Source organism: Netta rufina (assembly GCF_964035555.1).
Source record: "Netta rufina genome assembly, chromosome: 9".
In the NCBI taxonomy this organism is placed as follows: Eukaryota; Metazoa; Chordata; class Aves; order Anseriformes; family Anatidae; genus Netta; species Netta rufina.
This window is the reverse complement of record NC_140132.1, coordinates 8595850-8667563: the sequence shown is the minus strand read 5'-3', so window position 1 is coordinate 8667563 and position 71714 is coordinate 8595850. Positions and strand designations below refer to the sequence as shown.

At 46.3% G+C, this 71714-nt stretch overlaps 4 protein-coding genes across 4 annotated transcripts; all 4 read left to right on the top strand.

The window, feature by feature from the left end:
- Nucleotides 1–19106: 19106 nt before the first annotated feature.
- On the top strand, nucleotides 19107–20036 carry LOC311212616 (G-protein coupled receptor 35-like; the record flags this gene model as incomplete). The annotated part of the gene is made up of 1 exon (XM_084292112.1): nucleotides 19107–20036. The coding sequence occupies one exon, from the start codon at nucleotides 19107–19109 to the stop codon at nucleotides 20034–20036; it is 930 nt and encodes a 309-aa protein (XP_084148238.1).
- A 3614-nt stretch (nucleotides 20037–23650) lies between these two features.
- LOC311212615 (G-protein coupled receptor 35-like) lies at nucleotides 23651–24595 on the top strand (the record flags this gene model as incomplete). The annotated part of the gene is made up of 1 exon (XM_084292111.1): nucleotides 23651–24595. The coding sequence occupies one exon, from the start codon at nucleotides 23651–23653 to the stop codon at nucleotides 24593–24595; it is 945 nt and encodes a 314-aa protein (XP_084148237.1).
- A 7956-nt stretch (nucleotides 24596–32551) lies between these two features.
- On the top strand, nucleotides 32552–33481 carry LOC311212614 (G-protein coupled receptor 35-like; the record flags this gene model as incomplete). Its single annotated transcript, XM_084292110.1, has 1 exon — nucleotides 32552–33481. One exon carries the CDS (start codon nucleotides 32552–32554, stop codon nucleotides 33479–33481), a length of 930 nt encoding a protein of 309 aa, XP_084148236.1.
- Nucleotides 33482–57464: 23983 nt separating this feature from the next.
- LOC311212364 (G-protein coupled receptor 55-like) lies at nucleotides 57465–58391 on the top strand (the record flags this gene model as incomplete). Its single annotated transcript, XM_084291679.1, has 1 exon — nucleotides 57465–58391. One exon carries the CDS (start codon nucleotides 57465–57467, stop codon nucleotides 58389–58391), a length of 927 nt encoding a protein of 308 aa, XP_084147805.1.
- Nucleotides 58392–71714: the final 13323 nt, after the last annotated feature.

The following is a 71714-nucleotide window of genomic DNA, read 5'->3' as shown; positions in this document are numbered from 1 at the left end:
CCTCCCTGCAGCTGGCTTAGAGCTAAAAACTAAAACTCCAGCTGGCTGAGACCTGAGTGACTCTGTCAAAGTCCAGCACAACCAGAAAAAGCACAGTGCTCGCTGCCGTTCTTTTGCAAAGCGGGGAGGAAGCGGCTCCTCCCTCACCTGGGTGCATTGCTTCTTTTCCTTTCTTTATCCATTCATTGTATCTTTAGCATCCGCTTGGAACGACGTCCTCTTGGCAGCCCGCGGCTGCTCTGCCAGAACCCCGCCGACCTTCTGGAGGGCAGCTACTGCAAAGTGCAGCTGAAAGGCACTTTTTCGCCTTAAATTCTTCCATTTTATGGCTCGGCTCGGCTGCCTGCCTCTGCCCGGCCCCGGTTTGCGGCCGCGGAGCTCCCCCGCGCGGCCGGCCCCGCACCGGGGGGATCGGGGGAGCCCGAGGGGGTCCGGGGCACCTCTGGCACCGAGGGCTCAGCCCCGAGGACCCTGCAGCTTGAAATTGGCTGTGCTAGAGGAGAGAGGGCGATAACATCCTGCAGGCTTGCTTGGGAGGGCTTTCAGCAGCTGTTGCTGATAGCTCTGCTGCTGGGGGGGCCATAGGAAAGTTTGTCTGCTCACAGAAATAAAGGCTGCTGCACATCAGGGTTCGCAGGCCCCCTCGGTGTAGATAAGATGAAGCTGCCTACATGTGGCACTGCCTGTGCAGGCAGGTGAAGGGCTGTGCAAACAGAAACGGGGGGAATGGGGTTCACTTGGAGCTTGTCTGCTGGGCACTCAGGAACAGGAGAATCTGGGTGTCACACTCAGAAGCTCTGATGTAGTTACAAATATGTGGTCATACAAGTAGCACTTGGGACCAGCTTGTTTGAAGAGTAATGGAGACAAAAAGAGACTGCTGCCTCCAGTGGCAACAAAGCTGAAAAGATCATTCCCACAGGCTTGAGATGGTTTAGGCCATTCGTTGAAAATATGTAAAATAATCATTTTGATAACGCTCTGAACTGACCGTTTTGTCTTGTGATAAGACTTTCAGTTGAATATTGTGGAGCACTTCTCACTCCCTACTAAAAAGAAACACAGCACTTACCTTAAAGAGAACACACTTGATGTGAAATTGTGTTCTGAAAAGTAAATCTATGAAAAACATCTGTTGCGATTTTGCATTTATTTGTACCCATTTTTCAAAGTTTACCCAGCATCTGTGCAAATTCAGCCAAGTTACCAGATGATCAGATAAACTGATGTGCTGCTGCGCAGCACTTTGGTTGCAGATCAGATGCCAAATCCCTTTGCTGTGTTAAATAATGAGTGAGTGACAGAGCAAGAGAACGAGAGATTTAGGCAGGGCAGAAATAGCAAAGAAGCAGGGTGCTTTGCACAGGTGGCGAGCTCTGTCCCTGCAGCACCTGTGTCTGAGCACCTCAGTCACTCTCCTTTTGGGGATGTGGTCTGCATCTTGGATTTTCTGATGCTCTGGTCACGTCTGGCTGTGACACAGCCCGGGGGACCTATCTTCCTGAAGTCTTTTCTTGTCATTGACTTGGGTACTTAATGGTTTAAAAGTTTAGAAATCTGCTTAGGGGTACCCCTTAAGAGTCTGCAGCTTATTGATTTGCAATTGGATGAAAATATCGAGGTGTTTAAGTTCCTTTGGAGAGCAGGACCTGGGCTTTGAGGGCAGAAGAAAGGAACTGACAGTGGTGGATGTTTTTGTCTCAGTGGCAGCTCTCTGAGGATTTTTCAAAGAAGAATTCTAGTCTTAAAAAAATGCAATTTGTTCACATACAAAACAAACAAACAAACAAAAAAACAGCTTCTGTTTCTGTCTTAACAGCGGAGTTTCATCCATTGAGACAAAGAGGATGGACTAGACATCCCCTGCTGATGATTTTGAAGGCAGGTGATGGCCATGGTACTTGCTTATGGATACACAGGTAGTTTTCACTCTCTCTCTTCTCTCCCTTTCTGCTTGCTTGCATTTACCCCTATTTTACCAGCAGCCACAGGATGGCACAGGGCCTTTCCCAGTAAGATCTGAATGTGATCACAGGACAAATGGGTTTTTCAGGTAACCTGAATTCAGGCTGAGCCATGGTACCCCAAACTAAAGCACAGGCAGACGATGCTCATGGCTGCCGCAGCCAGCGCGCTGCAAGAAAGGAGGTAGTTTCCAGATCAGCATCTTATGGGTTGGGTTTTTTGGTTTGGTTTATTTTATTTATTCATTTTTTTGTTAAGCCCCATAATTATTATACATATTGGTTATACATATGGATGCGTAAATCCTTCATGAGGCTTGGCTCTGTGCTGGCACCATGAATGTGGGTGCTGGGTTGCTGTCACCACAGCTGTGGTGACAACTTTTTTTTTCCCCAAAGCACATTTCCTATACAAAAATTTTGATAATGTCTGGAAAGGGGCAGGAAAAGGATTCAGCCAATTCCTACTGTGTTTCCTGACTCTATGCTGTATAGCTCCCATTGGTGCCTGTCCTGTAAATGCATTGTTCTGTGGTGGAAATGCAGCGTAACTCCTGGTGTGGGCCCTGGGCTGTTAGTTTTGGTTCATTACGTATTTTGGGGACAAGGAAAGGCTTCCCCCTGGAGTGTTATCAGCTGTCAGGGTGCTGTGCTGGTGGGACGTGGGTTGCTGTGTGAGAGCTGGGGCTGTTTTTCAGGAGGTGCATGGCATTGAATGGGTTTTGGCAGGAGGACACCATGAGCACACCTCCTACTGGACTAAATATAGCCGATGAAATTATGGTAATGAAAATAACTCCCGTTGACAGTATTTGGAGAGTTAACTTTTACATGGAAAAGAGGCTTTTATGAGTAGCAATTATTATTTTCTACATGTCTCTCTCTATTCTGACCTCAGTAAATCTCAGCATAGGTAATCACTGAGGATTAAATGCTGCAAGGAAAAGAGTGGGAAATGATGTAAAAGCAAAACTCTGGTTGGTTTTGACTTACAATAAACTTGAGTTACCTGTCTCAAAGAACATAACACCTAGCCTGCTTCCTACTGAATAAATCTGCCCTGTTGCATTCATTTCCATAAGAATTGGGCAGACAGGGAAGAGCAGACCAGGGTTGCTTCTCTGGATATTCAAGAGGCAAAAAAAAATGCAAGCAGGTGCCTAGGAACTGTCACAGGTCCCTAGGGATGTGCAAACAGACAGGATAGAGTTTGGATGCTCACCTTTACAGGTGAAAAGCAGACTTATGGTAAGAAGCTGTCCAGTCCTTCCCACTGCCATCAGAACGGAATGAAAGTTCCCCAGATGTCTGTTGGTCTGACTGCTTTCTGGGTGTCTCCCTGGCATTGCATGGCTGGTTTTGTGTGGCTTCAGAGACAGCTCCCCAGCTATTTGGGACAAGTGTTGGGAAGAACGGGGGGAGGCCTTGCCTGTCCTTGCCTGCAAAGCACTGGCAAGGGACGAGGAGCCAGATGCGTGTTATGTCAGGGAATCTGCTGCGAGGTCACTACAGTGGTCGGACATCCTAACACTTACCAGGATTTCACTTGCCAGAACTGCAGGCGGTTGGCTGCCAGTGACGTGTGATAAACTTATCTTACCATTAATTTATCTGGACTCTGGTAAAATAACTTGCCAGGATTGAAATTCTCATTAATTTGTCTGGACTCTGTAGTTCCAATTACTGTGACAAAATCTAGCATTTTCTACCCTACATCCTTTGGGTTTGGCCAGAGGTGGCAATGAAGTCATATTTTTCCTGGCTTAAGTTCCCCCCAAAACCACCCATCTAACCACTCATGGTTGAACATTTAGCATATGGGTGAAGCTTTTTCCTCTTGCTTTTGGGAATAAAGATAAGATGTCATCAGGGACTGCAAGCATGTTATCTGATGAGTTTACAAATGATTGTGTGATCCCTGTGTAAGTGCTGTTCTTTGCTATATGGAGGCAGCCTTGGAACAGACTTTTCTATTTGGTACTTAGTCTCATTTCCAATTTGGGGTTTGTATTTTTTTCTTTCTTACAGATTTCCTTTAAAAAAAAAAAAAGAGACAAAAAAAAAAAAGACAGGGCTTTGTGGAAACAGTGAGCACAGAGCTACTGCTCCAGCTGAGCCTGGAGATTATGTCCTCCTCCAGGCACGGCCTGGGCAGGGGGGTGTGACTCGGGGAGACTGAAAATTAAAACTGAGCTGTATCAAACTGCAAAGAAGGTGTTAATTTAGCCCTGAGGGCTGTTAGACGCTAAAAAGGCAAAGAAAAGTAAGTGTGTGTGTGTGTATATATATATATATACACACACATATTGTAACAACAGTAGTAGAAAAGTCAAGGTCCTTTACAAAATTTCCAGTCTACAACCAACCTTTTTTGCCAAGAGAGCCCCATGTGCTTTAGGACGCAGAGCAGGTCCCTGCTCCAGATCCCAGTCCGCCGAGCTAAGCTCGCTCCCACACAGCCCCGCCAGGGCAGCAAGCAGTGCAGAAGGTGACAGTTCTCTGAGAAAGTTCATTGCATTAGTTTCCCTGTGATAGGTCACCACACAGAGCATCAAAGTGGGTAGATAATAGGCTGTGAAAATAAAGAAAAAAAGCTAATGGCTTTTTCTTCTCTTTCTCAAAGCCTATTAAGGCTTCTCTAAGTGTGCTAAAAGCCAGAGCAGCCAGTGCACTCGGGGCTGCAGCCATTTACAGAAATGATTCCTCCAGAACTGGGAAGGGATGAGCATGCAGGGAGCTTCTGCCCACCAGCTGCCCAGGGAGTGGGGTACTCCCTAGGCAAGCTCAGTCGAACAGAAGGGGATGCTGTGTGCAGGAACCACAAAAGCAGGTTCCCAAAGAGTGTCCCATCCCCAGAACCTGTGTCTTGTCTTCCAGGATGCTCCACCTCACTGCAGCACCCCGGCAGCTTGTCCTCTGTGCCCAGGGCTGGCTGAGGTCTTTACAGATGGACTTGCCTGGAGCATAGGCACCCCCTGAGCTGGTAGCTGTGGGACAGGGGTGCTTGAAACTTGCAAACCAGCAGGGTGTGGGAGTCAAGTCAGCAGAGCCAAGGCTCTGGACACACACCAACATGACTGCGTGCACCTTTTTTATGGTATTTTCTAAAATTAAGGGGTTGGATACGTAGCCTCTCTTGAGAGTCACCCCCGGGGCTACCAGAAGAGGATGTGGGTGAGGTGCAGTGGTTTCTCCCCCGAGTTGTGAAGCTAGGGGGAGTGTGTTGCAACTGCGAGCCTCTGAGTTTGTATTTTCAGCAGTTCCCAATCACAACCAATATCTCTTTTGCTTGTGTGAACAGCACAGTGTCATACTGTAAACCTGGCATCCCCTTTGGAAAGGCATTTTATGGAAGGCCAGCCCTGAACACAGCTTCCGAAGCTGGAAGGCATTGGGTGTTTAGGCTTTGATTTTTCTATAGTACCTTCTCAGGAGCATGGAGATCATGTTCTTGCCATGTAGCAGCTCCAAGTCACATCCCACCAGCTCCCCCCATGCATCCAGCACTTGGGGGCTGCAGAATTAGGAAACACCCAAGGACTTACATGGATTCCCATGTAAATCCTGCCCTCAGTTTGAGCAGGAGCTGCTGCTGCAGGGCTCAGGGAAGAGCTGAGGCTGGAGCTGTGCTGTGACCCAGGCACTCGGGGCTCTTGTGACAGGGCTCTCTCTCCCTATCTTCTCCTGGCACCATTTTACACCCACATAGATCTCTGCGCAGATCTGATGTTAAAAGCTCCTGACTATGGGAGCAGGTTCAGCGGGTATCAAGCACTGACACTGAATTGTACTTATTTATTCATTTTTTACAAAGCAAGAGGTTTTCTGTATGTGCTGGTGGCTTGTGGTGTTATCCAGAGCACAAGGGCTGGCTCACTAGTTGTGTACTCCCGGTGTGAGGAGGGTGCAGCAAGGACTCAGCCTTGCACAAATACACACTTTAACAAATGTGCATGCTCCAGAGCTTTTGAAATGATGGTTCCTGAGAGTTTTAATTAGTATCTCAAATGAGCTAGTCTTCCCACTTTGCCTGCATTAAAAATAATTTGAACTACTGCTTCCCCAAATGAATTAAACCTTCATGGCAGCAAGGTACTTTAGCTCAAGGTACAAGATATGACCTGGCCTCATGGATCCAGGGCTCTGAACTCCAGCATTTCAATGACCTAGCCTGAAATACCAAAGCAATCAGGCAGAAGATGTGTTCGGGATGCTGGTGTGTTGGTGGGACTGCGGGCACAGCTAGGGTCAGCTCATCGCTTTCCTTTTCCATAGGCACAGGGACAAAGCCATGCACTCCTTGTGGTGGGGAGGCTCCGCTGGCCATGCTCTGGGTAGCTCTGCTGGAGTGCCACCATGACAATCCCTGCATGTGGCTCAGATGTGTGGTCTCTGACCCGGCTGTGGTGGTTAAGGTGAGAAGCTTCTGAGACATTGCCTCTTCAGTGAGGACCTGGTGCTCTCATTTAGCATGGGAAGCTCAGCAGCAAGTCCATCAGCAGGCTGAGGAACCCAGTTGTTGAGCTGGGGAAAAAGTTCCTCAAATGAGCCATGTTTTTCCTCTTCTGTTACGAAATCCAGCAACCCTAGAGGCAGTATTTTTCTTGTGGTACAAGGTGGCTGTATGTTTGTAATCCTCTGAAAGCCCACGGCTGCAGCAAGGGCTGGTTCTGTTTCTTGTGCCAGGTTTTGCCTGACAGCAGTGATGCCAATGAGTCTGCTTTGAGAACTGGGAGGTTTTGACCCTCAAATTGTTTCAGGCAGGAATGACTTTGTACCTGTAGGTCCCTTAAGTGCCCCCTGACCTGGTTTAAGACTTGCAGTCCTCCTGCATTGGTAGGGTCAATCTTACCCTCCCAAGGATGTGGCTGAACCTTGCCCTGAGCAGGGGCTTGAGGCCAGGGGAGCAGCAAGCATCCAAATGTCAAAAAGAAATGTCACACCTATGAGCATCTGTCCACACACTGTGGAGTTAATCCAAGTTTTGGAGAGGGTGCAGGCCCTCACAGAAAAACTCTAAGCTGCTGGTAATGCTATTTTCCTCTGAATGGAGCTTCCTTGTTGTTACAGCATCCAACAGAATGATTAGAAAGATAGTAGTGTTGATTGGGAATTAGCTGGTCCAAACCAGACTAAAAGCAAAGTTAAGAGTCAAGCAGAGACTTCTTGTGACAAAAGGTTTGTGATGAAATGCAGCTGAGTGGAAGGGAAAGGAGGAACCATATTTTTTTGAATTAAGCATGCAACTAGGTTGAGCAAATCACTTCCCTGTGTAAGCATGTGACGTTGGTTTTGGTTGGATTTACTGGCACCAATTACTTCTTCATGAGATGTAAGCCTGTCTGACTGTGACAGTGTCACTGGGGTGCAAACTGCAGCCTGCACTTGGTGCAGCTGCGTGAATTCTGAACGGTGAAAGGAAAAAAGATGCTCGGAGTAGCCCTGGTGAGAAGGGCAGTGAACGCTCGGGACAGCAGTGCCATGCTGCTCCAAGGCAGCTCAGTGCCCTGTATCGGGGCCTTAGCCCGCTTGCTAAGCATTTGCCTTGAAGCCTTTTGGTACTTAGGCGTAATTAAGAGCTGACACAAGAAACCTCCCTCACAGCCTCCCTCCGAGCCTGGCCCCTACTGTCCTTTCAGACAATAATTCTCCTTTGGCCTTCCCCAGCTAGGATGTGTTTAGGGGCCGGTGCCCTCATGGTACACCCTGCCGTGGTGTCACTGCTGAGAGAGGGCAAGCAATTAAACCGAGCAATTAGGGGCAATGCAAAGCTGAGCAACCTGGCATCCATAGATGCCACAGCACTGATGGGAGCTGCTCTATGGGGCTTCTGCAAAAGGCCTGAAAGAGGGGGCAGGCGCTCCCAGCATGCTGGAAGGCAGCGTGAGGGGAACTGAACTCCGACTCTTGCACTGCTTTCATTAAAGGTGGCCTTGGGGCAGGCCGTGGCGGAGGTGTGGTGGGCAGACAGCCGCCGAGGGCAGGGGAGCAGGCCGCGAGAGACAGTGGCAGCACGGGGGGCTCGCTGCCCCTGAGGAGCAGTGCCCGGCCCTGCAGTCCTGCCCCGGGCTGCCTCTCGGTGCAGGCTGGGCTCTTCCCAGGTGAATCTGGTGCTGGGGCCCTCACTGTCCCCTCAGCTCCTGGTGGCAGCCAGCGAGGTCCTCCCCAGAGCAGGGGGGAAGGCTGTACCCACAGGGCCACCCTCCTCTGGCTGCTGCCACGTGTCTGTGGGCATCTTCCATCGACACTCTTCTGGTGCATGCTTCTGATGTGTGCGAACAGCAGCTTATTTGCACATGTTGCCCTCCCAGCCACCAAATGCTCTGAGCTAGGGCAATAGGAAGTGCTGAGGTGCTGGGAGGTGAAGGACGGAGGCGTGTGGCACCTGGGCTCCTTCTCTCAGTTCAGTTTGCCCCCATACTCCTCAGCACTGCGCTGCCCACGGCCAAGGTTGGTTCAGGCAGGGACACAGCCCCATGGTCACTCCCGTTAGCCCACTGGCTTCAGCCTCTCACAGGAGATTTCCTTCCCCCAGGCCACCAATACTGCAATGGACACTTTAAAATTATTTTAAACTATTAACACTGAGGTAAAGGAGCAGGGAACCTGAATATCAGGCTGTTGTGGCTATCGTAACCACAAAACTTGGGCTGGTTTAGATGTCACTTGACTAACCCCAAATAAAACCCTGCCCCGACTAGGCAGAAGATAGCACTTCTAGAAGAGATGTCATAGGAAGGTGTTTATTTATCTGTCAGCTTGGGGTCCATATCACCAGCATCTGGAAAATGTGCTGTGGTCAGATGTTTGCAGAAGGGAGTTGTGGGGAAACTTGCTACTTTCCTGAGTAGGAAGTTGTGGTCAAAGGCTCTCACACAGATGAAATATCACAGAGAGAAGCAGGCAAAGCCCCAGCCACCAAATGAAGTTCCTTGTTCATTGGGACCCAGCTCAGTGTTATGTTTTTTTTGTTCTCCCGCAGCCACTACAAGCGGGATGGCGTCTTCGGGGTCAAATCTCCTGCCTGAACTTTGTTTCTTCTGTCTAGAATTCACAAAGTTCTTCCTGTGAGAGGCCCGTGGAGGGTATTTTGACAAAACCATCACGTTTTTAGGGCATGCAGGAGCAGGGAGAGCAGACCACCTGTGGCGTGAGGTCAGCAGTTTTTGTAACCACTGACAACTGGTGGGATGGTGCAGAGAAGCCAGTGACTGGGTGAGAGTGAAAACCCCTCGCTGTCGACCTGTGCACGCTCTGTGGGAGCTCTGCTAGTGGCTCCGCTCCCTCACCTGGGTTTTAGCAGTGGGGTGCTGGAAGTCAAAACGTCCGAGTTCAACCTAAACTTACATTGGCAGAGCCTGGAGCTGAACTTTCCAAATCACATTTTCCTCACTTCCAGTCCATTCAAGGGAGAAGTGTACCTGTCTCCCAGAGTCTGCTGTTCTGCCAGGTTCATGCTCTTTGCTATTCTGCATTACTCGCTGAGTGCAGTATGTCCACACAGCTCCGGAAGAGGGAAAGGTTGATATTTATATACACGCTCATGTGTTTTCCTGTGCTGAAAAGCAGAGAAAACATGAACAACTTGATCTTTGAATCTAAAAGGCAGTCCTGCAAAGGTTAGCAGGCAATCCAATCTCTGATATACTGCACTTTACACCAATGCATGCACAGATCTTAATCTCATACCACCCAGCAGGCTCGGGGTAGTGCCTGTTTGCTTTCAGGTTGTTCCCATTGCACAGTTTGTTTTTACTGAATGTTAAGTAGCATGCACAGGAAGGAAATAACCATTTGCCATCACTGGCTGGTGTCATTCAGACCTACCTGGTAGCTGTGTAACGTTATTGACGTAGTTGATGTATCTCTGGTAGAAATCAAGTATTTGGCCATGTAATCCTCAATGAAACAGGGATCTTCACGGTAGCTGGGACAGGTGCTTGCAGCGCTTGTGTGCTGTGACATTATCTGTGTGTTAATGGAGAAGGGATAACAGCGTGCCAAAGACCCTCAGCACAATCCTGTCACATCCACCCTGCTGCCAGCTCCCTTGTTGTGCTGGGCACAGCTCATGCATATGGTTTAGAAACCCCTGGCATGCTTGAGCCCAGATGGGACTTTTTAGGTGCTGGGTATTGTAGTGACACCAGCACAGGTCACCCATGGCATTTGGGGAACCAGGTGAGAATCACCTCCTCCATGGTCTACACTGGTGGCACTTGCCTCATTGTCCCTGGCTGCCTGGGGACACTCACCAAAAGGCACCCTTGCCCTGTCCCCACTGGTGTTTGGTGCAGCCTGTCAAGGGCACCAGCACCAGCTGTGGCTTGGTGTGCAGGCAGCGCTCTGCGTGACAGCAGCTCAGACGTCACCACCCTATTACTAACATGGGCACCCTCATTACCTTTTTTTTCATGTACTTCCACAATTTTTAGCTTATCTGCTACCTTCCTGTGCGAGGCTCACTTCTCCAGCAGAAATGTTTCTTTTCTGGTTAACAGTAATGGAAAAGAGAGTAAAACATAACTTGGCACTAACAAACTTTGCTCTCCATGGTCACTTAGTTCACTGGGCCTTCTGAAAATATTGAATCAAAGCATGAGTGAGTTATTCCTAAAATTTCCTTTATTAAACTAATATTAAACTATATTCCTTTTTTTTTTTTTTTCAGGATGGTTGTTGTCAGATGAAACGTTTGTTCACAAATCCTTTTAGGGCTTTGCAATGTAGAGCAGCTTTTTGGTACTGAAGCATCATTACCTTTCATGAATGCTGTGTGATGGATTTGAATCCAGTCTGTCACCTCTCCTTTGCTGTTGTATTGCTAGTTCTTAATTGATGTAGTAACTTGCTTTCTAAAAACCGTGCATGTTTATGAAAAACAGAACAAAGTGACTGAAGTGGAGAAGGTGTCAATTCTTCAGATTATTTTTTTAATTAAAATTTTAAATAAAATTCAGCTGCCATTTCTGGTAGTTGTGTGGTCTTGGGGGCTATGCTGGCACATCTTCCCCCCAGCCTCTGTGAACCTGGCTGCTTTCCTGCAGCTGGCCTCCCATGGCAATGAGTTGTGCAGTTTAACAATGCACTACATGAATAATACACGCATCTGTACGCAGGGTAGGGTCATTTGTCTGTGAAGACAGGACCACTGTAGGACATGGGGACCCTACGTGGTGACTTTGAGAATGAGAAAGTGGCCCTACATCATTAACTTTAGATATATTTTCCTGCACTGCCTCTCTCTGTTCTGTTCTGCTTGCGGGTGGGCCCGCTGCCTCGGGGCCCGATGCGCGAGCAGAGCCATGTTTGTGATGGCAGGGGAACCTCACAGCTCAGCTGCATGGGTTCACCCGTCAAACCACGGTGTCATGTAGTCTGGAAGACAAGTGGAAAAAATGGTCATGGGCTGATGAGAGCAATGAATCCAGAGGGCACTGAGCTTTAAGGACACCTTTGTTTTTAAGTCTATCTGTCTTTCAGTGTATTCCATTCCAGTCATGCTCAGAAGACAGCAACCATAAGCAAAGTCCAAAAATATAAGCAGAAGCCTCTAGTCCTCACATGGGCTGTATTGTAGGAGTGATTGCTCCTCCGAGGCTGAGGAGAAATCAGCTTAGGAGGAGCTGATTTTTAGTATTTTATGTATTTATTTATTTATTTTTGTCATGCAATTGAGAGAAAGAGGAAAAAAATCTGCTGGATCTCTTGAGCTCATCAGCTGTCACCAGCCTGGAACAGGGCACCTGGAAGCAAAATGAGTCAGAAGTGTTTTTAGTGGGTGACACACAGATGTAAGGAGATCCCTGTTTGTAAACCCAGCTATGCTTTGTTCAGGGGGCAGCTGCAGCCATACCCCACCTGTCTAATGCTGTAACAATGCATCACTCAAGTGCCTCCATCCTGAATTACTGTTAGGTGTGACTTCCACGCATATGAGGACAGATCATCAGTGCCCTTCAGGCTGAAGTCCCTCCACAACTAAATGACTACACTGCAAAGTGACCTTTCAGGTTATAAACACATGGTTGAGGAGTGGAGAGGGAAAAATAACAATTAAAAACAAAACAAAACAAAAACACTAAGAGCATGTTAGTTCTTAAATGGTGCCCTCAAAGGTCACCCAATTTGTTACAAGAAGGTTTGCATCATCCCATATAGGCGTTCCTCCCATTTAACACCACAGCTAAAACCACACAGTCTAGTCCCGTTCAGAGCATTGTATTTTAGCAACACACAAACAGATCTAATCTGTTAGTTTAGCAATTTCCTGTGCTGGGATTTGGTAGGAAACTGATGAAAAATGCCAAGAAAATGTACAGATGAACTGAGGAGCTCCCCTCAACCCCCAGAGAAAACAAGAGGTGGATTTTCCTGGTTTTATTTCATGCACTGAAGTTCCCTGTATGCTGGAGCAGGCAAACTGCTCCTGGTGAAGCTTGCCTGAGCCTTGTCCTGCGGCACCATGCCGAGCGCTGGCAGGACTTGCTGAAAGTGCTGCCCTGCTTGGTGTGGGCAGGAGGCGACCCATCCTCCAGACTACCGGGAGAGCTTTCACAGGTAGCTGGCATAGAGCAGAGCAGTCCAGCCACTGCAAAGTCAGTATCAAAGACCCTGCTCTCTGCTCTCCTCCTCAGCCCAAAGCTGTTCTTCCCAACACCCAAAGCTGCCATGTGGCCCAGACAGGTTGCTCACACAGGGGTGCGTCGTCCCCCGGCCCTGAACAGCACCATGTCTCACTAGGGACTGCGTTTCTGCCCCCACCTGCCCCAAACTGCCTTCAGAGCCCCACAGGGGAACTCGTGACTAGGCCAGGCACCCACCACGTGGGCGGCCCCATTACACAGCAGCTTCGAGGCCACCGCCATGCGGTGAGACATGTAGGTGGGTGGCAGCCCTGTGACTCGTGAGTCACCGCTCCCCCCATCCTGCCTCGCACGGCAGGGCCACAAACGAGCCCGCATGTCGGAATGAGCATGGGCACCATCGGCATGGGGAGGGCTGAGGCTGACGGCTTCAATTTCCCCACAAACACAGGGAGCAGGAGAAACCAGAGCACTTGTGCCCACCTGTCTGGGGAGGGGACCTCTGTGGGAGTGACAGACGGTGGGCACGGCTGGGGCAAGCTGCTTGCTGCAGCCCGGTTCTGTCAGTGGAGTTGAAGTGACAGGACGTGGTTGAGGATGCGTATGTGGGGCAATCTGGCTGTTTCTTGGTCCCACTCAGGCTTTTTGGCAGAACAACTTGCTGTGCTGCCGAATGCTGCCCGGGAGGCCCTGTGTCCTCATCCTGGCAGTGCTGAGACAGAGGTGTCCTCACACACGTAACTGGCAGGCAGGCCGGGAAGGTGAGCTGAGCAGAGCTGAAGAGGAGCTCAAGGGGTGATTTTGGCCCTGTCCACCACAGCAGCGCCCCTTTGTGCCCCCTGAAGTGTCTCCATGTGGATGCCCAGCCCCGCCACGACAGGGCTATGGGTGTGACCCCCACAGGCAGGGGCAGCCTGGCTCCCCGGAGCGGCAGCCGGGATTCTGCAGAGCCAGCACTGATGGGACTCATCTCCACACCATCTTATCACCCTGTGGACACCAACACGCTTATCTGCAAGTTTCCCCTGGAAGGGAAACACCCTGCTGTGATGGTTTCCACTGCAGCCTTTCCATTATGACGTTGAAGGCCACTGTTACCCTGAAGCATCACTTCTCACAAAGCCGTGGGGAGCTGTTACTTGTCCACTTCCCCACCAGCCTGTGGCTTTTTTCCTCTCAGCAGTTCAGAGCTCACAACCTTATCTACCAGTGACACGTGTCACCTCCTTTCTGCTTCCCCTCTGTCACCGCAAATACTCCACAGCGTCAAGAGGCTGAAGCACGCAGACACTAAGGTGCAGCATTTCTGTTTGTAGCTGCTCCTGTCCCAGGCACAAAGTACTGCACCATACCCAGATTTTTGGGAACAGCAGCATGTAGAGGTGGAGTTGGCATTTTCCACAGGAAAGCTTACCCTGTTCCTTTCTTCTTCCCTGCCCAAAGGCATTTTCTTCTGCTGCTCTTCTCCTCTCCTTTTCCATCCAGGTGTGCATGTGAGCAGGCAGTCCTGGTGTGCTCTTCCCTCTGGCACTGCTGGCTTACTCAAATGCTCTCCCTCTCTCCAGGAAAGGCAGGAAACAGCATCCGGAGAACAACAGTCCATCTCACCCTAATCTCTGCTAAGCAGACAGAGGAAATCATCTTGTAAATAATTTCAAAACCTACTGAGGACAACAAGGTGATTGGTTTTACAAAACTATGCCTGATAACCAGATAGATAGCCACATCTGAATAGGTGACATGCTATTGGACGCGAGGAGCGAGCAGTGGCAGTGCTTGCTCTGAACTTCAGTGTTGAAAGCCTTTCTGTCTCCTGTGATGGCCTCGTAAGCAGAATGGCAAAGTGTGGTCTAGAGAAATGGGCCGTGAGCTGGACTGAAAACTGCCTGGGCTGCTGAGCTCCAAGCACTGCGGTGAGCAGCACGGAGACCAGCTGGAGGCCAGTCCACAGGGAGGTCCCTTGGAGGTCAAAGCTGGGCCAAGTTATGAAGATGCCAAACCATAGCAGCCTGGCTGCTGGGACAAAGCGCACCCTCAGCAGGTCTGCAGATGGCACAAAACCAAGAGGAGCAGCTGATACACGGGAGGGATGTGCCAGCATTCAGAGGTATCCGGACAGGCTGGAGGAACAGGCCAGCAGGAACCTCATGGGACTCAACATGGGGAAGTGCCAGATCCTGCACTTGGGGAGGAACAACCCCAGACACCAGGCTGGGGACTGACCACATGTAAAGCAGCTTGTAAGGCATTACAGCGGGCAGTGATCAACTCCTTACCAGCTCTACTACACACTGATTATGGGTGAGACAGCTCCCTGCCAGCTCTATTGCACAGTGATTATCCACACCAGCTAAATAGCCTATTAGCGAGCCCTTTGGGGCTTACAGCCCTCTCTCCCTCCTCCAATTCAGTGCACATCCAGCTGCACAAGCGAGCTAGCTATAGCTCGCTGTAGCTTCCTGGTTTTGTCTAGCTAAGGTTTGACCACAGCATTTCAGCTCTGCACTCACCCAGTATCCCCGCTAGCCAGTGAGCACAGCATTTTAGGCAGCGCAGAATGAGCATGGAGCCCACACTGGAAAGCATTGCAGACCTTTGGTCAGCAGGTTGTCTGATGTTCAGGACCAAGCTGACATAAGATCCTCTCCCACGCAGCAGGAGGAGGTGCTATAGAAGCCTTCAAGTAGTTGTGAGCCCTTGGTGCAGGCACCTGCCCCTGTGCAGCCCGTGCCTGGCCTCCTACGCTGCTCCTCCAGGTGGGGATGCGCACACCCCTCATGCCCTGCTGCCAGCGGGACCTGCGGCTGATTTTGTGGCATTAAACCCACAGGTAACATCACTTTTTGCTTCTTTCTCTCTTGCTCTGCATGAACTGCTGCTCAGGGGCCTGCTGTGGCTGGGAGGATGTGGAGGAGGCACCCTTTGGAGGATGCATTTTGCCACCCTAGTGCAGTCCCTCCTGTGGGGACCTGTTCAGGTTGCTGTTGCTGAGACTTCTCTGTTCTTACTCTGGGGTGTTCAGGAAGATCACAGCACGTTACTTTCCAACAGCATCTGGCAGCTGGAAACTAAATTCTTCCCACCATGGGAGATAAGTGATTCCAGAAGTGTTGTTTTTGTTGTTGGTTTGTTTGTTTGTTTGTTTGTTTTCCTGTCTAAATGAACCCTTGCATCCCCTTCCAGGGTCTTTTGAAGCAGTTCTGTGTTTAGGATGACCACCTTGCTGTTTTCATTGGTTTGTCTTACCTCCCAGCATCCTTTTCATGGACCAGTTTGGGCACTTCACAACCAGTTGGTGAAGTCACAGAGGATGAGGAGGTGGGGAGGAAAGGACTATTAGTTTCTCCATCTTGGGCAGGAGGCATCAGAACTAGTCTAAAAGTTAAAAAAAAAAAGACTTCCAGAGTTAAATAACAACTACAGGTGGCCGTCCTCAAGACCATTCTTGCAGAGCAAAGCACAGGTTTTGGTGTGCTTTTCTACTGCTGCAGAAGAAGGCAGTCACATGCCCAGCCCTTCAGGTCAAGGGATGTGCTGAAAGATAAGCCTGAAAGAATATGGGTTTCGTAAGAGTTTTGTGCCTCAGCTTATCATGTTTGAGAGAGCTCTGAACAACAGAGTTAGTTCAGGCAGTGCCCAGGTTTCTTTACGCTATTTGAAACAGAGAGGAAAATCCCTGCACCTCAGTGCTGGGCAGGACCCTCAACTAGGGCTCTTCCACTCCTTCTGGCCACTCTTCCCTCCCTGCAGTGCCCAGGTTACATCAGCACCCTTCTGAAGTGCTGTCCAGGCCAAGTCTAGCCTCCTGCCCATGTAGCATATTTCTTAAATCTTTGCTGACAGCTACTCATCCAATTTATCAGGCGACTTGGTCCAATTCAGGGCAGTTGCTGCAGATGTGGACAGTTCTGCTTTCAGTTGTGTTTATCATCCATTCTCCCACGAAGGCAGAGGTGTAGCAGAGGTTGAGCTGCACCCTACCCTTCCCATCCCGTTTTCCTTCTTTCTCTCCTTCTGCCTGGTCCCAGGTCCCTTCCTCACCCACCCCAGCAGACCCCCCCCTCAGCCCCTGTGCTGTCTTTACTCATTTCATCCACCACATTTACCCTTTGCTCCTGTGCTACCCACTTACTTCTGAGCACCCCCTGCAAGAAGGAAGGAGGATTTTACATGCAAGGGTGCATGCTCCAGTGCTGCTGCTTCTCTGCGGGCATCCTGCTGGGTGCTGGCCACTCCAGTGTTGCTGTGACACCCACTGGGCCTCCAGCCTCCAACTCACTTCTCTTCCTCCAAGCTCCCTGTTTGAGGTCTGGAAGGAGCTGGAGAAAAATTAGGCCAGCTCTGGCCTTCTTCCCCAGGCAGCCACCAGTTCCCATGTTGGGGGACAGAGGCTGACCAGCTCTTTGCAAACCTTGGAGGACATGCTACACTGTACCGGTGGCTTTGTCCTTCCAGCCCCATCCTGCTCCTGGTCCTCCAGCAGCACTGAGCTGCTGTTTTACAGCTCTCTCTGTCCTTTTCTCACAACTGCAGGTTGCTCTGCTACTGCAGCCATCTCCTCTGGCCTCACTTAAGCATTTGCACCAGCCACAGGATATGCTAGCTTATCAAACAGCATCTCCTTGAAGACACAAAATGTTCAACCATATCCTATCTGTGCTGCCTGACCTGCTTTAAAACCCTCTGCTTGTTTCCTCCCTCTTCCCCGCCAGCCTTCGAGTTCCTCCTGGCAGGGAGCACTTGCAAGCCCCGAGCTGCAGGGCAGATAGCAGATGCTGGGAACTGCAATTGGGCCACACCTTGAGCACCAAAGCTGATGTCTGCCAGAGCCCTTTCACACTGCAGAGCACACCAGCACAGTTTGCCTACATCATACTTCAGCTGCTGCTAGTGGTGTGGCAGCACGAGGGTCAGTGCAAAGCAACCTGGGCATCAGCCACACCAGCAAAGCCACTTACTGCTCCTGCAGGTAGTGAGCTTAGGGGCGTGGCAGTTTATCCCTGGATGAAGGTGTTTCCCTGCTGCTACTTGATGTGGTTCAGAGAGGTTTTCCTTGGGTGACACCTAGCAGTTTGCTCCCAGGGCGCAGGCTGCAAGCAGCGAGGTGTGTTGGGACACCCAGACCTCAGCATGCAGCAATTAGCTGAGAGCTCTCTGCAGGAGTCACATTAATGTCTGCTGGTGTCCATCACACTTGTCTAACCCCCCAGCATCTGTGTTATTTGTGAGTCAATCAGATACAGCAGAGCTGAAGCCTGACCTTGGAGGCAGTGTCCTTACCATCTGACCACAAGGTCTGCATGGCTTGCACAGGCAACTAACTGCTTAACCAGGTGTCTTCATCGTGGTGTCCCCCTGCTTCTCTGAGAGCTGCAGGATTCCACCAGATTCCTCACCCCTCCACTCTCCCATTAGAGTGGGAAATACTTGAAATCAAAAAGTTGCGTTCTTTCCAGTGTACATCGAGATGCAAGCAGAAATTCAGTGACATGCCCAGAATCACCAATTCAGAGAATAGGTGCACATTGCACAGAGCTACTCTGAACAGGATGGAGCGTGATAAAAACTGATTTTTATCAGCCCCTGATACTCTTCACACAACCAATGCTCTTGTGAAGCATCTAGTAGCTGGTGTGACAGAGGCTCAGGACCTACTGCTTATAAGTTTCACAAGGCAGCCTGGATGCTTACCTTGAGAAGGAACCATCTATAAAGCCCTTATTTGCAGCTCCTTGTTCTGCACCAGTGCTTCCTCTTTTGGGTAAGTCTTTCTGCTTTATATCTGTAGACTCGTACTCTCTCCTGGAATGAATGGGCCTAAAATTATGTTAATCTTTCCCTCCTTGCCAAGGAGGTGGAGAGCAGCGTGTCTCACTCATGCCTGTAGGGTTTTGAGCATGCCTCTGGGATGAAGGACTCAGATTCAGCTCTGTTTTCCTCAGCTTGGAGCAGGAGCACCAGGTTTGCAAGGCAACCCAAAGCCACAGAAACCTGCCCAATAAGGGCCAGAACATGATGGTGCCCACCAAGTCTACCCCTTGCCTCCGAAGCCAGCAGACCTGTTAGAAGAGGTGTTGCTCATGGATTATGCTAGACTTTAGCACTGGTTGCTGCAGTCCCTGCCTAGCTCAAAACCAAGTTGAGTCTTTTTGCCTCATCTGCACAGACTGGCTTAAAGAATTAGTGCTCACATTGTCACAGCATGCCCCTGCTATCCATGGGTTCTAGTCTGAGTGCTATTCCCCTCTCCTACTTGAGAGTCCACTATTTAATAGGGGCTGCCTGCCATGTCCTATTGGAAGTGCATCCTGAGATATTTACTCATAAACTGAGTAAGCATAAACAGAGCCTGACGCAAGGATGCATCCCAGTTACAGGCTGTCTGAGACAGCTGTGTATGTAGACTCAAATTCACATTCATAACAGTGTAAATATTTAAATAAATACCTTTTGTTTATAGAAGCCATGCATCTGTTAAGAGGTAGGAGAAAAGTCTTAACCATTTTTTCCCCATTTCAGGTCTCATAACATCACATGTCATCCACACACCAGGACAATGAATGAGTCCAACAACTGCAGTGTAACAGATATAGAAGTGAATCGCCACGTCCGTCTCACTGAATTTGCTCTGTATATCATCATTTTCTCTTTTGGATCAATATTTAATGCCCTTGCTCTGTGGGTGTTCTTCTGCAAAATAAAGAAGTGGACGGAAACCAGGGTGTACACAATCAATTTAATTTTTGCTGACTGCTTCATCATCTGCATCTTGCCTTTCATGGCTTACTTGATCTGGAATAAGTCAGTCCGAGATGAACTCTGCCAGTTTATAGAGGCAATGTATTTTATCAACATGGTAGTGAGCATCTATGTCGTTTCATTTATCTCCATTGATCGATACATTGCCATAAAGTACCCCCTGAAAGCTAGGACCTGCAGGTCTCCATCAAAAGCTGCCCTTCTCTGTGGGCTTCTGTGGGTCTCTGTTATCATCGGTGCAACCTTAAGATTTCAAAAGAGACATGCTACTTTCTGTTTTCAGAAAGATGCCACCATACCCATTGCTCAGACCCTGCTTTCCACTTTCTTCGTTTTCTCTCTTCCATTAGCAATCTTGACCTTTTGTTCCATAGAAATCATCAGGAAGCTTAAGAGACAGCTGAAGACAAATTCAATGGAAGAGAAATTAATCCAGAAAGCTCTTTACATTATTTATACAAATCTGATTGTGTTTCTAATATGTTTTCTGCCAGCCTACCTTGGGGTACTTTTCAGGTTCATAATGGAGTATGTTGGAACTAGCTGTTTCCTGAGGCAGGTCATGATGGACTTCTTTGCCCTGACGAGGTGCATTGCCACGTCCAACTGCTGCCTGGACAGCGTCTGCTACTACTTCGTGACCAAGGAATTCCAAGAAGCCATTCTGCTGCCTAAATCCAGCACTGACAAAACAAATCAAACCCAATCCTTGCAGATAAATACTTGATAAAGGAAAGGAAGAAGAATACAAACCAAACCACCACCACCACCAAAAAAAAATGCAATGCCAAGAGAACGTACAGCTTCAGTGTTACTGGGATAAGCATTGCCCTTTCGTTCCAGGGACAGCTTTGTTATGTCTAGCATTACCAAGTTATTTGTAATTTTTAATTCTACGTGGCTATTAAACAAATAAGTTGTTTCATACAGAGGTGTAAAAGCAAGTATGTGACGGCTGTTCGGTAACACGGCTTCCTTCTAGCACCTATCTGTTACTCTTACAGGGAGACAGGTGACCAAGTGTGTCACCCTATTTTATTTCATTTTGCAGCTAAAGACAACTTAACCTTATTGCCGGCACAATATAATGCATAGTGCTTTACCCCACTGTGCATTTCATATTGTTTACCTTATTAGAATAGGCCAATTTATTTTTACCACATTGGGGTGAGGGCATTCAGGTGGTATCACTGTATGCCTAAGTGCATGCACCTACAAAACAGCCCAGACTCCGCTGATTGCTCACCCCCTCCAAGCTGGCCTGTCAGACAGATGTGCAGCAGCACTTTAAGGATGAAAACAAGCCATGGCCACTGCCATAAAGGCACAGAGCACAGATCTCAGACTGGGGTTCTCCTGCTGGCTCCCCTCCTGAGCCCCAGCCCTACAGTGGCTGTCCCTGGGGGGATGCTGCTCCCCACCACTGGGGAGAAAGGGGCCCTTTGAGCCCTGCCTGGACCCTCACCACCCAGGCACCGCTTTTCCCTGGGTCTGTGTTGTGGTACCGGGCTGGTCCCCAGGTCCCTGGCAGCAGCAAGGGGGGTCCCAGCTGTGTCCAGGTTTCTGCAGCCTACTCACGCTGCCACCTCTGAAGTTCCTGTGGGTGAAATGTGGTTGTCCTATGAGTCGGCAGCATAGAAAAGTCAGTGGGGAGGACAGGGAGGGGGATGATCCCCAGCATGTTGCTTAAATGCTGCTTAGGACTGGGCTTTTTTCTCTCTAAATACTTAAATCGCTAACCCTGCTGCCACGGGCTGCCCAGGCAGTGCCTTATGAGAGCTAGGCACACGCGGCGGTGTAGGTGACTGGGTTTGAGAGTCAGACCTCCCCTGCAGGACTGACGGATGCTAAAGGCCCATGAAGTCATCACAAAGACTGTAAAAATACCCCGAGGATGTTGTTAAACAAGCTTCCAAAGGTCGTGACACGTTCCTCACACCTACAGTTCACTTTCCTCTCTCTTGTCCGAGTCTTGGTGGAGACTGTCACTACTGGCAGGGGCTTTCCCATGACACCAATAAGCAGCATTTAGAGGGCAGAGGCCTGTCACACCTGCCCTCCATCATGCAAAGAAACCAAAGAGAAGCACACTTGGACCCTCACCCTCGGCCCACCACCACGGGGGTGCAGGAACCAACGTGCCTCCCCCCCCCGAAAAGCTGCTGCCCCCCGTGCCACCTGCCCAGGGCTCGCTCCATGACCGCACTAGAGGCTGCACGGGATGCTGGGCTCCCGGGGGGTCCTTTTGCTGCCAGAAGGGCAATTTGCAACCATTACGGGTTTGATTTTAGAAAGGATTTGTTTTCCCACAACTGAAAATATTAAATTTTAATTGCTTGTTTGGGTGGGGTGGGAGGGTGGGACGGAGGGCACGTAGGCTGGGTGCAGAAACCAATGGTGAAGCATTGAGCAGATGCGAGAGGAACAACAGAGGGCACCAGAGATTTGACTGTCCCAAAGAGGAGGTAATAAATTAAGCACTTTTGGAGAACAAGAGTTCATTGCTGTGCTTCAGCTCTTCTGAGCTGTTGTCAGCAGCCTCCTGGGTGGCCGTGCCCTGCACAGAGCATCATCCTGCACCCACAGCCTCGGCAGATCTCCTCTGCCACTGCGACCTTCCCAAGGACCAAACCCAGCAGGCAGCCCCACAAGAAGCAGGTAACTTTTCATTCTTCCTGCACAGGTGTGTGGCAGTGTGCTCTGTTTCCTCAGCTCGGGAATGAAGCGCTACCCAGCGCTGTCCTTGATATCATACATTGGCACGCAGTTGCCTTGGCTTCCTCCTGCCTTCACAGATGTTGTGCTTTGCTGTTTGGCACCCACATGTGCTGTTCGGGGAGGTTTCCATCCCTTGCTGTGGGCTTGTACCAGTGCCTCTCACTGTGCACCTGCTGCAAGCATAGGGACACTGCTCCAGGCATGCCAAAGCAGGAGACCTGGGAGATCATTGCAGGCTCAGCAGGCTCGTGAGGGATTTGAGGGGCTCAGCTGCTACTTGGGGCAGCTCTGTGCATGCAGAGAGTGGCTTTGCCAAAGCAGGGTGGTCGCAGTAGGCTGGCAGGGAACAGCTGGAGGGGATGTGGTAGGACCTGGGAAGCTGGCAGCTCAGGAAAAACAGGACACTGGTTGCATGGTAGTCCTTTCATTAATTCCACCCTGAAAATTGCAACGTCCTGGTATTTCTGTAATGCTACACCAGCTCTGGTGCTCAGGCAGGTGCTGAACTTTCTTCTGACATTGCTGGATCCGGCTCCCAGTCACAGGTACTAAAAACATTTCACTTAGTTCATGCAGTTATACGCTTGCTCTGCAGTTTAGATATTAAGACTCAGAAAGCGCTGACTTATAAGGCAATGTATTTACAAGAGATGACAGGAATCTGTGTGTTTTCTTTCTCTGCCTCACTGTATACTCTTTCTTGCAAGCTGCATACTGAGTCTGATTCATCCTCCACGGTATCTTTGCTGCTAGCAGCTGCCCTGCACTATTTAAAGGAATACCAGGAGATAGGCTAAAGTCTTGGATTCGTGTCTTTTGCTCTGGTAGCATTTTGGCTTCCTATTTCAAAGGTTGAGATCAGACAGGTGTGCTCATTTTCCCTTCTGTCTTTTGAGACCAGCTGGCAGTGCCCGTGAGGGGCCATTCCTCCCTGCTGCCCCCAGGAGGAGCAGGTGGGTGCTGGGGGCCACCCCCAGGAGCAAAGCCACCAGGGCTACACCACAGCCAGAGGGGCTAGAGTCCTGTGTGGGTCCATGGGCCTGACAAGACCCACCGAGCCCATGGGGTGGCTTTGACAGCAAGGCAAGGGTCTTGGAAAGCGAAAGGGGAATGCTGCCCAGCTCTGCTGTGAGCTGCCTTAATGCAAGAGAGACAGTATCTCTCCAATAGGGACTATGAAATTGTCAGCCTGTTTTGGAGACTCTCTGCTGTTGCCAAAACCCTGAAAGAAGGCTGGAGGGAGGGCAAGCCAGGCCTGAGGTCAGAGGGAGGCTGCCACCCCGCAGCAGCTGCAGGAGGGGTTTGACTCTGCAGTTTCGGGTCAGCTGGCAGGGAACAGTGCTGCTTTGGTGGCCGAGGGACATGGCGTGCCGGCGAGCCACTGAGCTCGTCAGCCCTGCAGGTCTGCCCGTGCACCCACCCCAGACACCCCTGTGCTGTATGTGCAGGGCTCCAGGGAGTGCTGTGTGGCACCTCGTCCTGCCAACAGCCCCCGCGCGTGGTGCAGGGGGGCGAGGAGCCGCAGGGCCATGAGCGAGGGCACTGCAGCAGGACCCGTCCCAGGGGACCTGTCCCTGAGCTTGGTCTCTCACCTGCACCCTTCTCTTGCAGGGACAGCCTGCCATGGAGAACTGCACTGATATCAACAGCGTGCTGCAGAACGGTATTTTGCTCTTTCAGCTGATCATCTACATCCCAGTCCTCTCCTTTGGGTTTGTGCTGAACACAGTCGCCTTCTGGGTCTTCTGCTGCAAACTCAAGAGCTGGACTGAGACCAGGGTGTACATGCTCAACCTCATGGTCACAGATTGTTTCCTGCTCTTTGCCCTGCCTTTCATGATATATTTTACCAACAACAAACATCCCATAGACGAGTTGTGTTTTGCTGTACAGATGATATATTTTACAAACAGGCCTATGAGCATCTACATCATCATGCTGATTGCAATCGATCGATACATTGCAATCATATTCCCTCTAAAAGCAAAAACTCTTCGATCCCCACGGAAATCAGCTTCTGTCTGTGGGTGTCTTTGGATAATACAGATGATTTATTCCTACTACCAGCAAAAATTTCAAAGTAAAGAAAATTATTGCATTCAGAGACTTTCTACTGAACCTAAGTATTTAACATTAGTCTCCATTTCCTTTGGATTTTTTATTCCTCTAACGATTATAATTTTTTGTTCAGTAAAAGTCATCAAATGTCTCAAAAAGAAGATGGCCAGCAGCTTTCATGAGACAAAGTTAATCCAGAAAGCGCTCCACATTGTTTCTGTGAATCTGTGTGTGTTCACCATATGTTTTTCACCTATCTACATCACACTGCTCCTGCGGTTCATAGCAGAGGTTGCTAAAGCTTGTTCTCCGCTCTCAAAAATTAGAATCTCTATTCAGATTTTTTCATGCTTAGCTAATATCAACTGCTGCTTGGATGCATTTTGCTATTACTTTGCAGCCAAGGAATTTCAGGAATTTTCCTCTCTGCTCCCCACTTTTATATTGAAGAGGTCTAAGGTGAATCAAAGCCAAGAGTTACAGCAACCCACTGAGGAAGTGATGTTATAAAAAAAGGTTTAGTGCACTATAGATGTCAAGAGCCACAGTGCTGCTGAAGTTTTGAGGGAATGGGGCTACCTACAGTATTTGCAATCCTAGGTATAGGCATACCTGCAAAAAGGGGTCTCCTAGTCAAGAGGGAGCTCCACATGGTATGGAGAACAGCTGATAAGGCCATTGTTTTGGCCACGTGCTTATTTGTACATATCATGCAGCTAAACATAAGAAACTTAGCACCTTTACAGCAATGAAAGAAACCACTTCTACTACTGTAACTTTTGGTCATTGAGGAAAAAGAAAAAAAAAAAAAAAAGGTAAAACCACTGTAATACAATGTCAAGCCTAGTATGCCTGTGTCACTCACATCAAAGAAGTAACCTGTGCAGTGGTAGTTTCCCACCTAGCTATAAAATGTCAATGCCTACAGCTATGACCAGGATGCAACTATCACTGTGCATGGGGTAAACCATAGGAGTCAGGTAGTGGCATGACACCATTCTCCTATTCCCGCCATGTAACACGTTTATTAGCTTACAGCAACACCTCGACATTTGTAAGACAAAAATCATTGTGGATGTAAATAAAGCTATTACTGCAAAGTATTGTGGGCCACATAACAGACCCTTAGGAGCACAACATAGCATGTGTGTATCAAGTATAAAGCTGTGAAGACCTCACATCACTTAAATGACTTCCATAAGCCCTGGTGAAGGCTTTCTGCTATATTTCAACAGGGTCAAATCTTTAATGAGTGTCCTGTCTGGTTAGAGGGGAGCATAGAATCATAGGATAATTTACACAGTGAACAGGGAAAAGACCATTAGGACCATCAAGTCCAACCATTGTGTTACACTACCAAGTCCACCATTAAACCATATCGGTAAGTGCCACATCCAAGTGTCTCTTATATACCTCCAGGGACAGCATCTCCCTGGACAGCCCGTTCCAATGCTTAACCACCATTTCCATGAAGAAATTTTCCTTACACCCAATCTAAACCTCTCCTGGTACAACTTGAGGCCGTTTTCCTCACATACCATCACCTGTCACCTGAGAAAGAGCCTGGTGGCCTGAAAGAGCACACCTCGCTGCAACTTCCTTTCAGGTAGTTACAGAATGTGATGAGGTCTCCCTTCAGCCTCCTCTTCACCAGCCTAAACAACCCAAGTTCCCCCAGTCACTCCTTCTATGTCTTGTCTTCTAGTCCCTTCAACAGCTTCACTGCTCCTCTCTGAACATGTTCCGGGAGCTCCTTCTTGTCATGAGGGGCCCAGAACTGAACATAGTTCTCGAGGTCCAAGCTCACCAGTGCCAAGTGCTTTTCTGAACTTTTTGTAAAATCTAAAGTGCTCCAAGGCTTAGAAACAGTAAATATTCTTTCGCTAGAAGAAAAAAAAAAGTGTGCAAACTGCTCTTACTGTGTAAGTGATGTCTGTTAAAGTCAGCAAGAGCCCTTTGCCTCACAGGGAAAGGTCTCCTGGCTTCAGTTGTGGATTTTCTACTTGTTATCATAGTTTCACATGTTGCTTTTGTAAGTGAGTTGGACCCAGCAAGACCACACAGCCTTTAAACAAATTTTAAAATCTCTTTGAAAAACACAGGGGTCCACATGCATTCCTGCATTACTGTCTCATTCCTAAAAAGTTACCACACTAGCACTGCCTAGGAAAGGGGCCAAAGCTGGAAGTGAAGGGCCTGGTGGATCCAGCTGGAGGCAGTGCTGAGGGAAGAATAGGTGCATGCAGCTGGGAAATCTGGGCTGGCTCTGATCCTGCTGTGTACAGGTCCATCCAGGACTGTCCTCACCTCCTGTCTGCACAACTGATGGCTCTCAATTCACCCAGACCCTCCTATTCGTAGCCACTAACTCTGACACCTGTGCACTGCACCTGAGTCCCGCTCACTCAGGATCCTGAGGTTTTGCAGGTTACAGCACCTGCAAGGCTTTTTTTTTTTTTTCTCCATAATCAACCCTCCCTAAACATCCATGGGACAAGGTATTTGAAGGTACAGGGGCCCTGGATAGTTGGTTAGTATTCAAGGACTGCTTTTTCCAAGCTCAAGATTAGAGCATCCCAACACATAGGAAGTGAAGAAAGAGAACCAGGAGACCTGCACGATTAAACAGGAATCTGCTGGGCAAACTCAAGTGGAAGAGGAGAGTCTACAGATCATGCTGGCCACTTGGGAGGAATGTAACACGGTTGTCAGAGGATGTAGGGAGGAAACTAGGAAAGCTAAGGCCTCCCTAGAATTAAACCTTGCAAGAGGGGTCAAGGACAACAGAAAGGGCTTCTTTAAATACACTGCCGATAAAACTAACACTAGAGGCAATGTAGGCCCACTGATGAACAAGGTGGGTGCCCTGGTGACAGAAGAGAAGGCGGAGTTACTGAATGCCTTCTTTGTTTCTGTGTATACTGCTGGAGGCTCTCCTGAGGAGCCCCGTACCCTTGAGGCCCTGGAGGAACTTGGAATAAAGGAGGAATTTACCTCAGTGGATGAGGACTGGGTTAAGGACTGGTTAAGCAAGCAGGACATCCATAAATCCATGAGTCCTGATGGGACACACCTGTGGGTGCTGAGGGAGCTGGTGGAAGTAATTGCTAGGCTGCTCTCCATCATCTTTGGTAAGCTGTGGGGAATGGGAGAGGTGCCTGAGGACTGGAGGAAAGCAAATGTCACTCCAGTCTCCAAAAAGGGCAAGAAGGAGGACCCAGGTAACTATAGACCAGTCAGCCTCACCTTCGTCCCTGGTAAGGTGATGGAACAACTTATCCTTGGTGCTGTCTCTAGGTGTATCAAGGATAAAAAGGTCATTAGGGGCAGTCAACATGGCTTCACTAAGGGGAAGTCGTGCTTGACCAGCCTGATAACCTTTTATGAAGACAGAACCAGGTGGATAGATGATGGAAAAGCAGTGGACGTGGCCTATCCTGATTTCAGTAAAGCCTTTGACACCGTCTCCCACAGCATCCTCGCAGCTAAACTGAGGAAGTGTGGTCTGGTCGATCAGGTAGTGAGGCAGACTGTAAACTGGCTGAAAGGAAGGAGCCAGAGGGTTGTGGTCAGTGGGACAGAGTCAAGTTGGAGGCCTGTATCTAGTGGAGACCCTCAAGGGTCAGTACTGGGACCAGTATTGTTCAATATATTATATTCATCAATGAATTGGAGGAGGGAACAGTGTGCTGTCAGCAAGTTTGCTGATGACACGAAACTGGGAGGAGTGGGTGACAGGCCAGAAGGCTGTGCTGCCATCCAGCAGGATCTCGACAGGTTGGAGAGTTGGGCAGGGAGACACGTAATGATATATAACAAGGACAAATGTAGAGTCCTGCATCTGGGCAAGAACAACCCCAGACACCAGTACAAGCTGGCGACTGCCTGGCCAGAGAGCAGCGAAGGGGAAAGGGACCTGGTGGACAGCAGGGTGACCGTGAGCCAGCACTGTGCCCTTGTGGCCAAGAAAGCTGATGGCATCCTGAGGTGTATCATAAAGGGGTGGTTATGGTTGGTAGGTCGAGAGAGGTTCTCCTCCCCCTCTACTGTGCCCTGGTGAGACTGCATCCGGAATATTGCATCCAGTTCTGGGCCCCTCAGCTCACGGACAGGGAACTGCTTGAGAGAGCCCAGCGCAGAGCCATGAGGATGATGAAGGGAGTGGGGCATCTCCCTTACGAGGAAAGGCTGAGGGAGCTGGGTCTCTTTAGCTTGGAGAAGAGGAGACTGAGGGGTGGCTTTATAAATGTTTATAAATATGTGAAGGGTGGGTGTCAGGAGGACGGAGCCAGGCTCTTCTTGGTGACATCCAATGACAGGACAATGGGTGCAAGCTGGAACACGGGAGGTTCTGCTTAAATGTGAGATGAAACTTCTTCACGGTGAGGTGACAGAGCACTGGAACAGGCTGCCCAGGTGGCTGTGGTGTCCTTCTGTGGAGACATTCAAAACCCACATGGACGCGTTCCTGTGTGACCTGATCTGGGTGTTCCTGCTCCAGCAGGGGGACTGGACTAGATGATCTGTCACGGTCCCCTTCCAATCCCTAACATTCTGCGATTCTGCAAATTCTTGTATCTTCTGCAGGTGCATGAACCAAGATACACAGACTTTGCTATTTCAGGCCAAAAGCTACTGCCTTCTGCTTACATTTAAACCTTCAAAAAACGCAAGCAGCCTCCAAGGGACCCCTGCAAGCACCAAGTCAGCCAGGAAGCACCAGATCTGCTGTGCCCTCCCCATAGCATCTGCACAGAGATGCACAGACTGAGCCCTTGGGTGCTGATGCTGCAGGAGGGGCCACAGCACAGAGCCCCCCGAGCACACTATCTGCCACGGCTCAGTTCCTGTGTGGCTCTAAGAAAGAGGAAAGGGGAAACAGGCTCAACAGCCAGGGTCAGTCACACCGTGGGGCCGATGCTGTTAACCTAATGCTGCTATTTCACAGGCTTTCCATGCTAAAAATAGGACCCATGTGCTCTGCTCCCAGACCCATAGTTTCATTGTGGTCAAGATCTGCTGTTGCAACACTGCATCTTCCTGTGAGAAAACGAGGGAAGAAAACACACCAGATGAGGCTCTGTGGGACAGGGTGAGGCAGTGCCCTGTGTCTCTCTGCCCATGAGGAGGGCACACCAGTACCTCCCTCGCCTCTCCTGAGGCCCTGTCCCGTCACCACGTGCCAGCAGTGGGAGGCAGAGGACACCAAGACCCTGGTAGGATGGTGTCAGTAAACATCCCTGGGGAGCACCGTGCGAGCTGCAATGCATTTCATCCTGGCACTGCTACTCAGTGATGCCGTAAGCGCCCAGACCTCACTGCTGGAGAGCTGCCAGAGAGGAAGTGAGAAAACAGCACGAGCGTCATCGGTGCCGTGCCATGTAGTAGCAGCTCGCGGGGCTGAGGCAGGCTGAGAGCTGCGGAGGCAGGAGAAAATGCCAGGCGAGCACATTGGGTTGTGGTAGAAGTGGTAACACCTGCAGGGGGACGCAGGAAGGGCTCTGCGAGCAGCCAGGTGTGCCATGGAGCAGCTGATGGGCAGCCAGAAAACTGCAGGGATCCTGACCTGGTGGTGTTCAGGAACCTCCAGGAGCCATGCGAGGTCTCTGCAGATTGCACTTTGTCGTAGCTTTGCCTACCTGTAGCTGATGCTGAGTTGCTCTGCCATATCCTGGTGAACCAGCATGTCACGGCCACCTGCTTTGTGCCTGCTGACAGTCCCTGCCTTGAAGCCTCTCAGGGCTGACGTCAGAAGTAGCTGCCATCGCCTGGTGTAGGGTGACTGCAGCACTGAGCTGTGAATGGGAAGCGTGGTGCTGGAGGGATGCTACCAACTGAGTGGCCTCCAGGGTTGATTTTGACTGCCTGTGGTTAATACTGGTAGTGATTGCCTTGCCATGGACCAGAGGAGTGTCCATCATCCTCAAACGCTGTCCGAAAAAAATAAGTGGTTTCTGTACATTGCTGAAACTATCAAAACTCAGGAACTGGATCACTTTGAAAACGACAGCACTAACAAGGGTCATGACATGGAGATGATGGTGGTTAGGGATCAAAGAGCTGGGTGTACTAATAGGTCAGCAACTACCTATAAGCATTCTCCAAAGGGCAGCCACAAGAAAGGCAAGAGAAGCCTGGAAACCTTAGGAGAGGTATTTAGCCAAGTCCTATGCTGCCTGTACATCGGCAAGGAGTTAATCTCAAAGGTTGGGTTGTAACGTGCAGACTGACAGTGCGCAAATACCCCCAGAAGCTGCTCTTAGACCTGGAAGCAGATCCTAAGATCTTAGAACCAGAAAGCTGGAAGCGTTTGCCCAAGACAGCTGGTAGCAAGAGCAGGGCCTTTGAACTTGCTGAACAAGAGCTCAGATGAGCTTTCCTTGCAGGTGGGGTTGCAATAGGATGGCCACCAAGGAGCCCCTGGCCAGCAGGGATCTGCACCCCAGAGCAGACACAAATTCGGCAGGTCACAAGGTCACGGTGCCACGTTCTCTCAGAATTGCTGGCTGAGGAGGACTATGGGAGATGAGACTTACCGTGATTCAGACTGAAACTGAGTTATGAAAAACTGTCTGCAAACCACAGCCCTCACCTCTCCAACAGCTCTGAGAATGGGACCAGGGGCCAGCCGAGGCTGCTCTGTCCCGGGGCTCAGCACAGTGATGGCATGTGGCAGTCCCGATGGCAGAGAGAGGACCTCAGGGATCCTCCAGGATATTTCCCCTCCAAGTGGGTGAGGAAGGCCGATGGGCATCGCCCAGTGAGGCGTTGGGTGCTGAATGAACCCAAGAAGAACCCAAAGCCACTCCATCACCAGAAGAACTGCTGTGGTGCCACATGGCAGGCAGGCTCCTCAATCAACAGGGGGTGGTACAAGCCATGGCAGTGGCAACAGAGGAAGCTCAGCCCTGGGGAAATGCGTTGAAGACGGGCGGGGGTGCTTCCTCCACCAGCCTTGCTGCTGCCACAGCCACCAGCGAGTGGTCATCGCAGAGCACCTTGCTGGTCCCATGCCAGGAGCAGCACTGCAAGGGATCATCGCACCTGCAGACCACCCCGCAATGGGTCGAGGAGCAGCCAACCTCTCCGAGGACAGCGAGCAAGCAGGTAATTCCTCCTGGCTATTTGCTGACACGGTTATTCGAGCGTTGCAAAAGGCATTGCCTACCCCTATCCATGGTGGGACACCTAAATGGTGGCAGAGAAACGGAAAGAGGGCTGGAGACTGTATTTTCAAAGGCTCCTTTTGATATTGGCCACAGTAGACGTGCATTGGATGCTTAAGGGCAGTCTTAGCCTTTGCTCAAAACTCATTCCTTGCATCCAGAACACAGGGCTGCTGCAGGTATCAGCTACAGCCCATTCCCTCCCCTCTGAAGAGGAGGTCTCACAGCAATATCACTCGGCAGCATTGATTTTGAAAGCTGGTCAAGAGATGCAGCTCTTGTAGATGCTGCGGCACTGCCCTGGAGATTTTTAACCCAGAATATTTTTGAGCCCCAAGAATCTGCACACATGGATCCAGGTTTCCTTTGCAGGAAACTCCACAGACATCACAGAACTCCCATATTTTTTTCTGACCGTGAAGGGTCACACCTAGATTATACTCTTGCATTAACTCCTCCGCAGCAGGCAGGTCAACAGCCCTTACACGCTGGGTGAAGAAAACACCCAGCAGACCAGATATGTACAGCTCACTACTTTATTTCGCATGGCTGCTGATCACATCTCTTGCTGTGTCTTTTTTTTTCCCCCCCTTAGAATTTGGCAGATTGCTCTAACATGAGATTAAGACCGATTTGCAGAGTCCTTAGAAGGCAGCATGCAGCCCATGGTACTCTGCTTCTTCCTGCAGACTACTAAATGTTACCGCTGAATAAAGGATGCAGTGGCAGCTGAAGTAATAAGAGATGTACTAATAATTGCTCTTACCACTAATAAGAAGTGATGACAGCTCAGGACTGAAGGAGAGGACAGTTGTCCCTTTGCAGCATCTCTCCCACAGCATTTTGAGTGGTGAGGATGCCAGCTGGCTTCTCATGAGCACCATGATAAGGGAAGGGATGAGACCTGGGTTTAAGCATACCCTTCTCATTAAAAACAGGCTGTAACAGCCCACAGAACTCCCAGCTGCAGGATCCCCCTTTTCTGGCTGTTCTGAGCCTGGCAAAAACAGAGGCACAAGCATTTTCCAGTGTTGCCCTCTGCAACCAGTTTGTCCTGCACAGGATGCAGTGAGTCTGCTTTTCTCTCCTCCGTGGCCGAGGTCCCTCTCCTTCTTTATCCCACTGGGTACCTGCAGACAATTGTGCTCCGCAGCAGCATCTCCACAGTCTAGTTTTCACTGCGGTAAAGTTCTGAGGCTCATGAAATGCTCCCCAAATTAATCACCAAGTTAGTCAAGAGTCTAGCATCTAAGAGGTTTAATCCACTTTTCCAGGAACTGTGCCTCTGAATATCACCACAATGAACCAGAACAGCTGCAGTATCACAGTCTATGAAAACTTCCCACTTGTCCAGCTGGGTGTTTACATTCCAGTTTTGATTTTGGGCATTTTTCTGAACGTGTTGGCACTCTGGGTGTTCTGCTGCAAGCTCAAAAAATGGACAGAAACCAAAGTATACATGGTCAACTTGGCTGTGGCCGACTGCTTGCTGCTCTTCACTTTGCCTTTTAAAACATTATCCAATTTCCAACACATGAAGGCAGGTAGATGGTGTATGATTCTGGAAAGTGGCTATTTCATAAACCGCTTAATGAGCACCAGTATCATCACTGTCGTGGCAGCCGACCGGTACCTTGCCATCAAGTATCCTTTGAAAGCCAAAGTGCTGAGGTCACCAGTGCAGGCATCTTTTGCATGTGGATTTCTTTGGATACTCATCATCTCTGTGATGTCCCTTATTAAAATGATAGAGAATCGAGAGCAAGATGAACTTTGTTTCGAAAAATCCTCTGTTAAGCCCTCAGTAACTGGTCTGTGTGTTATCATTGGAGGGTTTTTCATACCACTGATCATTGTGATTTATTGCTCCGTACAAGTCATTGCAGAACTCTTGAAAAAGAAGAATGAAAACTGTCACGAGAAAAAGCTCATCAGGAAGGCTGCCTACATTGTGACTGCAAACATGGCAGTGTTCACCATATGCTTTTTGCCTCTTTACCTTGGACATCTCCTTCGCTTTATAATGGACTCCATCAGCTCCAGCTGCCCTGCCATACAGAGGGTTAACAACTTTGTTCACCTTGCCTCGGTCCTTGCAAATACAAACTGCTGCCTCGATGCTATTTGTTACTACTTTGTAAACAAGGAATTTAAGGAAGCATCTCCCAAGCTAGTGAAGTCCAAATCTGAATCCACTGAAGATGCTGAAATTCATCTTCCCACGTATTAGAATTAAATGCATGCGGCACACATTTTTGGTGTCTCCATATGCAACTGGTACTCAATAAAAGGCTCAATATTAACACTGAAAGTGTTGAAACTTTTTTTTTTTTTTTTTTTTTTATGTGAGTGTGATGGAGGAACTTCCTGCTAATGGGAAAGATTCAGATAAATGAAAGTCAGCCCTGATTCAGACAACCACAGCAGCCCATATCATGATGCAACAATCCAGATTACCACTACAATTCTCTGTCATATGCAAATTTGAGTAAAATGGTAGAATTCTACTGCAAAAACTCAAATTTTTCCCCAAACCCCCGAACAAGTACAGACAATGGTAAAAGTTTCTTCTGTCCATCCCCCTGTCTAGGGCCAGCTTTTATGCAGTTGTGACAAAGAAACAGATTTTTTCAAGTATCAAAAAACAAAACGAACTCAAAGTGAAACAACTGCAGAAAAAGGTGGATGTGTTTATGTAACAGGTGTCTTTTCTTAGTCATAAAAGCAAAATCACAGTAGCAGAGGCACATGTAGCCTGCTTTTGTCAAGTTTACAGCATAATTCAGACCATACAACAGCTACAAAATGGTCATCAATTACAAGAAGAGGTCAGAAGAAACTGCAATTACTTGTACTGGGGGAAAAGCTTCACACTGAGTGCATTTGAGTCAAATGACATTAAAACTACTATCCAAAGAGCTGGGGTGGCTGGGTGGGAACGAGGACACTGTAAACGGAGTCTATTCAACATTATAATGCAATTAATTGTCTAGAGAAAGTAGCAGCATGTTTTTCCAAAGTATCCAATGTAAATAAAATTGTGTTACCGGCACAGAGCACCATATCTTCATGAGTTAAATGGAAACAGTGGGGATCTAGTGGTTATAGGATCTGGGTGGTCCCCAGGGAGGGAGCTCATTGCCTCTGCTGTCCAAGCAAAGGGCAAGGAGTACGAGCTGCTACGGAGACTGGGATCTTCAGAGGCAGGCCACCCCATAACCTGGAAAGAGCTGAGTAGGTAAAATGGCTAAGCAGCCCCCCATTATGATGCTCAGGCAGCACACAGATGTCCCAAGATAGGATGTAGAAACCAGGTGCACACCTCCACCCACATCTCCTGAGCATGGGCTGGGCTCCCAGCTGCCTGTGGGCACTGGGCTGAGCCCTGCTGCCACCGCAGCAGCTTCACAGCCCCACACCCTGCGCAGCTTCCACATCTCCTACTCGAGGCACATGCCAAAAGGAGGAAACTGCTCAAGGAGAGGCCCTTTTGCAGACAACCACTGAGCAGAGCCATCCATTCACCTGGGCGGTGGCTGCATTGCTGCCCAGCAAAGCCCATACAGGATGAGATCAAAGCCTTGGCAGCTTCTTGGGGGGGGATGCAGGCTTCTCATTCGGGCAGAAATGGGGAAATCTGCTCTGTCACCACGAAAATCTGTGAGCAAGGTCCAGCACAGGAGGGTGGGGGTTTATATGAGGTTCTGATCACAAAATAGACCTTTTAAGGAGGCTGCTTTCTCACCCCTTCTACCCCCAGCTTTTCTTTACAAAGATCAAAGCAGCAACAAACAGCACTGTGCACGCACAGATGGGTATCTTCTGCACCAGCCCAAGGTGCAGCACGGCCCTGGCACTGATTCCACACTGCTGAGACTGGTGCAGCGGGGCTCAGTCTTTGCCTCGGCTGGACCTGTGTGCTGATGGGCAACACATGCACAGAATACCTCTTTAATCTGATGGACTGTTTCCAAGCAAAACTAAACACATCTTTAAGATTTCCACACACCCTGTGTGGGATTCGTGTGCAGAGGGATCAGTGATTTGAAAGATTACCTGATTGCCAGCGTGTCTTTTTCTGCACCTTCCATCCCACCAACATGAGGTGAAAGCACTGCACAAACCAAACAGCTATTTTAGATGCAGCAAGAAAAAAAAAAATACTTCTCCTCCAGTAACCACTAATTACATGGGTGGAGGAGACACAAAGCTGCCTACAAAAAAAAACATTTCCGAGCAGATTCTGCTAACCCATCTTGCTCCAAATAACACCCCTTATCTAGCAGCCACTCGCACAGAAAGGCATCCTGTCAACGTTTGGTCAAAGATGGCCAAACTTCCTAACCACAGAAACCCCACATCAAAGCCCCTGTGTGGCAGCAAGCCCTCAGGTGCTCTCTGGGGGCTGGAGAGGGAGGAAGTCTCGGAGGGCGGTGGAAGAGACGGGCGGGTTGTGCTGGTGCGGGATGATGCTGAGCAAGGAGCACAGGAATGGTCTTCACCACCACAGCAGATCTGGTTAGGACCCCTGCCACTTCTAATGACTGCCTGGGAGCAGCTGGTTAGTGAGGGCAAACAGGAGGGAAAGCAGGTCTCAGTATCAAAAAAGATACTGTCCTTCCAAAATAGGAACCAAACCTCCGTTCACTATTTGAGCAGGGGCTATACAAGGGCAGTAATTGGTTGTGCTGGGGCTGCGATACCTGGCACAGACACCACGTGCACGATGGAGAAACCCACTCCAGGTCCCCAGACAGAATGCTGGATTGTGCTGTTCTGTTTGCTCACCTTCTTGTGGTTGCGTCGTTGTGGTTTTGTCTGCTTGTTTGTTTTTACTCCTCCCTACCTGGAGCTTTTTGGCTGCCTTAGTAGAACTGTCCTCTGCATCCATAAGCACCTGGCCGAGCTCTCCAACACAGAAGGACTAAGGGATGTATTAAGCAGTGAGGAAGCAGCAGCAATCTGCTATCTCCTGATGTTTCTGATGAACTCAGCAACCTTCAGGAGATGAGGGGGATGTGAGCACTTGCTGGCAAGACACTGTTTCCTCCACCACCACCTGGAAAGCAGCCAGCCCCACCCCACCCAAAGGTAGACCATAATCATAACAGTGGGGCAGGCCTTGCTTGGCTTGCCTTGACCTCTCTGTACAAACCTGGCGATTTCACCACCCCCACCAAGCTTTCGAATATGCACAACTTTACCTCCTCAGCACAAGATGTGCTCTGCCCTACGGACTTGACAGATTTCTCTGGTGCCAAGTCTGGACACCACCACCCCTGTGCTTTCCAAGCAGTGGGAGCACTGGTGCGAGGCCAGCAGCCTGTGCCACGCACAACCACATCCTGCCCTCGGGAGGCCGCCCGTGGCGTCCCTCCAGTCACAGGCAGACACCACCGTCTTGCACTGGCATCTCCTATGCGACATTAATTCCGATTCTACAAACCCATGACAGAGCTGGACATAGCCAGTTTCATCCCCTTCAGAAGCACTGAAGGGATTGGTTACCAAAAAAAAAAAAAAAGAGTCACCTGAAAGCATGCACGGAGCTGCTGCAGGGCACAGGCTGGGACACAGACACAGCGTGGGAGCACGTCCAAAAATCCCTCCAGCATTCGTGCTGTTGCTCACAGAGCTTCAGTAATGTCTCACAGCAGTTTTCTTGCCGGGGACTTTCCGTTACTGTTACACTTAAACTGAACCCCGCTGCCAAGCACAGCGTCGGGACAGCTGACTGAAAAATGAGAGTTCAGTTGAATGTCAGGTGTGGGGGGGGAAAGTGTGAAAGCTGTCGCCGAAAAGCTGTGACATGCTTCAAAGACGCTTTTGTCTAAGAAAGAAAGAGGTCACTTCTGGGGAAGTGAAAATCAGGGTGGCTCACAATTGTTAGCCTGAGATGGGAGCATTCCTACAAGTCCTGAATGAGGGCCCAGAAACAGCTCTGGGTTACTCCGAAGGGATGAGCTGTCCGGGGCAGTGAGCGCATGCAGGGGCTGGAGACAGCATCTGAGAATAGCCCTAGGGGGCGGAAGGAAGGGGACTGTACAACCTTATCTGGTTTCACAGCACAGAGGCACCAACGGGTGACTGCTCAGCAGCCATCACAGGCAGGGCAGCCTGGTCAGGAGAGCTGCTGAAGATCAGGAGTGATCTTGGGGCAGGAAGGAAGAGATTCTTCTTTCACCTACAATTTTATGGTAAATCAGATCACTATTACTTCCCCATGACTGTCCTGCCACAACAAGAAGCTGCCTATATGCCTTATATCACTGTCACAGAGGAAAGAATTGGGGGTCCAGGACCCACGGGAATATCTAACCTCAGAAACTTCTGCATTAGCAATTACCCTTTCCAGAGAGCTTACCGTGCACAGCTTTGCTTTCTGTATGCCCGGCATTTACTTCTCAGAAGCTTTCCATCCTCAGGTTGCTCTGTCCCCAGCAAAACCAGCTCTCAGCAGGGTCACCCAGGCTGTCTGTCTGTCCAACATTACCACCATACACCACAGGCTGGGCTGGCCTGCCTGTGGATGGCCACGCAGGATCCAGCCTCTTGCCAAAACCACACTTGCTCCTCTGCCGAGTGAGGGGGATCCCCTCCCCTGGACACAACCAGGGTGAGGAGGAAACGCAGGCTGCCAGAGCTGGAGGAAGCAGGGAAGGTGCCGTGCCCATGGGGCAGCCTTTCCCAGCCTGCCATCGCCTGCCCCAGGGTGCCCAGCGAGGAAAGTCACACACAGCAAGAATTTCCACGAACATGAGGAAAACAGAGAGAGAGAAAGAAAGAAAATAATAATAAAACCAAGAAAACTAACCAACCTTCTGCCCGCGGGAAAGGTGATCCACATGCATGGCAAGTTCTTGGGCATGTAGGGATGTGGCCACCAAACTGGAAGAAAAGTAATATGCTTTAGAAGATGCACCAACATTTCTACCAGGCTTTTGGGCCCATCCTTTCTACATCCTGGCAAGTCTCCTCCCCATCCCCTCACCCTCCATTTATTTTTTTTCTGTAAATGACCCCAGAAACAGCTCAACCTTTCAGTACTCATTTCAGGGCACGTTCTGGTGGCCAGACCTGGTCACTGCTACTCGGAGTTATCCTGAGCAGTGTCAAGCATCCAGTCCCTGTGGGGGCCACACTTTCTTGCCCAGGACATTTTTTGACATGTTAAAGCTGCAGCAGAAAATGAGCTGATAGAAAGCAAAACACACACACAGCAAACACAGAAATGAGAAGTACCCAACTGTTATCTGCCTTTGGCACTGACTCTCACATGCATTTCTTTCCTAATCTAAATCCTAGATATAAAGGTCAGATTAGGCTTATTAAGAAAAGGAACACCACAGTCAGGGAGCTTTTCATGAAGCCTGACTGCTCTGTGAAACTGCTACCACAGTTGTTAAATAAATACGGGCGGTGTGAGCATGCTGACAAACAGAATCATCACTGTGAAGTTATGCCAAAACAGAAGTTAAAACACGTGGTCATTTGTTTTAAGCTGCAAACTTGCAAAGGGCTGAGCTGTGCAAGCCTTTTTTTTTTTTTTTTTTTTAATTTTTTATTTTTACCAAGTTGTGTTCAAGGATCAGAGCAACAGATGCCAGAGCTTTTCCTCAGGACTGTATTTACCCCTCTTGTTAAACATGTTTATAAACCATACTGACACAAGCATTAGGGAGCCTTGGTTTCATGAAAATCCAGTGCTGGTCTCTAAAAGCAGCAATTAGTGCTGTTTCTGGTGCAATTTCACCCATCCCTCCCATGTCAACACAGGTTCTTCACCGAGAGGGTGGTCATGCACTGGAACAGGCTCCCCAGGGATGTAATCACAGCACCAAGGCTGTCAGAGCTTAAGAAGTGTTTGGACTGTGCTCTTATTCACATGGTCTGAGTTTTTGCGTAGACCTGTGTAGTGCCAGGAGTTGGATTCAATGATCCTTACGGGTCCCTTCCAACTCGGGATATTCTATGGTTCAATGCTATGTTAAAATACTGACTGGGGAATAAATATTATGAATGCAACCCTCAGTCTCCAAGTAAAAAGTAAAATAACATATCAGTCACCAAAGAGAGAAAATACTGCCTTTTTCAGCTTTCTTCCCTGTGCTGTAGCAGACAAAAAGTAGCAGTGTGACATGAGGATGTAAGGGGAACAGAAAGCAAGTAAGTATCTATGAGAGAGACAGTGATGGAGAAACAACAAAGGCTGTGGCACGGAAAAAGGGAAGGACAAAAAACCTCTACATAAACTCAGTTCCTGATGCATAAGATTTGCAAAACTAGAGAAATTAGGAGTTCCCCATGACTAATGTTTCTGAACAGAGTGTATAGGTAGTTTAATATACACCTTATTTCATATGAATTGCTTAATTTTCTGGAGCTCCTGATTCAAAAATGTTCTGCACGAGCCTAAAGGTCTAGTAAACATTCTCCAGCTGGAACTTCTGGACTTAAAGTAGGCTTTTTTTTTTTTTTCTTTATTCTTTGTTTTTGTTTGGCTGGTTTATTTTGTTTTCAATGCAGAGATTAATCACTGCATAGGCGATAAAGCTACCTTTACAAGTGCTTGAATGACCTGTGCTCCTAGACTTCTCATTGTTTGGGTCTTTCAGGAACATCTGCTTCAGCCCCTGGTAGCCAGAGCTTTTTCCTTTGGCTCAGATTTAACTCTGACGCACAATATCAGTGATCTCTGTGAGTACAGAGGTCTTGTTTGTGGGCACCCAGAGAAAAAGTGTAAGTGCATGAACCCCCTGCCTCTCCTGATGACTGTGAGGAAGAGGGTCTCAGGGGAATCAGGCTCTCACAGTACAGGTCACCTCCCCAGAGACTTTTCCAGTTTCTAAACACGGGTGTAAGAACAGCTTCTGAGCCCAGGAAAAGTCAGATTTGCAGGGCACAGGAACTGTACTGCAAGGCTGGAAGATAAAGCCATCCTTGCTGTGAAGGGCTGCAAGCCCACCAGATACTTTTTCCAGCTTACTGGGGTCTGTGGTTGGTTGGTTTTCCTTCAATGAGCAAACGGAATCACTTTGTAGATAAAATTATTTTAAAAATTAAGAATCCAAACACACTATTGACATCCAGCTTTTGCAGCACAGTCAGCACGTATTCTCCCTTATCTGCCAGAGCTTGGTGCAGCATCACACCAAGAGGCCAGCCGCAGCCAGCGCTCACCAGGTAGATCCTGCTGAGCAGGACACTGCTCTGAGTGGGAAACATTTGCACCCACCTGCAGCTGGCAAAAGCTAAAAACGGATCTGAAACCTGAAAGGCCCAAGTTACAGTTATGCTACGGGGCTGCAAAGAGGGCGTCAAACCACTAGAGGGAAACCTGACCTCTCTCTGCAGCGGTCTCCGGCACACCGGACACAGGAGAGGCAGAGGTTGGCTTCGGAAAGCAGGAAAAGGCATTTGGGGACAAACTTCAACTCAGCCCAAAAGAGAGTCCCTGGGAATTTGCACTTTTACTCAGATGAGAGATGAGATTTGCACTTTTACTCAGAGATTTACTCTGAAATGCCATTTAGAGGCACTCATGCAGCTAACCCCATGATCTTTACTGAATGGATATATCTAACATCTCTGGAAGAGAAAAATAACTTTAAAACTTGCTCATTTCCTAAATGGTGTTTTTAGACAGTTTCTTCCCTCCCACAGGTGTTAGCGTGGGTGACTTGGAAGACCTTGGCTCACCACAAAGCAACTGGATTTGGGGAAAGAAAGAAACCGAATTTGGGGTTAAATGAAAGGAAGGGGTAAGGGAAATGTGTGTGAGAGACAAATTATCCATAAGCTTCAGTTTTGATGCATGAAACATTCAGTTCCTCTGAAATGCTTTGTGCTCTTACTCTGCTCACTTCCACGAGGGACAGGGTGGGCAGCAGGGAGTACCCTTAAACAAGAAATACCATTTCTCAGAAGAATTCCCATCCTTCTCCACAATGCTGCTCTAAACAGAAAATTCTCACAGGCATGTTTCTACCTGCAGTGATAAGGATGTGTTTGCTGGCTTCTGGAAAAGCTTTGTCTGCAATAGCAAACATTCTGCATGCAGGAAAACAAAACAAAACAAAAACAAACAAACAACAAAAAAAACAACACTGAAATGGTATTGGGAAGGCCTGGTGTGTCACTGATGCGATGCACCTGGCCCTCAGCTAGTGCCCATGCCAGCAGCAGCACGGCCAGCTGCTGAGGGCTGGGGCCACCAGGCCCCGTGTCCTGCCAGACCCAGGTACCTTCAGCCACTTCGAGTGCATCGAACCACAAAAGCATACAGCCACCCAGGCACTTTGTGACAAGTGACTTCACGAGGATAAACCACCCGTTGTTTGAGTGCCATTTCCATGGAGCTGCTGTGTTTCCACGCAGCAGCCCTCACGTTTGCAAGCCAGCTCTGTCCAGCCTCACCTGCTGCACCTTTCTCCTCACAAACACCTGCCCAGCCCTAGGTCTTACCCTGGCATTCCCACCCTGTAACGAATGTCACTCAGTTATCAACACCTAGATTAATAAATAAATAAATAAATAAAATAAATAAAATGCATAATGTGCAGGCAAAGCCTGTGTGCCTGCGTGTGAAAATAAGCAAATGAGACTCGGACTCCACTGCTGTCTCCTTCCCAAAGATGTCTGCAGTGACAGGAACCAGCGTGTGCACCACTGCTGTAGCAGTGCAGCCGCTGTGGATCTGGGTGGAGCAGTTGCCCTCACCACAGGGCCGGAGGCTTAGCTTCAGCACGAGGCTAAAAATAATAACTTCTGCTTCGCCTGTCTAAAGTGGGTCACTTTCACATCGTGCCAGCAAAGAGGCGTCGAAAAGAAAACGGTGTGGTTAAAAGAGCTCTGGCAAGGCTGGACGAGCTTGTCCTAGCTGCTACTGCACATTTTTAAATGGGTGATGGGAGATATGAAGAAATGTCTTTTTCTCTTTAAGTTTCTGTGCTATTTTCCTTGTCTTTCTTTTTATGTTTCTTCCCTTGTGTTGCTAAAGTTGTTGTTTTTATTTTTTTTTACAGTCACATGTCCACACACACAAACCTTCCTTCCATCAACTGTCTCTCCCCCCTGTACATGACAGACTGCTGTGCTGCTGCCTCAGCTTCCCCTTGCTTGCAGGCAGTAACACTGGCTTTGCCTGACTCTTTCTAGGCAAGCTATAGCCACAAAAACTGCCCTCTCCCACAGCAGACAGTTCAATCGCACAGAGGAATTACAGACAGCGAAACCACAGCAGGTGTCTGACTGCGCCTGGGTTTCACAGAGGTGTCCCGGCCATGAAGGGGAATTTCGAAGTACCCGTCTGCCTTAGAGCTCATGCCTACCACACATCCTCATTTGGTCTAGATCAGGGGGTTGATGCGATGATGATGTTCAAATACTAAGAAAATGCTAGATGAAGTGATAACAGTTAAAACCAACACTTTGACCTTCATTAATTTGCTCACAGTGCAGGCAGCAGAACAGGGCAAACTGTTAAATTTCATTCAAATTCAGTACGACAGAGGAGAATCACAGTGTTTATCCTAAGTGGTTCTCCTAAATTTCACTGTTTAAATTTATGTGTTTCTTTTCCTGTTAAGCAGGTACCTTTGTTTGCAGCTATTGACTAGATTATTATCCATGCTAGACGAAATATGGACAAACCAGGGAGGAGTGACTTAGTCAATGATAAGGAGCAAACCTCAGATTTGCCATCTATACCTACAGTAGCTGCATGGTATTTCTACCCTTACCTTCTACAGCAGTCGTGCTTTTCACAGTAAAATAATATAGGTGTTTAAACAGTAATTAAATAATACAAAATGATATCAAAGGACTGTTCATTCAATTCACTGTTGGGATTATATGATCTTTAAGGTCCCTTCCAACCCAACCCATTCTATGATTATGTTTTTTTAAAACAAACAAACAAACAAAACCAACCAAACAAAAAAAAAACAAAAAAACAAAAAAAAAAAAAAAAAAAAACAAAAAACAAAAACAAACAGAAAAAGCTCCATGCACTGGATATTACCTTTTCTTTTTAACCAGGCAGAATTATCAGTGAAAGTTCGAGCTAATACCCTGAAACCAGCTCTTTAAAATTAATACATAAAAATAAGATACAGGCTCCTTTACCTCAATTTCCAGTCAGTAGCTCAGAAAGGACTGCTTCAGTGGAGTGCACCTTCATCCACAGACGACACATGGCAAAGATGTATCTGAAGAAAACTGACGTTAATTCATTGCCACAGCCTTCTTCCCCCCCTCCCTCCCCTTTATTTTTTCTTTTTTGGTAGACCTCTGATACTGTGTTTCTTTTTATAAAGTATATTGTGGGGAGGAACTGACTGCTGACTTCCAGTCAGCTGTAGCCAAGGCTCAGATGAGGGAGCAAATCAGTGCTAAATTATGAATTATTGCAGTATAAAGTAAACCAGCAATGACATCATCTGGTACAAGCCCATTGCCAACTTGCAGAAAATAAGGAGGACTCATACCAAGGTAAGAGTTGATGCTGCTCTGGGATTACATTGATTTCCATTCAGTGTCTAATAGTTAGGGTCTTCTCTGCACCCCTCAGTGTACAGTTGTCACATTACACAGGAAATATCTCTAATTCAACCCAGTCTTTTGTCTCATTCTCATGTTATAATGAACAGAAGTTTGTCTAACCTACTCTCACTAACACCTCACAGAAGATGTAGAAGTGGTGTTTCTACTGATCAGCTATCTTCAGCTGAAAGGGTTTATTTTAATTTCTAAGCAGACTATTTCCAGCTGCAGTATAAAGCCAATATTTCTTTTCCCATCTGCAGTGGATGTAGCAAACTGTTTATTCCCTTCATCTTAATAGCTGCCATTTATGTATTTGAAGACCTATTTATGCCCTCCACACTTCAACATTTGTACTGTAAGTACCCCCAGCTACATCTGCATTTCAGGGCTAACTCACTGTATTTGCTCCTGTTTTTCAGACTTACTCCTGAATCAGGCTGCTTTTTATTTTTTCTCTCTTTTTTTTTTTTTTTTTTGGTGTGAGAGTGACCCAAGACTGAATACAGTTCTCTAAAACCTTCAAAAACTGTATATTCCATAATCATGTGGATTTTTTTCTACATAACCCTCCATTTCATTTCCAGTCATACTCAATTTCCAAGATACTCGAAGTCCCAGATCAGATGTGTAAAACTATGCATACATCTTTATGCTCCATTATGTTCTGGCTTTCCCAACTATTTATCCAACTTGTCAACACCATTTGAAATATTTATATTAGGAAGCTGCAAACATAGAGAGTAATTTTTGTAACACATAACAACATAAGGAAACATTGCTATAATACAGTATGCTCATACGTTCATTAACTACATCCATTTGTTTTGCAGTATTATGAATTACTCTAGCCCCAATTAGTAGACAGACTACATAAAAATCTGAACATACTACCGCTTTTTCACATATTTGTTACATTTGTTCTTTTATGCACTGATTTCTTGACCGCAAGCTCTCAGAGATGCGTGAGAGGCAGGGGAAGGGTAAAACCCCTTCCCACAGCTGGCAAAAGCTCAGCATTTCTACCTGCCACTGCATGGGATCAGAGAGACACAGCAGATGCTGTACCACGATTTGTGCAAACACAAGCAATACCGCTGCCCTTTTCATAACAAAGCTGTGAGGCAACAGAGTTTGGTGTTAAATTAACTTCAGTTTAAAATGTGTGTGTTGAACAATGGGGAATGACAAGCCTCACAGAGGTACAGTGTATTGGCACAACTGGGCACCCCAGGGCCTCTCAGGTGGCTCCCATTTCACCAGGAAAACTCTGTCAAGGCTAAAGTGATAACCAAATTGTGTTCTTGTCTTTAATTAGTTTTTAACTAATTTAACTGATTAACTAATTTTAACTGATTAACAAGTCCCCTGTGCCAAAACTGCCCTCTACAGCTTTGTTCCATAGGAGCAGAGGGTCTAGCCCTGAGCTGTGTCCAGACTCCAGCTGGCTGCAAGCCCCCCGTCTCACTTGCTGCAGGCATCTCAAGGAAGCCCTGCTTCTTCAAGCCAGGAGATGACTCTCAGGTTGTTTTCTGGGGTGCAAAGGCTTGTTGTGCTTGGCATTAGTGTCGAGGAGTACTGCAGATTTAAGGTGGAGTTGGAGAAATATCTGCATATCTGCCCAGTTGCCATTGCATATCTGGGTGCTGCAAAACAAATCTAGTTGTAGGTTTAGACTCAGTGAAACGGTTTGCAAAGGAACATCTTCCTCTCACCTAGAAAAGTGAATTCCAGCATCACATCAGCAACGCTGGAGATTGCGTTTTCCAGCGGTCTGACTTGCCTTGACTACACTGATGGCTGATGAGTGCTGGTCCATCAAGCACCACCCTAAGAATCTGAAGACTCGTTTACCCAAGACCACAATATGTCACTCATGGTGCATTTATGTAAACCCCTGGGGTCAGCAAGGAATCCAAAAGCACAAGACTTCAAGGCAGCAATACTATTACATTCTTGGCCTATCTTCACAAGTTTCTTGGTCACCTCAGAACAACCACCCTGGTCTTAGCAATCCTCCTACGGGAAAGACCAGCAGGCAAGCTGGATCACCATGGGCTTCAGATAGTTGCTGGGTCTTTTAGAGACCGCCCATCAGACCTGCAGCTGATTGTGTTCACAGAAATTCAAAAGTTGTCATCTCAGGTGAATATTTTAGTCACCTGGTGAAATTACTTGCGATTTTTTTTTTCTTAGCTTTGCACTCTTTTCAAAAAAAAAAAAAAAAGTCTGATTGTGTGATAGTTTCTGCCATTCTATCACTGGATAATTTGAGAAGCTCTCTTCATTTGTTTGAGGTTTTTCACTTTCCTGCAAATTACCTTCTTGGTCCCCTTCATGTTATGAGGCTTTTCTACACAGGCTATTTATAGGAATGCAACTGTGCTAAAGGGAACAGACATTTTCAGAATTTCAAATAAATCTCTAGCACTCAGTTTGCAGCAGAAAGGTGATCAGGGTAAGTGGCATGATTATACTCAAATGAAATGCAGTTTTACTTCTGAAGCCATTTGTTCGCACTAACTTGTGTGTAAAACACTTGTCAGTGGCAGGCAGCCAGAACAAAGACAGCATATCAACTCAGCTACACTAACGTTACCAATCAGAAGGAGATAAGTATCTAGCTCCCCTGAGACCAAGGCCCACCAGTTATATTTTACATACTACTCATGTGTCTGATAGCAAGGACAGATAGCTAGTTGCATATGGAAAAGAAGAAATGAGCTACAGCTTACTGAAGTTACCTCCATTGCTGTCCTCTTCAGATCCTAGATTCAAGGAGAGTCAGATCTTTCCAGGGTGAAACCCCTTCAGTGCTGGAATAAATGAGGAAATGTGCTCTGTTGCCCTTTCCATGGGAGAACAGATACGTGTTTTCCCAAAGAGCCATTTTTTTTCCCAGAACTTCCTCTATCAAAGACTAGCAAGCTTATTAAAGAATGGTGAAGTAGGGCAGATGAGGCGATGAGATCAATATAAGGTCCATAAAGTAAATGTGCATGCAACTTGCGTGCACAATACAGTTACTACCACTAGTAAGTAATTACAGCATTGATACACACACACACACAATGCTGTGTGTGTAAATATACATCTGTGAAGAAAAGGAGAACCACACAAAGAAAAAGTCAAGTCCCACCGTGATGACTCTTGTCCGGCTTATAGACATAAACAACCCCAAGATGGCACTGTTGGTTCCTGTTTCTGCTACCAACACAGGCAACCACCCAAAACTATCTGTCTTTCAAGTAAATGCAGGAAACCCTGTAAGCATTTTCTTAAACTTTCTTCTTTTTTTCATGTCTGACTAGCTCTTAATGGACACTTTCTGTTTCTCAGCAGCACTCCCTGCATCTCCACGTTAAGTAACTCAGTGATTAAAGCCAGGACTCTACTGGAGAGATCGCAGAGTGACAATGCAGCTCTCAGATCGACTATGGCAACAGCAAGGTTGACATTTTCTTTCTCATACCCGTAAATCTCAGTGACAAATGAAGACGACACAGACTGGAGAGTCTGCACTGACAAATGCAGCCTGACAGTGCACTCTGGTTGCAACAAAGCAATTTGTGCAGAAGCTTCAAGAAAAGAACCAAGCTAAGCCAACATATTAGCCATGGGCACACTGATTGCCATAATATTTTAAATGTAATGGAGGCAACATATTCTGCAATGATCTAAATGCATTTTGATGCAGATAGTTTGAGTGATGATCTTCAAAGTATAATAATATCTATTTAATCTAGTGCTCTTTTGCTGAAATCAGCCAGCTAGTTCCTTTCAGTGGCATTGCCTCAGAAGGAAAGAGATAACCATCCATTTTCTAGCTATAAAGTATTTTAGACTTTCATGTCACACAGGTACAAGGCAGATGAAAGAGCTCCTATTAAATAGTTCTGCATTACTTTAGTGACAGGTTTCCTGGATTACTGTTAGAAGAATGGTATTTTTGGCTTCTGTTTCCTCTACTTGCTGTTCAGGTTGAAGCCATAAGGCTTCTTCAACCAAGTGATAACAAAGAACGAGGCTAATTTTCATGTTCATGCTCTTGAATGCCTGAGATGGGTCCCAATCTGCTGTGTCATCACTGCTAAGAGATCAGTATCAGTTCTATTAGTCACAAACTTGATCTCTCATGCTCTCATACATCCCTTTCAGTCTGGACAAGGGAGGTGGTAAACAGTGCGAATGGCACACACACGCAAATACACACATTTTGCAGTGCTGCTGAGATAACAGCAATTAATCATTGCCTTGGCCCAGGACTTTAATTAGGTCCCACTCTTCTACAGCATTGAGTGATTCTGGTGGTTGGTGCTTTTGAAAACATGAGAACAATATCTGAGGCACTAAAAGAAGCACTTGACTCTCTGCCCCCTCCAGACTTGAGGTGAACCCAGTGAGAGGAGAGGGGGATCTGAGCCAACTTCAAGCAGCAATGCTCCTGCCCCTTTCCATCGAATACTGCAAAACCTGATACCACAACTTTAACCCTGTCCTTGAGCTGTAGCTTGCTGGCAATAAACATTTTGATACTTCTAGGATGGTGAAGCACAAAATGCCCAAGTGGAACCCTTGCAAAAAAAAATCAGAAATGTAAAGACAGCAACCTTCGCTACACCTGCAACCACCCAGGGCACATCTCCATTCTGAGAAATGTCGCTTTTCAGCCAACCTGTAATTTTCATTTGACTCTAATCCATTGCAGTTACAGACTTGGTTGTCTAGGGCTTCAGGTCTTGAAATGCTACTCTGTGTGCTGAGGAGATATGGATAAGGTAAAGTTACAGAAAACAGAAAAAATGCAGTTTCCATACAAGTCAGCATTTTTTCAGTCCAAGCCATTCAACAGAAATAGGTATTTCAGGAAGTCATAACACTGAGAGTGCATAAACCCTGCAGACAAGGTAGCTCCTACCCTTTCATATGAGGCCCTCTGCTTGAAGGTACAGGAATGACTGTGCAAGGCAGGGGCGTGTAGCATAGCTGCTGCTGCTTTCCTTCACTGGCAACCCTCTGTGCCTGACTGTAGCAATGGTTGTTGACGTCCACGAGGAGATGTTCCAGTCAACAGTGGAAATAATAACAACAGAAATGCAATGTTTTGTTATGTGTTTCATTACTAAATGCAATGCAAGGGATGAAAATAAAATGGTTCCTTAGGTTCTTTAAGGAAAAAAAAAATCTATACCCCATTTATCAGAATATTGTGTTATATGATGTAGACTAGTGAACATAGCATGACTCTCTGATCTGATCAATCTCTGAGTGAGGAATAAGAATAATGTCTAATAACCACATACTGCCAGTCAGGAGAAGTATCCTATTTCACTGTAGTATGACATTATAGCCCATGGGAGCCTGAATGCTGAGGTTTGTTAAGGAGCTGTGTGGTCTACCTTCTAACTATTAGCTGCCTTTTTTTTTTTTTTTTTTTTTTTTCCTTTTTCTACTGGATGATTGTGAAATTAGCCATCCGCTTCCTTTGAAACCCCAGTTTTGCATGCACCTACCATTTCCTCTGGTAGTGCCACTGTCCACTGCTGGTGAATCTCGCTGGAGCAGACTGCAAAGCACATTTGTACAGGAAGCTCTGTGTTTATTTTTACACAATTTCACTAAAGCTAAGCTCGCAGCTTGGCTGGCTACCCCTGGATATGAACACCCAAGAAAAGTTATAGCTTACTGGTATGTCCACAACCAGGAGTGTTTTAGACAGGTGCAAGTTGCTCTGTCCCTCAGCTGTGGACTGCGGGCCTTTAAAGTTATAAGGAAGATGCTATCCTGTGTGCTTGGTGTCCTGTTGGTGAATTTCTGTATCAGATACAGCTGAAGATATTATTTTTACCTCAAAAATATTACTCCTGTAGTTCTGTTCAGCCAACCATTCTAGTATGCGTCTGACAGCTCACCAGGTTGACCAGTTCCTTTCCTTTCAAGATGCAATACTTCCGTTGTAAGGTTTCTTAAATGAAGTCAGGAACGAATCTATACTGGTAGCTGGCCAGCTCCGAGAACAACCACATTTGTTGCTGTCAAAAGTCCCTGTCTCATCTTGCAGAGGTTGGAAGTGGCTGCTCCCCATAAAAGAACAGTTGCCAGGCTTCCTGATTTCCAGTTTTTCAGTTTCCTGCACTTGCTGCAGAAAAGTGGCCACATGAGGCCACATAGCCTCCATTTAAAGTTCCCAACAGTGCAATTAAGATAACTTACTGTGAGACAGACTTTGAATGATTATCAAGCTCAGAGAAAGAGTGATGAGCACTAGTGTGAAGCAAAAGGCCTCCAGATAAAGAAAACACTGTGTTCCAATCCAAATACAAAGAACAGTTTCTAGGTCGCTATGGAAAATTGATTTTGTTCCTTAATTTACCTGTTCTTTAGAGAGAAGAAACATCAAGGTATATCTTCTGGGTAGGAGACAGCATCACTGGCTCTTTGGGTAGTCCTCCTTTCCGTGAGTGTGCTGATTAGCTGGAGTTAGAACATCTCAGCATTTTGTGGTAACAAGAAGCTGTGGTAGCCTGTCCAGAACAAGACAACTTGTTAGCTTAGCTCAGTTTGTCCATCCAGTTTTTGAAACCTTTAAAAACACACCAAAATATCAGACACCAGTCACAGCACAATACTGAAGGTGACTTTGGGGTAGACTTAGACTCAGGTCTGGGCTGATGAGCCTTCTATTTCTTCACAAGGATGAAGGAAGTTTTCCACTCACCTCCTAGCTCTTCACTGGGCAATGTCTCTTCCAGAGTCTTTTTGCTCTAGATGATGAAGTCTATGTTTTATAGAATCTATATGTAACTCTATGTTTTATAGCTGCCTGGGAGAACAGAAAGTCACACTTGCCTTTGGAGTGGCACAGAAACACATCAGACCCCACCTTTGAAATTTGATTAATTTGCACTTGAGCATACTAATTCTAGATCTGAAACCCAGCTCAATCCATTCTGGCCATTAAATACAAGCAAACATGTATTTTAGACATTTATGAAAGCTGAACTGCAAAGCTGTTTTGATATATTTTCCATTAAAAAAGAACAGCAGAATTCAAGCTGCTGTAATGCAAATGTATGTGGTTTTGCACTGTATGAACAAGTTTCCTCTGAAACAGTCTTTGATTCCTTGAAAATGACAGGTACTGCCTGGCTTAGCAAGAGCAACACTTGCACCTAGAGAAACATGGAGAAAACTCATCAGTCTCAAAAAAACAAACAAAGAAACAAAAAAAAAAACAACCAAACAAAGAAACAAAAACAAAACAAAAAAACAAAAACAAACAAACAAACTTATTTTTACCATATAAGTTGTTTGCTCATATACTTCCCTTTTAGTTATGCAGACTTTTCTTTAGGTTCTTCTTTTTCCCACCAACCACTATTTGTTTGCTAGCTGAAAGGCAACAATGGCAAAAGAAGCTTGACAAGACCGTTGTCTCTAGGCAGGACGAGCAATGTACCTCTACCACATTTATGCGGTTAATGAAAAAAAAAAAGAAAGAAAAAAAAGAATTGAAACAAACAATACCCTCCCATCTCCTTTCCATCAAAAACCTCAGAGCCCTGTAGCTGCCTGGGTCTCTGGAATTCAGCATTTAGTAAGCAGGAGGGCTGTGTGATAAAGGCACTTGGAACACAAAGGGCTCACAGAAATATTCCCTGCTGAGCATGTTCATCTACCACACCTGTTGGGAAAAATTACAAAAGCAGCCACCAAAGAGAAGGGGAAATGGGCTCTAATTTCTTAGCTGATAATCTGTCCGCAGGTGTGGGAGTGAGTCATTCACAACTTGCCCTCATTAAACATGCTCTAGATTAAAGCTGTCCTAATTCAAAACAGTGAAGAGCCAGTCTGCAAAAGCATAATTTATCTGCCTACCACCAAATTAAATGCTTACATACAAGCAATGAAGCCACACATATCACAAGCAAACTGCCAGCTTAGCAAACGTGTGGTTGATGTGTGCAGAAATGCTGATTTTTTAGCTCTGCTTCTTTAAGTGACACCAAATGGGAAGTTCACAGAGCCATGAGGAATGAACCCAGTCCTGGGAGCGAAGGCAGCACTGAGTATCAAAGTGCATTTTTAATATCGAGTTGTACTCAGATTTCTTTTCATGCTTTCAGACTCATTACAAGCTGTTGCTGAGACTCACAGCTACCCCACAGCTCTGAGAAGACAGAAGTAGTAAAGCCCTTCAGACCTTCCAGTTCTATAACCCATTTCCCAAATGATATGAATCATGCTGGCTTCGTTTCCTCTGCCACGTGATTTTGTTACAAGGTTAACCCAAGCTTTGTTTGAGTTCTACTTTTTTTTGGCTTCAAATCTCATTTTCAAATGAGACAGGTAGAAAATGGTAGAAAAAGAGTGTTAAGAAATTCCTTTTTTTTTTTTTTTTCCTCTCCAAGTCTTGTGGTACAAATGCTTGTGCTACTATTCCTGTGGGAAGAACAGAGCTTTCCTATAAAGATTAAATTACCTCCAAAGCTAGGTGGCAATTTGAAAAATGTCACCTAGAGCTACTTAGAGCTATTTTTTTTTCCTATATTTGCTGACTCAACAAAGGATTGCAATGTGTAAGGTAAATGAGCAGCCAGTTTTTATCACAACTCAGAAGAGTGGCTCTCAGCAATACCAGGTGAGTTTCACACTCCAACCACAGGAGGTCCAGAAGGAGACTACCTGCACTCATACATTTGAAACGTCCATATGACATATATATATATACATATATAATTCCATACTTAGTGGGTCAGTTTTATTGAGTGAAGATAGAATTATTACGTCAGAGAATGTCACTTTGTCATTGAACAACAGTAATTTTTTATTTTGAATAAGTTATTTCACTTTATGTAACCATGAACATCCATTTGACACCAGTCGCCCCCAAAGCACATTTGGCCAGGAGTTGAGGAGACCAGCAGCTTTGTGTCCTTTGCAGTGCTCCACCCTTGTGCATCATCTCCTGAAAGCAGCAATGGATTAACACTCCCATATTGCTGCTGTTCACTCTTTGCAAACACAGTCACCTCTCCCCACAGCAGAGGAAGATCTTCAGGCTCCATTAGGAAAGTGCTGCTGGTGGAAAAGCCTGGGAAGCTCCATGTGTCTTGTGGGCTCAAGAGGCAGCACATTTCAGGAAAAATGTGTCCTGTCCACTGTATGGCTCACATATAAGTCACTAGTTTAGTACTCTGTATACCTCACTCCTCTTGCCAATAAGCATATATTTGTCAACTCCCAACTATGAATGAAACACCAGAATTGGCTAAAACTAGCACAGGCCCTTTAAATAGTTTAACAGCTGCACGTGTGTAAGTAGCTGAATCTTTCACAATCATCTGAGTACAGAACTACTGATCTCCACTATGCAAATTGAAACTGGAAGAAGAAGCCCTATTTCTATGACAGTCTTCCCTGCAACTTTTCACTCCATGTCTCCTTCAGCACAAGAAATAATCTTCAGTTCAGAGGTTGCCACCACAAACCCATAAAAGCTCTCAGCTGCTTCACACCAGATAAAGGCTAGTCCGAAACCAAATCTGGCTTCAGAGACACACTGCCCACACACACCCACATATGGACCAGTGACTGGAAACAGTTGAGGAGTAAAACCTCTACATCCTCTCACCTTTGCTTGTCTGTATGAAGAAACACAGGGCAGTGTGTTTTGAAATAGGAAAAAAAAAAAAAAAAGAGAAGAAAAGAAGGATGTGGTTATGCCATCTACGGAGCCTCTGGGTATGGTCTATAAACAGATGCTGTCATGCTCTGTACAACAACCTGGACTGAAGCAATGCTGCTGATCTCCTTGCCAGGGTTCAGGTAAAATAATTCATATTTTAATTTATAGCAGTAATCAAATAGTAGCAGAGACTGTAGAGCACTATTTTTAAGCTAGTCTGATAAGTATTTATTATAAAGATCAAAAGTTAAGATCAAATGTAGTGTTATTTGTCTTAGAGCAGAAAGAAAGAATTTTAGTTTTACTGATAAGCATTAGTATGTTCTGTTGCAATCAAAATCTTAGTATAAAATGGTAAGAAATTACCCAGCTACAGATGAAATATATAGCAGATGTGGGACCGACTACTTTTTATCGTACCCAGCCATCTTAGTCTTCTCCTGAGCAACCATAAAAGAATAATTTATATCTAACGTGAATAATAATGTAGAAGACAGAAACAAAGTGTGCATCATAGCAGTGACATTACTTGGTTTGAATTGATTAGAAGGGTAATTATGGTAAATGCTGTAAAAGTCCCTGCTTGAAGCTGTGACCTGATTTTTCCTCATTCCTCTTTTGTATTGTAGCCAGATTAAAAATGATTGGTTTGCTGTGTTCTGTCATACGATTAACGTTTCCTTATTATTAAAGCTACACCTACACTTAGAGTAAGTTATAGATTTTATGATGAGGATATTCCTGCCAGTGAAGCTCTCCAGGATAACCATATACTTAATCTATCATTCCCAACCTGTATTAACATCGAGATTTGTGGGAATCACAGGCTAGAGCGAGATGAACTCAGATCTGAGCTGCAAAAAGAAAACAACTCATGCAGCCCGCTGCATGGCTCAAAATTCAGCAAAGCTGATACTATAAAATCTTGGTATTCCATTTCCTAGGTCAGTACATCTGCTGCTAGCTTAACCACTAGCTTCTGCTCATTGGTAAACCATTAATTTTTAACTAGTCTGTAAGAAGTGCAAAATCCTCACTCGATAGGAAGAATCGAGAACAAACGGCGCAGTGACGGCACTGGGTCTGCACCAGCTAACACTGCCTTCCTTTAGCAGTGCTAAGCACAGGCTCTACTCTAACATTATCTTTTGACTTCTAGAAGCTGTCTGAAACAATCCTAGAGCTGTAGGCAATTTCTTCAGGAAGCTCTTGGAGGACAGAGGAGTTTTCTTCAGAAGACTGGGAAAGAGCAAACACACTGCCTGTCTCTTAAGAAGGTGGAAAAGGAGAAGTTGGGAAATGGTAGATCACTGAGGGTGCCTCCAGTATCTGGAAAAATATTTGAATCACCCACTGAAGAATCTATTGCAAGCACCCAGAAGACAACTCAGCAGTAAGTATCGATTCACACAGATTTGTCTGAGAATAACTGAAACCGAAGTACTTTGACTTTCTTCTATCACAGACAGACAGCACTGGGGAACAGTGTGGGAGGGGGAAGCAGGCTTCAAACACTATCTCTAAAGAAATTCTCACAAGCAGATGAAGCGAACATGATCTGTATGAAACTTCTACAAAATGAGTAAGCAACATGGTGGTACCCACTGAGGACTACTAATCAGTCTGTTGTACTGGAAAGATGTGTGAAGTACAGTCCAGTATCTTTCAGCTTCAGTATTTTTGTTAATAATTTGGCCAATATGATAAAGATGATGCTCATTAAATGACTGCAAGCTGTCAATGAAAATGATTATTCATAACCTTGGGCAGATGTATTACTTCACAGGGATAGTTTTCAAACGATTCTCTTGGCTTACTCATAACATGAAATTTGAGTACAAGGTGGGTGAAAGGATTAAAAATATCAAGCTTTTGAGAATCAGGAACTCCAGGTAGATACTTGAAATTACCACTTTAAAGGCTGGATAACATCTTCCTGAAACTAACCATTTTCAAGAGCAATGCTATCTATAATTTTGTACTAATGAATTCTACAGAAAAAGCATTTGGTGAGACAGAAACTTGGTGGCAGCAGAATCAAAACTCATACTTTTAAGAGACACCACGAACAATTTTCTGGTATATTTATGTAGCACATGAAGTGTTGGATCAACAGGTGTTGTCACTCCCCCAAAATGTTTCATGTCATCAGACTTTTCCCCAGCTAAATGGGTTCTCCAGCTCACAGGACACACATGCTCACACAACAGCGTGACACCCCTATCTCCTCTTACCTGTTACTCTTACCTATCTCCTCTTACTCCTATCTTACCTGTTCTGGCCCCAGGTGACAGCAGCCTCTCTCTGACATTCCCTTGTATATATGGCATCGATACATCTCCACCTTTAGCGGAGTTGTCTCACTTCTCATGTACCATGATCACAGGATTTTCTGAGTAGCTGCCTCAAAGGGATTGACTCAATCTCAGACTAAAAAATCGAGGTTTTCTTTTTGTTTTCATTTCATTCATAAATCCACTGCTAATGATCATATTTCCTTTTGCCATTTCCTAAGGTCAGAGGAAAACTGCTATTTCCTCAAGTCTCTGGAGGTGCCAGCTGGATCTGGCCCCATAACCAACATCATCTCCCTGCTTCATGCAGCCCACAGGTCACGCTCGTACCTGCAGTGGGTTCACCAGGGGAGACACTGCCAAATATTAACATGCCTGAATTTGTGCATCTCCCTACTAACCCTCACTTGCCGTAGTCCTCACCAGCCTTCTAGCAACCATTTCATCACAAAGTTAGCTGCCCTTGTTCAAGCATCCCCAGTTTTTCTATTGCTATAGTTATTTCTAGTGCACTTCTCTAAAGTGTGAGTACCCTCAACTTTTAGCCTTGTCCATGTCTGAAAAAGCAGACACTTCATCAAAGAAGTTAATTGTCTGGCAAGATCTGTCTAAGCCTTACTTACTTTACCATGTTTTCAGTTATTTATTTATTTATAAATCTGTAAAAAGCTTTGACCTAGCAGTTATAGAACGGCTTTAATCAGGTTTGCCCCGATTTCCTTCAAACAGATAGGCTAGACTGATCTTTTTCCAGATACAACAATAATATACTCCGTAACCCCTGGGTTGGAAGTTCAGCTTTGTGTGCCAGTTCTTTCAGTAGTTTGAGCTGGAAATAATCTTATTTCCACAACATAAACATGTTAAACTCTGAATACATTCTCTGTTCACATACAGAGATATTTCCAGATTATCCATTTCAGATATTTCCATTATGCCCCACTGACTATTGTAAACCACCCCACCTCTGAACTCCAGCACAATATCAACATCTGCATGAAAAGCAGAGGTATAAGATTTGGCAAAGCCCACGGACATTTCCTCGGTCAGTATTTAGCTGATTTTCTTGCTCTCTATTCCACTCTCTTTGTATTTCAGACATGTAAACAAAAATTCTCTCAACAACTGTTTTTTGCTTTCTTTAGAAAAATCCAGCATAATTTGGAAGTGCTTGTCAGCTACCCATCACTTTCTGCCCTTTAAAGAGAGAATCCTCTCTTGATCAAGTTCATCTTAAAAACTTCTTACTTCTAAAATTTCTATTAAGCTACTTGGTTAGCTGAGCTGGACTGGAAACCTTAACTTCCAATTTTTTGTCCTTCATTTAGAATTATTTGTGATTCTATTAAAGAGATTATAAAAAACATATTTAGAGCATAGTTTGTTAAAGCATATGTATATTTTTTAAGAATGATAATACTTACTCCACACAAATTATACTTTTTAAAGAAGTATTACTAAGATGCAATGCCTTTCATTTGCTAATTTTGCCAGATTATCTGAGATCATCGACTACAAATTAAAATACTTGTAAACCCCCAAATTGACCAATGCTGAAAGTTAAACACAAGCTAGAACATGTGCTTACTCAATTCGTACCCAGACAAAAGATGCAGCGAGATATATTGAGGCATTAACTGTGAAACTCACACATTTCCAACCCGTTTTCTGTGTGGTTTAGGGGAGAAATGACCAACGACAGCATGGAATGCGACTTTGAAGTCATCGACAAGTTAGCAATCACCATCCAGTCTGGTATCTCCATCCCCACCTTCATTCTTGGCTTGCCTCTCAACGTCCTGGCCCTCTCCATATTCTGCCGCTTTTGGAGCAGACAGACCAAAACCTCAGTCTACATGATCAATCTCGCACTTGCAGATATCCTGCTGCTTCTCTCACTCCCGCTTAAGCTGTACTACTCTACCAAAGAAGCACCTGGACTCCTGTGTGCCTTTATCCAGTCTCTGTACTTTGTCAATACCTACGGCAGTATCTTCATCATTGTCTGCATTACTATTGACCGATATATCTGCATAAGGTACCCATTTGAAGGTTGGGCTAACCAGTCCCCCAAGTGGGCAATCTTGGTTTGCTGCTTCATCTGGGCAGTAACTTGGTTTTGCAGCAGCCCGATGTACGTGTTTCAAGAGAAAGATGAATTACTTTGTTTTCACAACATGTCAAAACAGGCCTGGAGCATTCCCTATATTGTTTCTGTGGAGGTCTTTGGATTTCTGATCCCACTCTCAGTGATAGTTTTCTGCTCTGCCCAAAACATCTGGATTCTTCTGAATCACAAAAACGGTGCTAAAAAGAAAGCAGAAGACAGAGGCTCCTTACTAGTAATTATCATCAACCTTGTGGTGTTTTTGGTGTGTTTCACACCTGTCCACCTTGCAATCTGCCTACAGTGCCTGGTGAGACAGCACGTAATAGTGGACTGCAATCTGAAACAAAAAATCAGCCTCTTCATTCAGGTGTCAATGATGGTTGCCAACCTGAACTGCTGTCTCGATACCATCTTCTATTACTTCGCTGTAAGAGAATTTCGTGAGAAAGCACGCCTGAAAAAAATTATTGAACTGTGTCCTGTCTTTAAGCCTTGTGCCACATGATGGGACTTCCTGCTGTGGAAGAATGCCTCTTCCCCAGCTGCCACTTGCCTTGCAAGGGGGACACTGACAGCATTATTCTAGACATAGCAGTAAGGTCGCCTTGGCCATTGCAGGGAGGCTGCAGGACTGAGAAGGACATCTTTTTTTTTTTTTCTTTTTCCTCATGAATGTGAATATTTTTCTTCCCTTAAGAAGAAAAGAAGAACTCTGGAAAAAAGAAACTGCATTAGGAAAGTGACAGTGATGCCCAAAGAAGCATTTGTATTGATGCTACCTACTGAACGTGAAAGGTTTGCCACAGGAAAACTACGCAGATCACTGGAATGCCCATTAAAATCAACCTTTGTCACAGCTGTAACAGTTTTCCTTTTGCCAATGTGATCAGAAACTTTTTTTTGCTAGGGACCAGACAAACACAGAAATAACTATTTAAAACCTTCTTGCTAACTTAGAAGGTAACTAAGTGTTTAAAGGAAAGTATCTGGCCAAAGTCCGGCTCTGCTCTTTCCTTCGGTAAACCCTACAGAAGGTCTCTGTCAGAACTCATTTGCTTTGGACAGCTTGGCTGGCCTGCAGTAACACAGAGCCACCCCTCTTGTAAGCATTATACACCAGCTGGGGCTGTTACACAGGACAGCAGCCCCTGCTTTTCCACAAAGGACACCTTACCTGGTATACAACAGTAACGAGCAACAAACATCCCTGATTCTCTTTGCTGAGGAATCTCAGAACAAATAATAATAATTCTGGAAAAAATCAGAATGGTTCCTGCAATTTTAAATTTAAAATTTCTCCTACCATTTTAAAACTGGTTTTGCACATGAAAAACAAAAGAATCCCTTCACATAGTGCATTTAGTGAAAGGTTGTACATGAACTGTAGGTGACCATCACTGTGTTTCTGCCAAAGATATAACAAGATACATGTATGAAATTCTTCTGTCTTCTTTCTTGGAAAAGAGGAATTAGGGAAGCAAGCACAGCATTGTGGAAATATAGTTTGGAAGCACTTGTCTGATGTACTCCTGGCTCACAGATGAAAGACTGGATCAGCTTTATGCCATTCATTCCTCGAGGAAGCCCTCCTAGCCTGTGCTTTGTATTTCACAAATTGTCTCTGGATGTGCCTTGATCACCCTCAGTCAGCCCTTCAGGTATATCACCACCCTTGGACCATTTGTAAGTTTGGCTCTAAGCTGAAACTAAAGGCTTCCTTCTTGCAATTTAAGCCTGCTATTTCTTGTGCCATTATATTGCCATGGCTCCTGCCCTTACCCAGATGCACTTTCACATCAAGAAACCCATTTTTGTCTCTTTATAAAACAGCTGTAAAAATGTTTAAAATTGCTTGAAACAAAGTCTTCATTCCAGGGCAGATGTTCACTTTATTCAAAATGTGAAAAGAAAGCAGCTTCTGTCTCATGCAAGTTAAAAAGGCATGGGTTTAGTTTTGAAAATACAGTTTTCAGTCAATTGATTTATTGAATAAATGACTGATGATGCAAGTGGACAGCTGTACACACCTAATACTGGACGTAATGTGGGAGTGTTTTAAAACCTGTTAATACTAAACATATTAACACAGCTGAGGCATGAAATTTGCTGAGAAACATGGGGTTTTGCCATCAATTTTGCCATTATCTGCAGATGTGCAGGAGGAAGAGGTTTACAAAACAGTAGGTGTTCAAAACATTATTTGCTTCTGCCTCGGTCATTCAGGAACTTGCAACCTTTTCAATATGAGTTAGCCTGTTTTGTAGCTTTCACATTACTTTGCATATGAAATGTGTGTATTGGAAGGAACATGTTCTACTAAATAAACTGTATACGTGCAGTGTATGCTATAAAAATACATTTTAATTCCCCAGTCTGACAGCAGTGTGATTCTTATCCCTGATTCCATCTTTTTTTTTTTTTTTTTACTATTTGCTCCTTAAAACAGCTCCAAGACTTAGCTCAGAAAGCACTTCATAACTATGGTAACAAAGAACAACTAAATTACCAGAAATAATTGGGAAAGAAAAAAAAAAGTAAAAGAAGTAAAGGCAATCGCATCCTGACGTTTAGATTATTAAAAAAAATCTGAGGAAACCCTCTACATAAATTCTTGGTAATCCCCCTGCCAACTCTCCTACAGTAATTCCTCCAAAATGCACAGAGTTCTCTCTTTGTTGTTCAGTGTGGACAACAGTAAATGCGTGGTATGTGTGTCTAAGATGGCAAGAGGTAGAGCCTCACTCCAGTGTGACCCTATAAGCTCCAACAAGCCTCTAAACTCCAGGACAGGGGAATAGAAATGTCCTGAAGTGCAGCAGGGAGAAATCCAAAGTACAGCACCTGGGGTAGGACAATCCCATGGCTCAGCATAGGCTGGGAAAGTAGGGCTGGTGTAGGTGTCCTCCCAGAAGGGTGACAGTGGGCACCAGGCTCAATACAAGCCAGAGGTGCCCTCTCGGTAAATATGATAAAAGAGATACCAGGACTCACTAAAAGTGTGGTTAGTGCAAAACCAATAAAGTTATCATCATCCTCTAATGAGACTGATGAGACTACACTGGAATAGGATGTCCAGGTCTGGGCTTTCTGTTTCAAGAGAGATGGGAAGAAACTGGAGATGTTCAAGCAGGTGTCTTGCAGGATGGTTGGGTGTGTGGGGCACAGGTCAAAGGCTGGTTTCATGCAGAATTCTGGCAGGTAGTGGTAGAGGTGATGGAGCCAAGCGCTGCCCATTGTTCACATCAATACAGAAAGGAGCAAAGGCCCTTGGTTCAGGTTCAATATTTCAAAAAACTTCTTCACTAAGAGGGCAATGCTTCTCTACTGAGAAGCTGTATGATATCCACCCACAGATATTTCCAAGATGCAGTCAAAGTTCATAACTGAGCTGATTTAATCTAGTGCTGGAGAAACACCTGCTTTGAGAAAGAAGCTGACTCTAGAGGTCCCTTTCCACCACTCCGACTTTCAGCAAACACAAGTTTTTTTCCTCATCCAAGACAAAAAGCTGCCTCTCAGTGCTGCTAATGCTATGGCACTGGTTGCCAATAGCTCTACAACTATAGCTATGTGTCAAAAGCACAGCATAAGACTGAGGAAATGCACTAACTTCCTAAAAACAACCACGCAGCAGCAACTGTGACGTATCACATAAAGTTAGGATAACTGACACGAGGACAATGAAGCAGTATGCTCTTCTTCTGCCTATTTTTCACTAAGTACTTGTAAAAGATAATTTTATTATCTTAAAAGGATTAAGTCTGCAGATCCACAGAGGAAAGGTATGCAGGGACTCCTGATTTGCCAGGGCTAGAGACGGCGCTCGCTCATGCCAGTGCCCAGTCAAGGGTAGAGACCCAGCACATGCAGGCAAGGAGAGACTTCCATTTACAGAAAGAAATCAATTTAATTTTCTCCGTGAATGAAACAGAGGTCTGTTTATGAAAATTATCTGTAAGAACAGGGAGTGATGGGACCCATCATGTACCACTACACTGCTCAACAAACTCAGTCTGCTTAACGCCATGCACTGCAGAAAACTCAAAGTACAGAACATGGAAATTAGATTGGGCTACTGCCCTTTTTACCACCACCAGTGCCACTTCGTTGGCCAGAAGTGATTTTATATATAACTCCATTTGTATAAATTTTGCTTGTTATATTTGTAAATGAGAGCAGTCTGTCAAAGCATACTTTAAATTTCTGAAGGAAGAGAAAGAAGGAAGAGCACCCAGCTGTGCTGGTTTTACAGGGCTACTACAATTGTCAAATATTCTAGCACAAGAAGAACAGATCTTTTCAGTAAGAAGGTGTCACTTTCATTTCACTGTGTTTCAAGATGAATTTATGTTTCAATAATATATTTAAATTATTTCCTTGACCTCTAGCTAATATTACGCTTCTTTTGAAATCAGAATTTTGCATATAGACTCCTCTAAGAAATTTACTGTTAGTTCAGGAGAATCTCCAGTTAGTTGTATTTTTATACCAGGGACAGCAGCAATCAAGAACACAAAAATCACAACTTGAGACAGCACGGAACACTTTTGATGATGAATAAAACTGAAAAACATTTGACAGTTTAAAAACAACAACAAAAGCCTTCCTGACTAAACACACAAGTTCACAATTTCTATCTTCAGACTGCACAACAGAAGAGATTTCTTCTCTCTCACCGTTATTTCTAATACACAGAAAACTGATAAGAACCTGAATATGATCCATATATCCATATGATCCACATACCCAGTTCTTCTCCCAGGGACTCAGTTTTACTGTAAGGTTACAGAAGCATTGTCCTAGTGGAAGAGAAAAAAAAAGTGCTAATCAAAAACACCCATTAAAAATGCCTTTAAAAATGACATTTTAAGTTCTGCTCTCTTTTGTGAATTGAGCAGAAGCTGATGCAATTAATCTTAAAAAGCTTCTTTCAGAACACCCAGGTGAGAATATTCACAAAAAACAATTTTATTTTCATCCAGTCAAGTGCCCGATGGATGCACTCACAAATAGTAGGCAGAAGTAACCAAGGTATTAACTATGGTGATTTCTCATACAATGCAGGTTAAAAATGAAAAATAGACCTTACAACCCCCAATACCCAGTAATTTGAAATGAATTTTGAAAGGTATCATATTTAAATTACCAAACTCATCATAGGACAGGTTATTGGAATTTACTCCTGATATAAAGCTCACTAGTGAAGAGAACATACTCCCTGGCAAACTAACCAAGCTATCCAAATGGGAAATTGTATCAGCCAAAATAAATTCATAAACCAATAAAACAAAACAAACAAAACCCTCCAAATTCATTTAACCCAATAAATTTGTGGTTTCACCTGCCATCCACTGGATCCCATTACACTGTCTTCTACACCCTATCCAATTTGCTACATACTCTCATAGAACTCAAGTATCATACCCACTTGGACTTCACAAGGCCTTCTCAACCACCCACGGTTGACATTTACCCTCTGAACTGCAGTGTTGTGTGACAGACACGTGGGCAGGGTGGTATTTACCTCCTACATGGTACCTCTGCTACCTATCGTGGTTCTGGAATCCCAGGAAAGGTTTCATTTGGTGAGGCTAATGCCAGGATTGCCTCCCTCAACAAGCAAACTGGTCAAGCAGACAAAGGCATCCCATTTAGATTTGTTCAGCAATACTCTAGTAAACTATTTTTAAATTTATTTCATATGGATTAGCATACTTACTTGGAAGCAGAATATCATAAAAGAATAAAACACCTACTGTAACGAAGCCTCTGCATGTCCAGTTAACGCACATACTTCCCACTGGCTAAACACATAACCCTTTTTTTCACTCTTTTTTTCAAAAATAATTATTATTTCCCTCCCATCTCCCAGTGACAGCAGCTCATCCAGTACAACTACCCTAAATGTTTTTCTACCAAGCCTCTTAATACCATAAAATAAAAGAGTTCACTGTACCAATGCTTTGCTTTCACCCCCTTTCATGCATGTGACTCTCAGACTGCTCTTACCCATCAGCTCTTACCTGTAGTTCAGGGGGACAGGAAAGAAAGTTCTCTTCTTTCTGTGTTTGCCAGCATCTCCTGCAGAGCCCATCCAAGATGTCTCCTCCAGCAGCCCCTAGGCTCAGCACCCACCCTTTTGCAGCAGTGCTCCTCTTGGGCCTGGGAACCCCTCCAGCAGCATCTCCAGCTGGGCCAAACCCCACAGGTGGTCACAACACAGGGTAGGACTCGCTGCCCTTTAGGGTATCTTCATCAATGTCAGGTTACTCCACCAACTTCCTATAATTACCATTTGCTCAATGGTGAATGTGACTTCCAAGCTGTGTTTGGTCGACTCATACAGCAATTGAAAAACCATAAAGCATCAAAGTAGAAGGAAAAGGGGAAGAGGGGGAAGAGGGAGAGGAGGGGACACCTGGTTTTCCCCAGACTTTTCCTGTTCCTTTGCCTGGTGGATTATGTTATCTTAAATTTCCCAGGCCTACTTGAGAGCCAAACTTTAGATCAGTGCCACTTCACTAACTTCTAATGTTATAAAAGTATATATAATATTGGACATTTTTAAAAAAAAGTATTATTGCCCTGAAAGTTCCTTTGAAATTACACGCGTAAACAATTTTTAACAACAACAAATTTTGCTGTGAATTCTGCTGGTTTAATAGAAAGTGTAAGACCTATCAGGAAAAAAATATATTTTTACAGCCTTCAAAAAGCTGCCTGCACGATACCATAATTTGCAAGCTGGAAGGCACCTGAGGGAGGATCCCAGCCTACAGCAAAGCACGGACAGTCTCCTGCCTCCTAGCGAGAGGCGGCGGTGGGCACGCACCCTACAGGGGTAGTCCAGCAACATTTCATTCAGATAAGATATGTTTAAAAAACAAAACCAAAAAAAAAAACAACACCATAAACCAGGAGAGTTTTTTCTATGTGAGAACAGTCAGCCACCATTCTTCTCACAAATAAAATCTAATATTCTTAAATGATGTCACTCTAGCAGTCCATCCCACCAAGTAACTTGAAGCATTCAGAAGTCTGCAAAGCGAGACGCCATCCCCCTGCCTAAAGCAGCCTGCAGATCACAAAATGATGTTGAAACTGGTTTGAAGACTGAAACTGATCTTCAGACAGATAGCATTCCTCAACCTCATTTTTGTGTATGCTGCTCTTCTAAGTGATACTTCATTTGGGCTCCTGCACCACAACTTAACCTGCCCCAAACACATGCAACACCACAACTTGGCCTGTCCAAAATGCACGCAGAGGAGAAAAGAGAAACAGAAGCTACAGTGTTCTCAAAGGTACCTGGACTTTTGCCTCTCCCAACAAGATTGTTTTGAATGTTCCCCCCTCCCCCCTGCTCCTTGCCTCACTTTCAGAACATTTTCCACTTTAGACAAATTCCTTCCTACGAGGCTTGGGCACGCTCTCCATCCTCCCACCCAAATGTGAGGAGAGGAGCTGCAGAGATGTGCCTTTGAGGAGCCCGTGAGTCCGCAGGAGGAGACCTAGAGCAGAGAGCCCACCAGCCCCGAGTACAAACCTCTCGCCTCCCGAGGTGACTCCGGCAGTGCTGCAATGCCACAAGAGCCTGCAGGGCACCAGAGCCACAAATAGCTTGGGCACGATGGGACCTTGGCTGCTGAGCACCAAAAGGAACATCAATTTTCCAAGGGGAACTACCATTAAATACAAAGAGGCGCAGAAACATGCTTGTCCTGAACAAATCAAAGAGAAATGCTCCTGCCTGTGTTATTCACACAATACTAAGGATGGGAAAGCTGGCTTGATTAAATATCAAATTAGTGTGCTTGCTAAGCATGCAGAGAAACACCGGGACAGGCCACATGCACGAGCTTTGCTCTGGCTGCACTCCCAGCACCACCAAAATGCAGAGCATGGGGACAGCAGCTCAAAGGCTCCGCAACTCGAAGGTGAAGCAGCTTCTTCTCAAACCCTCCAAGAAAGTGTCTCTGTCAGGGGAAGGAAAGCCTGGAGGAAGACGAAAAGAGGACGCTGCAACATGCAGTGGAAAGTGGCTATTGCAGTGGGCGAGCTGTGACTGCTGCCGTTTGCCAGGGGAGGGGCCTGCCTGCAGCCACCAGCACGGCGGGGACACCAAGAGGGGTGTGCAGGGGCCAGGGCTTCCTTTGGCTGCAGCGACTGCTTCTGAAAGCAGCTGGAGCTCGTTCTGCCGTGAAGATGTGTGAGAGGGCATTTCCTAAAGCTGGGAAATGTGACAGGCTGTGGAGAATATTAGGTAGGGAATCCTGTGCTGCTTCTAAACGTGCAACTGAAACGAGTTTCTGCCTGCAAGAGAGACAGCTGCAGCTAAAACCACTCCTAGGCACCGCATGCCACAAAATACCGCTGTGTGAGGAGCTTTTGCAGTTCTGTTACTTCAGTGTTAGCTGGAAAGCTCCAGAGAGATAAAACTTGTCCCCTCGGCAGGGACATTGCAAGTTTACACAATCTTCTATCTATCTTTTTAACATCTGGCCAACGTGTAGACTAGCAAGTGTCTATGGGGAAGCACACATCATCAGGCAAAAAATAGTTCCCCCGCTACAGCATCTTTCATCTGAGGAAGTCAGAATGTCTGAAGCCAAGTGACATTACCCTCAGCTGCACAGACTGCTCTCCGTTTTGCACCAGCACCATGGGAAGCTATGTGGTGGAGCAGACAGGCAGCAGCCGAGCAGCCCAGGCCCTGCGAGGTAACTCCATGCCCTGGAGGAGCACAACTCCATTGCCTTTGGCCCCAGCCGAAATTTTGCTTTCATGCATTTTGCTTTCAAATATCTATAAAATAAAATGAAATGCTGACAGTACTCACTGCATGACAGAGGAATTACCAGAGTCAAATTCATGCAGGATTTTAATTTATCAGTATTTTTAAATCACTGCCATCTCCTGCCTTGCCAGCAGGCCAGAGGTGCCACTGCTTTCCCCAACACCCATTCTTCCAGGGTTAGGACTTGCCTGCCCAGCAGTGAGTCCAGCTTCTGCAGTACCGTGCAGGCTGCACACAGCCAGGCTGGCAGTAAACCAGCACTGCAGTAAATTTGCTCCTGGACACCAGGATGCCATCTGTGTTGCCTGAGCTATGCTGTCTGACACTCTTCAAAGGAAAAAAAAAAAAGTCTTGGCACCTTCACCACCATGACCAGTTACCTTTATACACGCTGCCTATATGGAAGGCTGTGGTGCTTACTCATTTATAACTTCAGTGGCTGCACCATGGGGAGGCAGGGCCCGTCCGCAGACCTTGCGGCAAGTCTCAAAGCTTGCCTGAGAAGCAGGTGTTTGGAAGCAACCACGTCCTGCTGTTCACTTCCTCCTCGCCCCAGCTCACCACTTCTGTAAGCCCTCTGCGAGCCCACGTTTCGGGCCCCAGCCCTGGACCCACCCGCAGCAGCTGGCTGAGAGCTCCCATCTGGGCTGCCCGATGCTGCCCCCGGGGCATCTTCCTGCTCCTGCCCCTGGCACCAACCTCGTGCCTGGAGGCACCGCCACAGGCAGGCTGCTGCTGCTGCTGGTCAGCCAGTAGGTCTGGGGGAGGTGTGGAAAATCAGCTGGGTTTTGCCTCCACTCAGTGAAGTACAACAGCCTCAAGGACACGCAGATTTCCATGCTAAAAAATAAATAAATAAAAATAAATAAAAAGGAAAAATGGTCCTGCTCCTTTCTGCTCAGTTTCGAGGCCCTAGACTACTGCTTTTTTGTCATATTTTCTGAAACCTGGCAAACTGTGTGTGTGTGCAAGTGAGGGACATTGCTCCACAACTAAACTTCATTCAGACCAAGGCTGCACTTACATTGTTCAGCGCATGGGTAAAACCCTGCTGCTGTTCTAGAAACTGCAAACAACCACACTGATGTATGTGATTGCCACATCAAGATCACAGACATGAAATTTAAAAAAAATGCGGCTTTGAAAAAAACACAAGACATTCCAGTTGAAGCTAGAAGAGAGAACAGAGAAAGGTTGTATGTTGTCCAGTCATATGAGTCATATATAAAAAAATATCATATATTTTATCTTCCATATATGCTGAAATGAAACTAAGGTGTAATCTTGGCTTCCTGCAGCACTTCCAGGGTTCAGCATCACTTTTCAATTTCCTAGGGGTCCTCTGAGACTGTTCTGATCTGCATTTTACCACACTGTAAATACGCCCACGTCCCCAGAGCAAAGCAGCTGCTCCCACCCCAAGCAAAGCACCTGGCTGAAGTGCCGAGGAGCTGCTGAAGCTCCCCCAGCAGTCAATGAAGTGCTTCTGGCAGCTCCAGTGAGCAATTCACATTTTTAACATCTGGATTGACCTCAACAAGCAGCAGCCTCTCCTCCCTGAGGACAGAGGGCTGCTAGGACATCTGGGCTCTCGAACCACATAACGGAGCTACTCTGTTAGACACTTGCATAGCTGTATCCTGCCAATGGAACCATACAGCTGCTTATTAAGCATCTCTGCTGCCCCAATCAGCTCATTACTGAAAAAGGTGCAGCCAATAATTATGGCAGAAGCCATCAGAGCCCTGGTAAGGAGACCGCGAGCGACTGCCCTGATAAGGGTCAGCCTACACGTGGCCATTAGCATCAGCAGTCAAACACACTGTTGTCAGTATCTGCATTAAATCTACTAATTGCCTGCTGTTACTGGAGGAAGTGAAGGTTCTGTTGTTTTTCCTCAAACCTTTGGCTTGTTTATGGACAAATAACAGAACTTTACGCCACTGATAGTTTCCCCCTTGCTCACGTTTATGTTGCCTGAGGAATTTTGCTCAGCACTTCCTAGAATTGTGCAAATGCATGTGGAACACGTTATTTCTTTTGCGAGACCCTAACACCTCAGGTTATGCCTGCACCTCAAACCTCTTACAGAATACGGGCTTCTCTCTGCTCCTACAAAGGCAAATAGCTTCAGTCCCACAAAAGCAAGAGTCACTCCCTGTTCCTATGACAGTTGAGAAGAAATGCTGAAGCAGTGCAAAGCTCTGAAAATAACTGCTCTGATTTCTTCCAAATCTGTTTTCCATTTGCCACTGCACCTCATCTTTGTGAGCGTGCCCAGCATGTTGCAGTTCCCATAAAATCAGAGAAGTGCGCCTATCGCCGGCCCTCTGCTTCTGACTTTCTGAGCTAGATTGCACGGCAAAGCCAGGCACCTGCAACGTGACTGCCTTGAAACTGTAGGAGGTTAAGTATAGGCTAAAATGCCAAAAAAAAAAAAGAACTTTGGCAAGTGTGGTTTGTTGTATTGATGGTTTTTTTTTGCAACATAAAGCACTAAGCTCAGCAAACACAGAAAGGTTATTACATAAAGCAATTACACCTCCAAAACCTGTTTCTCTTCAGGGCTTTGTAGTAGAAACACAGACATCCTGAGAACTAAATCTTTTTTTTCTGAAAAGTAGACAGCATGGTTCATTTTGAGTCACAGACCTCACCAAATGAATCTCAATTGCATTTACCTGATTTACATAGCAAAACTTTCTGTTCTTTCTTCTTTTTTTTTTTGACTTCCAGTGCTGGAAATTCAGCTTGGGGAATTCTGCTGGATCATTTCTTATTTTTACAGCCCCGTCCAAAAAAAATCTGTGCTGGCTGAAGTGTGCAAAAGCGCATTTGATGTCTGCTTTCTGGGAAGACACGAGCATAGGCAGGGACCACAGGCAGTGCCGCAGCCAGACGTCCCTGGCACGGATGCCGACGGTGTGAGAGAAGCAGCACACACTCCCTTTCAACGCACATGCTGAGAAGTGCCTGTCTGCGGCACCTTACACCACTACTCATTTAGAGCACAGCCAAAGGCTTCGCGTGTCACCACTCGCAGATTTCAGTCTAACTCAGTGGGAATTGCCCTTGTGTCTGCTTAATGCTGCAGGTGGGAGAAAAAGAAAAATGAAAAGCTCTGCTACTAAATAAAAATATTCCCATATCTCCTAACTGCCCACGTACTGGGTCTATCGTGTGAAATGTTCAGATTAATCTTCAGTTTAGGATTAGCCTATCACCACCCCTGGCCAGACTTCAGCAAACAAATAGGAGGAGATTTCTCCCCTGTGAGAAGCTGACACAATTTAACATACAATATTTTTGAGAAAGAACATATATCACACTCTGTCTCCAAGCACCCAGCAGGTAGGAAACAGCAAGGAGCCATTTCCTTACTTCCAGCCCTCTGTCAGATCTTCCCTCCAGCTTTTTGCCCCTGAAACACCCCCTGCTCATGCAGCCATGTTTAATTTTGTCTCCTGCTTTTAAGCTGTTGTCGCTGGATTTTCTGCTGCATTCTGCCTCCTATTTGATCCCTGTATTAATCAAGAGCTGTAACCAGGTAAATCCTTCATCTTGTTTGCATCCAATCCACCCACAGATGGAGACCCTTCCCAGTCCCAACACCAGAAGTATTTTAAGAGGGATTAGAGTTCAGTGTGGCTGATACCATCCCAATCTCAACCGATGCCAGAGTTCACACCCACAACAGGGACTCATCATCACTAGTCCAGCCTGCAGGTCCCTGTTTTTCCAGTCATCACTAAAAAAGGAACAAAGTGCTCCCCCCATTCATTCGGCTGGAAGATGGAGAGCATGCCCATGAACTTCAGTGAGGTCTGCAACTTCCCAAAGATCTGAGATACACTGGCAGCAGGCACTTGGGATTCAAAATAATTTCTGACTACTATCATTTCTAAAGTATTTTAAATATATATATTTTTAAAGAGTGTGTGTCTACAAGGTTGGGATTTTTTTCTTTATTACTTTAGCTAGAACTCAGAAACCAGGAGACTAGCCCAAGGATATAAGTACAGAATTCACCTACCAATATCAAAGCTTTCAATTTTTTCACCTTGCTGGACACAAATTTGCAGCTAAACTGTAGGCATCGGCTGCAGATAGGCAGGTCATTTCCTTTCTTGCAGGCTGTCAAGAGCAGTGGGGTGCACCCTGCTGCACCTGCACCACAGGAGCTGAGCCAACAGCCACAGGGAGCCAGGCTCAGCCCCGTTTGAGGAAGAGGTTTGGAGAAAAAGAGGAGGTTGCAGAGCCACTTGGTGCACTCTGGGCCATGATGCCTACATGAGCTGAGGTCCTTTTAAACATGTCTGCTTGCACATCAGTACAGATGATGTTGTCTGTGACTCAGTTCTGGGGCCAGAAGCGTCTTTAACAGCACACTACCAGGAATCATGAGGCACTGAAAAATTTCAAAATGATTAAAATAAGTGACTCCTGCCATTTTCTGCCATGTGGTTGCAGACATGTTTAGCACAAGCACAGCCTGGAGAGCGGCACTGAGGCTGGGGCACTCGGCAGCTGGTCCCTAAAGGCCCAAGTGCACAACACGCCCTGCATCGGAAAGAGCTGATACACGCCTTCAAACCTAGCTCTCTGCTAAGATGAGTAACTCAAAAAACCAAACCAACCCAAACCAACAACAACAAAACCACCATATTATAAAATGATCTAAATAAAACATTGTTGGTTGCCCATCACCACAGGCAGGTGCGCTACCAATACACACAGGCAGAGCGATCCCAGCAGTCTCTCAACAAACACAGTTTCCTATGAGACAAATGCTGGCCTAGTTAGGCATTTAAACCAAAATTGATTGGATTTTCTTAAGTGGCTGTTCCATCTAGAGTACCAAATACATCACAGTCCTCCTCCAGTTTCTGAGGTAATGCCAATTACTACGTGTTTTAGTATTCTGCACAACATGTTTCTGTCCCAGTCCCAGCTAAAACACGGGCTCTGCTCCATTGTTCAGCCTTGCAGCTAAGACGTTGCTCCCTAACCTTACGTTTCAGTTCTCAAAAC